Here is a 72089-nt window from a genome sequence, read left to right as displayed (position 1 = left end):
TGTAGGTAGGATGCACTGCGCGGTAATATAGCGGCCACACAGGTGCTGCAGCGGTACAGACATGGAGCAGCACAATACAGACAGGCAGCGGAGCGCTGGGACCGGCAGCGGTGTAGGTAGGATGTGCTGCGCAGTAATAGAACGGACACACAGGGGCTCCAGCGGTACAGACATGGAGCAGCACAATACAGAGAGGCAGCGGAGCGCTGGGACCGGTAGCGGTGTAGGTAGGATGTGCTGCGCAGTAATATAGCGGCCACACAGGGGCTCCAGCGGTACAGACATGGAGCAGCACAATACAGACAGGCAGCGGAGCGCTGGGACCGGTAGCGGTGTAGGTAGGATGTGCTGCGCAGTAATATAGCGGCCACACAGGGGCTCCAGCGGTACAGACATGGAGCAGCACAATACAGACAGGCAGCGGAGCGCTGGGACCGGCAGCGGTGTAGGTAGGATGTGCTGCGCAGTAATATAGTGGCCACACAGGTGCTGCAGCGGTACAGACGTGGAGCAGCACAATACAGACAGGCAGCGGAGCGCTGGGACCGGCAGCGGTGTAGGTAGGATGCGCTGCGCAGTAATATAGTGGCCACACAGGTGCTCCAGCGGTACAGACGTGGAGCAGCACAATACAGACAGGCAGCAGAGCGCTGGGACCGGCAGCGGTGTAGGTAGGACACGCTGCGCAGTAATATAGCGGCCACACAGGGGCTCCAGCGGTACAGACGTGGAGCAGCACAATACAGGCAGGCAGCGGAGCGCTGGGACCGGCAGCGGTGTAGGTAGGATGTGCTGCGCAGTAATATAGCGGCCACACAGGGGCTCCAGCGGTACAGACATGGAGCAGCACAATACAGGCAGGCAGCGGAGCGCTGGGACTGGTAGCGGTGTAGGTAGGACGTGCTGCGCAGTTATATAGCGGCCACACAGGTGCTGCAGCGGTACAGACGTGGAGCAGCACAATACAGACAGGCAGCAGAGCGCTGGGACTGGTAGCGGCATAGGTAGGATGTGCTGCGCAGTAATATAGCGGCCACACAGGTGCTGCAGCGGTACAGACGTGGAGCAGCACAATACAGACAGGCAGCGGAGCGCTGGGACCGGCAGCGGTGTAGGTAGGATGCGCTGCGCGGTACTATAGGAGCCACACAGGTGCTCCAGCGGTACAGACGTGGAGCAGCACAATACAGACAGGCAGCGGAGCGCTGGGACCGGCAGCGGTGTAGGTAGGATGCGCTGCGCAGTAATATAGCGGCCACACAGGTGCTGCAGCGGTACAGACGTGGAGCAGCACAATACAGACAGGCAGCGGAGCGCTGGGACCGGCAGCGGTGTAGGTAGGATGCGCTGCGCAGTAATATAGTGGCCACACAGGTGCTCCAGCGGTACAGACGTGGAGCAGCACAATACAGACAGGCAGCGGAGCGCTGGGACCGGCAGCGGTGTAGGTAGGATGCACTGCGCAGTAATATAGCGGCCACACAGGTGCTGTAGCGGTACAGATGTGGAGCAGCACAATACAGACAGGCAGCGGAGCGCTGGGACCGGCAGCGGTGTAGGTAGGATGCGCTGCGCAGTAATATAGCGGCCACACAGGGTCTCCAGCGGTACAGACGTGGAGCAGCACAATACAGACAGGCAGCGGAGCGCTGGGACCGGCAGCGGTGTAGGTAGGATGCGCTGCACGATAATAGAGCGGCCACACAGGTGCTCCAGCGGTACAGACATGGAGCAGCACAATACAGACAGGCAGCGGAGCGCTGGGACCGGCAGCGGTGTAGGTAGGATGTGCTGCGTGGTAATATAGCGGCCACACAGGGGCTCCAGCGGTACAGACATGGAGCAGCACAATACAGACAGGCAGCGGAGCGCTGGGACCGGTAGCGGTGTAGGTAGGATGCTCTGCGTGGTAATATAGCGGCCACACAGGTGCTCCAGCGGTACAGATGTGGAGCAGCACAATACAGACAGGCAGCGGAGCGCTGGGACCGGCAGCGGTGTAGGTAGGATGCACTGCGCGGTAATATAGCGGCCACACAGGTGCTGCAGCGGTACAGACGTGGAGCAGCACAATACAGACAGGCAGCGGAGCGCTGGGACTGGCAGTGGCATAGGTAGGACGTGCTGCGTGGTAATATAGCGGCCACACAGGTGCTGCAGCGGTACAGACATGGAGCAGCACAATACAGAGAGGCAGAGGAGCGCTGGGACCGGCAGCGGTGTAGGTAGGATGTGCTGCGCAGTAATAGAGCGGCCACACAGGTGCTCCAGCGGTACAGACATGGAGCAGCACAATACAGACAGGCAGCGGAGCGCTGGGACCGGCAGCGGTGTAGGTAGGATGCGCTGCGCAGTAATATAGCGGCCACACAGGTGCTCCAGCGGTACAGACATGGAGCAGCACAATACAGAGAGGCAGAGGAGCGCTGGGACCGGCAGCGGTGTAGGTAGGATGTGCTGCGCAGTAATATAGCGGCCACACAGGTGCTCCAGCGGTACAGACATGGAGCAGCACAATACAGACAGGCAGCGGAGCGCTGGGACCGGTAGCGGTGTAGGTAGGATGCTCTGCGTGGTAATAGAGCGGCCACACAGGTGCTCCAGCGGTACAGACATGGAGCAGCACAATACAGACAGGCAGCGGAGCGCTGGGACCGGCAGCGGTGTAGGTAGGATGCGCTGCGCAGTAATATAGCGGCCACACAGGTGCTCCAGCGGTACAGACGTGGAGCAGCACAATACAGACAGGCAGCGGAGCGCTGGGACCGGCAGCGGTGTAGGTAGGATGCGCTGCGCAGTAATATAGCGGCCGCACAGGTGCTGCAGCGGTACAGACGTGGAGCAGCACAATACAGACAGGCAGCGGAGCGCTTGGACCGTCAGCGGTGTAGGTAGGATGCGCTGCGCAGTAATATAGCGGCCACACAGGTGCTGTAGCGGTGCAGACATGGAGCAGCACAATACAGACAGGCAGCGGAGCGCTGGGACCGGCAGCGGTGTAGGTAGGATGCACTGCGCAGTAATATAGCGGCCACACAGGTGCTGCAGCGGTACAGACGTGGAGCAGCACAATACAGAGAGGCAGCGGAGCGCTGGGACCGGTAGCGGTGTAGGTAGGATGTGCTGCGCAGTAATATAGGAGCCACACAGGTGCTGCAGCGGTACAGACGTGGAGCAGCACAATACAGACAGGCAGCGGAGCGCTGGGACCGGCAGCGGTGTAGGTAGGATGCACTGCGCAGTAATATAGCGGCCACACAGGTGCTGCAGCGGTACAGACGTGGAGCAGCACAATACAGAGAGGCAGCGGAGCGCTGGGACCGGTAGCGGTGTAGGTAGGATGTGCTGCGCAGTAATATAGGAGCCACACAGGTGCTGCAGCGGTACAGACGTGGAGCAACACAATACAGACAGGCAGCGGAGCGCTTGGACCGTCAGCGGTGTAGGTAGGATGCGCTGCGCAGTAATATAGCGGCCACACAGGTGCTCCAGCAGTACAGACGTGGAGCAGCACAATACAGACAGGCAGCGGAGCGCTGGGACCGGCAGCGGTGTAGGTAGGATGCGCTGCGCAGTAATATAGCAGCCACACAGGTGCTGTAGCGGTACAGTCGTGGAGCAGCACAATACAGACAGGCAGCGGAGCGCTGGGACCGGCAGCAGTGTAGGTAGGATGCTCTGCACGGTAATATAGTGGCCACACAGGTGCTGCAGCGGTACAGACGTGGAGCAGCACAATACAGACAGGCAGCGGAGCGCTGGGACCGGCAGCAGTGTAGGTAGGATGCTCTGCACAGTAATATAGTGGCCACACAGGTGCTGCAGCGGTACAGACGTGGAGCAGCACAATACAGACAGGCAGCGGAGCGCTGGGACCGGCAGCGGTGTAGGTAGGATGCGCTGCGCAGTAATATAGCGGCCACACAGGTGCTGTAGCGGTACAGATGTGGAGCAGCACAATACAGACAGGCAGCGGAGCGCTGGGACCGGCAGCGGTGTAGGTAGGATGTGCTGCGCAGTAATATAGCGGCCACACAGGTGCTGTAGCGGTACAGATGTGGAGCAGCACAATACAGACAGGCAGCGGAGCGCTGGGACCGGCAGCGGTGTAGGTAGGACGTGCTGCGCAGTAATATAGCGGCCACACAGGTGCTGCAGTGGTACAGACACGGAGCAGCACAATACAGACAGGCAGCGGAGCGCTGGGACCGGCAGCGGTGTAGGTAGGATGCTCTGCACGGTAATATAGCGGCCGCACAGGTGCTGCAGCGGTACAGACGTGGAGCAGCACAATACAGACAGGCAGCGGAGCGCTGTGACCGGCAGCGGTGTAGGTAGGATGCGCTGCGCAGTAATATAGGAGCCACACAGGTGCTGCAGCGGTACAGACATGGAGCAGCACAATACAGACAGGCAGCGGAGCGCTGGGACCGGCAGCGGTGTAGGTATGATGCGCTGCGCAGTAATATAGGAGCCACACAGGTGCTGCAGCGGTACAGACGCGGAGCAGCACAATACAGACAGGCAGCGGAGCTCTGGGACCGGCAGCGGTGTAGGTAGGATGCGCTGCGCAGTAATATAGGAGCCACACAGGTGCTGCAGCGGTACAGATGTGGAGCAGCACAATACAGACAGGCAGCGGAGCGCTGGGACCGGCAGCGGCGTTGGTAGGATGCGCTGCGCAGTAATATAGGAGCCACACAGGTGCTGCAGCGGTACAGACATGGAGCAGCACAATACAGACAGGCAGCGGAGCGCTGGGACCGGCAGCGGTGTAGGTAGGACACGCTGCGCAGTAATATAGCGGCCACACAGGTGCTCCAGCGGTACAGACATGGAGCAGCACAATACAGACAGGCAGCGGAGCGCTGGGACCGGCAGCGGTGTAGGTAGGATGCGCTGCGCAGTAATATAGCGGCCACACAGGTGCTGTAGCGGTACAGACGTGGAGCAGCACAATACAGACAGGCAGCGGAGCGCTGGGACCGGCAGCAGTGTAGGTAGGATGCGCTGCGCAGTAATATAGCGGCCACACAGGTGCTGCAGCGGTACAGACGTGGAGCAGCACAATACAGACAGGCAGCGGAGCGCTGGGACCGGCAGCGGTGTAGGTAGGATGCGCTGCGCAGTAATATAGGAGCCACACAGGTGCTGCAGCGGTACAGACATGGAGCAGCACAATACAGACAGGCAGCGGAGCGCTGGGACCGGCAGCGGTGTAGGTAGGATGCGCTGCGCAGTAATATAGCGGCCACACAGGGGCTCCAGCAGTACAGACATGGAGCAGCACAATACAGACAGGCAGCGGAGCGCTGGGACCGGCAGCGGTGTAGGTAGGATGCACTGCGCAGTAATATAGCGGCCACACAGGTGCTGCAGCGGTACAGACGTGGAGCAGCACAATACAGACAGGCAGCGGAGCGCTGGGACCGGCAGCGGTGTAGGTAGGATGCACTGCGCAGTAATATAGCGGCCACACAGGTGCTGCAGCGGTACAGACATGGAGCAGCACAATACAGACAGGCAGCGGAGCGCTGGGACCGGCAGCGGTGTAGGTAGGATGCACTGCGCAGTAATATAGCGGCCACACAGGTGCTGCAGCGGTACAGACGTGGAGCAGCACAATACAGACAGGCAGCGGAGCGCTGGGACCGGCAGCGGTGTAGGTAGGATGCACTGCGCAGTAATATAGCGGCCACACAGGTGCTGCAGCGGTACAGACATGGACAGCACAATACAGAGAGGCAGCGGAGCGCTGGGACCGGCAGCGGTGTAGGTAGGATGCTCTGCACGGTAATATAGGAGCCACACAGGTGCTCCAGCGGTACAGACGTGGAGCAGCACAATACAGACAGGCAGCGGAGCGCTGGGACCGGTAGCGGTGTAGGTAGGATGCACTGCGCAGTAATATAGCGGCCACACAGGTGCTGCAGCGGTACAGACATGGACAGCACAATACAGAGAGGCAGCGGAGCGCTGGGACCGGCAGCGGTGTAGGTAGGATGCGCTGCGCAGTAATAGAGCGGCCACACAGGTGCTGCAGCGGTACAGACGTGGAGCAGCACAATACAGACAGGCAGCGGAGCGCTGGGACTGGCAGCGGTGTAGGTAGGATGCGCTGCGCAGTAATATAGGAGCCACACAGGTGCTGCAGCGGTACAGACGTGGAGCAGCACAATACAGACAGGCAGCGGAGCGCTGGGACCGGCAGCGGCGTAGGTAGGATGCGCTGCGCAGTAATATAGGAGCCACACAGGTGCTCCAGCGGTACAGACGTGGAGCAGCACAATACAGACAGGCAGCGGAGCGCTGGGACCGGTAGCGGTGTAGGTAGGATGCACTGCGCAGTAATATAGCGGCCACACAGGTGCTGCAGCGGTACAGACATGGACAGCACAATACAGAGAGGCAGCGGAGCGCTGGGACCGGCAGCGGTGTAGGTAGGATGCGCTGCGCAGTAATAGAGCGGCCACACAGGTGCTGCAGCGGTACAGACGTGGAGCAGCACAATACAGACAGGCAGCGGAGCGCTGGGACTGGCAGCGGTGTAGGTAGGATGCGCTGCGCAGTAATATAGGAGCCACACAGGTGCTGCAGCGGTACAGACGTGGAGCAGCACAATACAGACAGGCAGCGGAGCGCTGGGACCGGCAGCGGCGTAGGTAGGATGCGCTGCGCAGTAATATAGGAGCCACACAGGTGCTCCAGCGGTACAGACGTGGAGCAGCACAATACAGACAGGCAGCGGAGCGCTGGGACCGGTAGCGGTGTAGGTAGGATGCGCTGCGCAGTAATAGAGCGGACACACAGGTGCTGCAGCGGTACAGACATGGAGCAGCACAATACAGACAGGCAGCGGAGCGCTGGGACCGGCAGCGGTGTAGGTAGGATGTGCTGCGCAGTAATATAGCGGCCACACAGGTGCACCAGCGGTACAGACATGGAGCAGAACAATACAGACAGGCAGCGGGGCGCTGGGACCGGCAGCGGTGTAGGTAGGATGCGCTGCGCAGTAATATAGCGGCCACACAGGTGCTGTAGCGGTACAGATGTGGAGCAGCACAATACAGACAGGCAGCGGAGCGCTGGGACTGGCAGCGGTGTAGGTAGGATGCGCTGCACGGTAATATAGCGGCCACACAGGTGCTCCAGCGGTACAGACGTGGAGCAGCACAATACAGACAGGCAGCGGAGCGCTGGGACTGGCAGCGGTGTAGGTAGGATGCGCTGCGCAGTAATATAGGAGCCACACAGGTGCTGCAGCGGTACAGACGTGGAGCAGCACAATACAGACAGGCAGCGGAGCGCTGGGACCGGCAGCGGTGTAGGTAGGATGCGCTGCGCAGTAATAGAGCGGCCACACAGGTGCTGCAGCGGTACAGACGTGGAGCAGCACAATACAGACAGGCAGCGGAGCGCTGGGACTGGCAGCGGTGTAGGTAGGATGCGCTGCGCAGTAATATAGGAGCCACACAGGTGCTCCAGCGGTACAGACATGGAGCAGCACAATACAGACAGGCAGCGGAGCGCTGGGACCGGCAGCGGTGTAGGTAGGATGCGCTGCGCAGTAATATAGCGGCCACACAGGTGCTCCAGCGGTACAGACGTGGAGCAGCACAATACAGACAGGCAGCGGAGCGCTGGGACCGGCAGCGGTGTAGGTAGGATGCGCTGTGCAGTAATATAGCGGCCACACAGGGGCTCCAGCGGTACAGACGTGGAGCAGCACAATACAGACAGGCAGCGGAGCGCTGGGACCAGCAGCGGCGTAGGTAGGACGTGCTGCGCAGTAATATAGCGGCCACACAGGTGCTCCAGCGGTACAGACGTGGAGCAGCACAATACAGAGAGGCAGCGGAGCGCTGGGACCGGCAGCGGTGTAGGTAGGATGCGCTGCGCAGTAATATAGCGGCCACACAGGTGCTGTAGCGGTACAGATGTGGAGCAGCACAATACAGACAGGCAGCGGAGCGCTGGGACCGGCAGCGGTGTAGGTAGGATGTGCTGCGCAGTAATAGAGCGGCCACACAGGTGCTCCAGCGGTACAGACATGGAGCAGCACAATACAGACAGGCAGCGGAGCGCTGGGACCGGCAGCGGTGTAGGTAGGATGCGCTGCGCAGTAATATAGCGGCCACACAGGTGCTGCAGCGGTACAGACATGGAGCAGCACAATACAGACAGGCAGCGGAGCGCTGGGACCGGCAGCGGTGTAGGTAGGATGCTCTGCATGGTAATATAGCGGCCACACAGGTGCTGCAGCGGTACAGACGTGGAGCAGCACAATACAGACAGGCAGCGGAGCGCTGGGACCGGCAGCGGTGTAGGTAGGATGCGCTGCGCAGTAATAGAGCGGACACACAGGTGCTCCAGCGGTACAGACATGGAGCAGCACAATACAGACAGGCAGCGGAGCGCTGGGACCGGCAGCGGTGTAGGTAGGATGCGCTGCGCAGTAATATAGCGGCCACACAGGTGCTCCAGCGGTACAGATGTGGAGCAGCACAATACAGACAGGCAGCGGAGCGCTGGGACCGGCAGCGGTGTAGGTAGGATGCGCTGCGCAGTAATAGAGCGGCCACACAGGTGCTGCAGCGGTACAGACGTGGAGCAGCACAATACAGACAGGCAGCGGAGCGCTGGGACTGGCAGCGGTGTAGGTAGGATGCGCTGCACGGTAATATAGCGGCCACACAGGTGCTCCAGCGGTACAGACGTGGAGCAGCACAATACAGAGAGGCAGCGGAGCGCTGGGACCGGCAGCGGTGTAGGTAGGATGCTCTGCACGGTAATATAGCGGCCACACAGGTGCTCCAGCGGTACAGACGTGGAGCAGCACAATACAGAGAGGCAGCGGAGCGCTGGGACCGGCAGCGGTGTAGGTAGGATGCGCTGCGCAGTAATATAGCGGCCACACAGGTGCTGCAGCGGTACAGACGTGGAGCAGCACAATACAGACAGGCAGCGGAGCGCTGGGACCGGCAGCGGTGTAGGTAGGACGTGCTGCGCAGTAATATAGGAGCCACACAGGTGCTGCAGCGGTACAGACATGGAGCAGTACAATACAGACAGGCAGCGGAGCGCTGGGACCGGCAGCGGTGTAGGTAGGATGCGCTGCGCAGTAATATAGCGGCCACACAGGTGCTCCAGCAGTACAGACATGGAGCAGCACAATACAGACAGGCAGCGGAGCGCTGGGACTGGCAGCGGTGTAGGTAGGATGCTCTGCACGGTAATATAGCGGCCACACAGGTGCTGCAGCGGTACAGACGTGGAGCAGCACAATACAGACAGGCAGCAGAGCGCTGGGACCGGCAGCGGTGTAGGTAGGATGTGCTGCGCAGTAATATAGCGGCCACACAGGTGCTCCAGCGGTACAGACATGGAGCAGCACAATACAGACAGGCAGCGGAGCGCTGGGACCGGCAGCGGTGTAGGTAGGATGCGCTGCGCAGTAATATAGCGGCCACACAGGTGCTGCAGCGGTACAGACATGGAGCAGCACAATACAGACAGGCAGCGGAGCGCTGGGACCGGCAGCAGTGTAGGTAGGATGTGCTGCGCAGTAATATAGCGGCCACACAGGTGCTGCAGCGGTACAGATGTGGAGCAGCACAATACAGACAGGCAGCGGAGCGCTGGGACCGGCAGCGGTGTAGGTAGGATGCTCTGCACGGTAATATAGCGGCCACACAGGTGCTGTAGCGGTACAGACGTGGAGCAGCACAATACAGACAGGCAGCGGAGCGCTGGGACCGGCAGCGGTGTAGGTAGGATGCTCTGCACGGTAATATAGCGGCCACACAGGTGCTGCAGCGGTACAGACGTGGAGCAGCACAATACAGACAGGCAGCGGAGCACTGGGACATGATGCAACATGATGCTTATGAAGATCAGTGCGCTGGGGACAGTAACGTGATGCTTATGACATTTGCGGCACACTTTAATATGGATAAGCGGCGCCAATACTGAGGAAAGGTGAACGCCCATCTCAGTGGGGAGACAGAGAGCTGGCCTGGTAAAACAGAGGGAGGGATCTCTAGTAAAAAGAGATGAGCTGCTCCCCCTACTGGTAAAATATGAATAGTGGTCTCTGCTGCAAATGGATCTTCCTGTATTTTGTAATCTGCATCTTATGCTTTATATTTTCAATGGACTTCTACTAAAAGGACCCTGAGAAAATAAAGGGAAGCCACTGGATCTCAACCCCCGACATCAAAGCTGAATCACAGTTGGGTGTGCGAGAGTCACAACAGAGCTGGTGGAATTTTTGTTTGTTATATAGAGAGATCCAGCCAGGCGACTCCAGTTCACCTTTTCTTCCATCATCCGTTATGGTCTTTCTCTTCCTATTGTATAGGGGGACAGTACTACGGATGCTCTGCGGGGATGATGCGGTTCCACATGTCAAGAGCACCAACCAAGAACACTAAGACGTATTATGTTTGCAGGAAATGTAATAAGAGCACAAGGGTAGGCAGCTCTGGGGTGGGCCATTCATGTGTGGGAAGGGACACACAACCCGGGAGCAGTGCTCCATCTGGGTCAGGGGAACAGGCCCCGGCAGATATTTCTAAGGAGTCCTTTCCAGCCAGAGGAAGAGGTTTTGAAGCACAAACTTGTGGAAACAGAGGTAGAGGTAATTCCCAGACAACAACCAGAAAGCAGGACAAGCCTGCTGACAAGACCATGGCATGAAGGCCTCCCCAGCTCACCTGGGGTCTCCCTTGGTGAGCGTATGGTTGGAAGGGTTTTGGGACGCCTGGGCCTAAACCTCACCGGAGGTCTGGGTCAACAAAATGATATCCCAGGGTTACCAGATAGATTTTCAACAGCGCCCTCACAGTCAGTTCTTTACAAAAGGATTGCCTCTGTGTCCTCTGAAAGAAAGAGCACTACAAACGGATATTCAAAAACTACTGTACACAAGGGTAATTCTTCCAGTCCCGTATTCTCAGAGAGTAACGGGATTTTATATAGTGCCAAAACCGGACGGGTCGGTAAGACAGATACTCAATTTAAAAGTTTTTAACCAATTTCTAATGGTTTTCAGATTCAAGATGGAGTCAATCCAGTCAGTTATTGCAGGATTGGAACCAGAAGAGTTCATGGTGTCCATGGACATAAAGCATGCATACCTTCATGTACCAATTTGGACTCCTCACCAAGTTACTGACAATTTGCATCGGTGAAGAATCACTACCAGTTAAGAGCCTTGCCATTTGGCCTATCATCAGTCCCAAGCATTTTTACATAGATCATGGCAATAATGGTCACGAAATTGAGATTGTTAGGAGTCATGGTCATACCTTACCTGGATGATCTACTGATCAAGGCCCATTCTCAGGAACAGCTGATCAGGGATGCTCAGACGACTCATCAATTTTTCATTCAACCCGGCTGGATTGTGGACTTCAAGAAATCCAACCTGATACCAACACAGAGGATTCAATTCCTAGGTCTAATATTGGACACAATACAATTGAGGGTGTTTCTGCCAGTGAACATAAGGAAGCTGATGGATCAGGAATTAAAGAACCAGTTTCCTTACACCTATGTGTACAGCTTCTTGGGAAGATAATGGCATCTTTCAAAGCTATACAGTACGGCAGACTTCACTGCAGACCTTTCCAGATGAACCTGATTGCTCAGGGAGCAGGCTCACATTGGCTTCTACATCGAAGGATCCGGCTGTCAACACAGGTCAGAACAAGGTTAATTTGGGGGTCTCACAATAGGCAAGAGATTCAGAATTTGGAATTGGAGGATCCTAACAACGTATGCCAGTCTCAGAGATAGGGTTGCCATTCTGGAGGACCATCACTTTCAGGGCAGATAGATGCCACTAGACAGCACTCTACCCATAAATATTCTGGAACTGAGAGCAATTTACAATGCGCTTCTCCTAGCCGAGGATCTTGTGAAGAGTCAACACATAAGAATACAGTCGGAAAATGTCACAGCAACGGCCTACATAAATCGTCAGGGAGGAACAAGAAGCAAGATAGCCTTGAAAGAGGTCACAAAGATTCTGTTATGGACAGAAACATGCAACATCATCCTCTCAGCGGTGTTCATTCCAGGAGTGGAAAGTTGGGAGGCAGACTATCTCAGCCACCAAGACATGCATCCAGAAGTGTGGTATCTACACCCGCAAGTCTTCAAGATGGTAGTGAGGAGATGGGGCTTACCTCAGGTAGACCTAATGGCATCTCAAAACAATCATCAGTTATCCAGGTATGTGACCAGAACGAGAGACCCAGCAGCAGAAGTAGTGGATGCATTGACACTTCCATGGTATTACAGATGAGTGTACATTTTTCCACCATTCCCTATCATACCCTGAGTGCTGAAGAAGGCAAAATGGGAAGGAGTGTGGGAAAATCTAATTGCACCAGACTGGCCTCGCAGGAGTTGGTACTCGGACTTGAGGGGACTACTAGCGGAAGAGCCCTGCAGGTTACCTCAGAGAGAAGACTTACTGTCATAAGGGCCATTCCTACATCCAGACCTGAACCGTTTGTGTTTTACAGCATGGCTATTGAGACCCAGATCTTGAGAGACAAAGGAATACCGAAAGCAGCCATCCTTACGATGCTACCCGCTCGGAAACCAGTAACAGCAATGCACTACTACAGAATATGGAAAAGATACATGGAGTGGAATTCAAAAGAATTCTGCCTGTATAGACTTCTACATTTCCTACAAGCCGGCTTGGAAGGAGGCCTAAGACTAGGTACTTTGAAAGTTCAAATTTCGTCTCTCTCCATTCTGTTTCAGCAACTTCTGTCATCCCTACAGAAAGTTCAGACATTCTTGCAGGGGGTTCTGAGGATAGAACTTCCTTTCCGTCCTCCTACAGCACCGTGGGACTCGAACTTAGTACTAGAATATTTGAAATCAGCAATTTTTCAACCTTTGGAAAAAGCAGAATTGAAATATATCTCCTGGAAGGTCACTCTTTTACTAGCCTTAGCTTCAGCAAGAAGGGTCTCTGAGTTGGGAGCCCTATCGTGTAAGAGTCCTTTACTAATTTTCCATGAAGATAGGGGAGAACTCCGTACGAGGGTGGAGTACCTCCCTAAGTTAGTTTCGGGGGTTTCACGTAAATCAGCCCATTGTGGTCCCATCCTTTCAAGGATTTGCAGAAGTGAACGTGTCCTTGGACGTTGTAAGAGCTCTATGGATTTACGTACAGGTTACATCATCCATCAGAAGGTCAGACCATTTGTTTTTCCTTTATGATGGTCCAAAGATGGGTTGGCCAGGATCTAAACAGACTCTGGCCAGATGGATTCGGCTTACCATGAGACAAGCTTATATATCCTGTGATAAATGGGTTCTGTTTCAGATAGGTGCCCATACTACCAGATCGGTGGGTGCCTCATGGGCGGCAGCCAGAGGTGCCTCTACTACTCAGCTTTGGAGAATGGCAACGTGGTCATTAGCACACATGATTACGAGATTCTACAAGTTTTAAACATTTGTATCCATTGATTCAAGGTTTGGACAATTAGTTTTGCAGGCCATGGACAGCACTCCCGCCCTTGGCAGTAACTTTGGGACATCCCCAACTGTCTAAGCTGTTCCAGTGTCCCTTAGTGGATGAAAGAGAAAAGAGAATTTTGGTACTTACCGATAAATCCATTTCTCTGAATCTACTCGGGGACACTGGACGCCCGCCTCGGTGCTGTCAACCTGCTGTGTTCTTGTTAATAAAACAGTTTATGCAAACAGTGTTAGATTCTTTTACGAAAGTTCTTGGTTGCTGTTTGATTTGTTGTTACGGTAGGCTCCTCACCATAGTTTTGTAGTTTCTTGTCCTTTTCTCTACGTCAAATTTTACAAACTGGGGGACAAAGGGGGAGAAGCCGGCTGTGCATACATTTTTTAATTTTAGATTGTGCCACACCTCCGGTTGCTAACTTCACATCCCAACTGTCTAAGCTGTTCCAGTGACCCCGAGTGGATTCAAAGACATGGGGGTATATTCACTAAGGTCCCGATTTTGACCGAGATGCCGTTTTTTCTTCAAAGTGTCATCTCAGTCATTTACTAAACTCAAATCTCGGCAGTGATGAGGGCATTCGTATTTTTTTTGAAGTCCAACAAAAAAAATACGAATGAATACACCATCGGTCAAAACGCGGCTGTTTAAGTATGAATCTCGGTCATTTACTAAGAAGTGCAAAGCAAAAAAAAAAAAACACTGCCGTGAAAGATTACAACTCGTAAAAAAGTGCTAAAAAAAACCCAGACCTGCTTTTTTGAGCCGTGATTGGATAGGCATGCACGGATCCATGAGATCCGTACATGTATATCAGTGGGAAGGGGTGGGAAAGTGTTAATTTCTTGAAAAAAAATTGCGTGGTGTCCCCCCTCCTAAGCATAACCAGCCTCGGGCTCTTTGAGCCGACCCTGGTTGCAGAAATATGGGGAAAAAATGACAGGGGTTCCCCCATATTTAAGCAACCAGCATCGGGCTCTGCACCTGGTCCTGGTTCCAAAAATACGGGGGACAAAAAGAGTAGGGGTCCTCCGTATTTTTAAAACCAGCACCGGGCTCCACTAGCTGGACAGATAATGCCACAGCCGGGGGTCACTTTTATATAGTGCCCTGCGGCCGTGGCATCAAATATCCGACTAGTCACCCCTGGCCGTGGTACCCTGGGGGAGTGGGGACCCCTTCAATCAAGGGGTTCCCCCCCCCCAGCCACCCAAGGGCCAGGGGTGAAGCCTGAGGCTGTCCCTTCCATCCAATTGGCTGCGGAGGGGGGGCTGATAGCCTTTTTTGAAAATGTAAAGATATTGTTTTTAGTAGCAGTACTACAAGGCCCAGCAAGCCTCCCCGCATGCTGGTACTTGGAGAACCACAAGTACCAGCATGCGGCGGAAAAATGGGCCCGCTGGTACCTGTAGTACTACTACTAAAAAAATACCCCAAAAAACACAAGACACACACACCTTGAAAGTAAAGTTTTATTACATACATCCACACAAACATACATACATACTTACCTATGGCCCCACGCAGGTCGGTCCTCTTGTCCAGTAGAATCCTTGGGGTACCTGTTGAATAAATTATACTCACCAGATCCAGGGTACCAGGCTCCTCGTAGAATCCATTTGTAATCCAGGTACTTGATTAAAATAAAAAAAACGGAGACCCGAGCCACGCACTGAAAGGGGACCCATGTTTGCACATGGGTCCCCTTTCCCTGACTGCCAGAAACCCACTCTGACTTCTGTCTAAGTGGGTTCCATCAGCCAATCAGGGAGCGCCACGTTGTGGCACCCTCCTGATCGGCTGTGTGCTCCTGTACTGACTGACAGGCAGCACGCGGCAGTGTTACAATGTAGCGCCTATGCGCTCCATTGTAACCAATGGTGGAAACTTTCTGCTCAGCGGTGAGGTCACGTTCGGTCAATTGTTACATCCAACCGACAAAACACATACCCATTTGTCACTGGCACATGGAACGTTGTCTCATATTGACAGGTTCTTAATTGCTGATAACTTAATATCCCAGGTTGTTGTGGTGGATATACTTGACATATTGATCTCTGATCATGCCCCTGTCACGCTGGCATTAAACCCCCCTCCCCCATATGCACTCGACTGATCGTATTTCGAGATACCCACAATACTTGGCAGACTCGGAGGATTTTAAATTGTACCTCACCTACCATTGGACTAATTATGTAGATGAAAATATAGATTACTGGGTTAGACCTGATACCTTTTGGAACGCCTCTAAGGAAGTGATAAGGGGTCATATTATTAGTTATGTCTCCTGGAAAAAAAGGGAATCCAAATTGGAATACACTGCGTTAAAAGAGGCAATTTACCTCATGGTAAATCTCCAGGTCCAGATGGTCTGTCGGGAGATTACTACCGCATGTTACAGGCCCAGATTGTCCCTGCCCTATTGGAATTGTTTCAAGCTATACATGAAAGGACCTTTATTTAATGAGGCATTTATTACACTTATCCCCAAACCGGCTAGGGACACCAATTTTCTCTCCTCATACAGACAAATCAGTCTATTAAATGTTGATTACAAACTACTGGCCAAGATAATGGTGACGCGGCTCCAGTCCATTCTTCCTGATATACTCACCACAACACAAATGGGTTTTGTAACTGGTATATATGCGGTTAAAGCAATACGTATGGCGCTGACGGCGGTGGCGGCATCCCAGTTTCCATGTGCAGACTCGAACATGCTCCTTAGCCTTGATGCAAATAAGGCCTTTGACATGGTCTTGTGGCCCCATTTGTTTACTGTGTTGGAGAAAAGAGGCTTTGATACAGGCTTTATTAATTATGTACGATACATCTACGACAGACCATCTGCCTCTTTATTGATAAATGGAATCAGAGGCCAACGGTTCCTGTTGGAAAGGGGTACCCGTCAGGGATGCCCTCTGTTGCCGCTGCTATTTAATCTGGCCCTCGATCCGTTGCTTAGGACACTGCAAGATTGGTCAGATTTTCGGGGTATAAAGGTGGGTGGACAGGAAATTAAGCTGTCCACTTTTGCGGACGATATCCTTCTGTATATATCTGACCCTGAGCCTTCCCTTGACTTGATCCTTGACATGATCCAATCATTTGGCCGCATTTCAGGTTTTAGTATCAATATGGACAAATCTAAAGCGCTATTGTTATATGGTAGTGACATGTCCGAGTTGGTACTCACACTTTCCCTTGCATTGGGTGTCCACTCATATTAAATATTTGGGGGTTATGGTGCCACGCTATCTGTCTGAACTTTACAAACTCAATGTCAGTAAGGCCATACATACTCTAACTGACGATATCAAGGGATGGGAACGTCTTCCACTGTCATATCTAGGCAGGGCTAACCTGCTAAAAATGGCTATACCGCGCATATTATATCCACTGCAAACACTTCCCGTACTGCTGACCAAACTGGACGTCCAAACGATTAACAAGCTAATCAGAACCTTTATATGGAAGGGTGGCCAGGCACGTATTGCTTTGCATAAACTTGCTCAACCTAAATCCAATGGCGGTATTAACTTTCCAGATGTTGTTGTTTATAACCATGCTGCGCTTCTGAGACACTTGAGAGATTGGCTGCAAAATAGCTCGCTATATACAAACACATCCTTCGAACAGAATTTTTTGGCACATGTGGGTCTGACTTGTTTTCTTCATCAACACGATTGGGAGATCCCGGACTGTCTAACCCACTTCTGTGGTCTACTAGGAAAATGTGGCATATATTGCGCCACAACGCGAAATTGAATCAATACTACTCCCTACACTTGCCGTAATTAAAAACCCAGATTTTCTGGATGGCATGGCTGCCCAGCCCTTTATAACATGGGGGGAGGCTGGTATAATATCGATTCGGTCATTGGTATCGGTGGAGGACCACCGTCTGCTCACCTTCTCAGAGGTTTCAACGAAACATGATGTGGTGGTCTCGTCCCCCCTTCCATTTATGCAAACACAATTTTACGTTAGGCATATCCTTACACATTTTGCGGAGGGGGATTCGACTAACCCTCTAGACAGCCTCCTACAGCACCCAGTACTGAAACACAAGGCCATATCCATACATTACACTTTTTTTAGGACAATATTAGATCACGCTACTGTGACGGGTGGCATGTCCAAATTGTTGGCTCATTTTCCTGGATTGACCATACCAACAATGGAAAAAGCACTACTATACTCCCGAAAGGTCCTCCCAGCAAGCATGTACACTGAATTATTTCTTAATGTGTATCATAACACTTATCTATCCCTGCTACGTCGTTACCATATGGGAACGTCAGAAACACACTCTTGCCCAAGATGCCTTTAGAGTGAGGCTGACACATATCATTGTTTGTGGGCATGTCCGATTGTACAATATTTTTGGCATCTCATTAGGAGGTATGCGGAGGCTAATTTAATAACCTATGTGCCCTTTACTCCTGAATGGGCAGTTCTGGGTATCATTGATCCCATTCTTCGCATGCCACCGGAATGTAAAAAACTACTGATAGCCCTTAGTGCGGCCAGGAAAAAAACTATTTTACAAGGGTGGTGGGATAGCACGCCACCACAGATACCATTATTTTTGAGTAAACTTCACCATATATTCAGGATGGACTGGGTGGAGGCTATTGTTGACAGAGGTAACCAGGTAGCCAAGTTCTTCAATCTCTGGGAATCTTATATATCCACTCTGCCCCCCACTACACGGCTACACGTCCATGACAGCCTCGAGGACACTACGTGGTATTTAACTAGAATGGCTGCACAGGATCAGCCTCTATCTTTGGTTTAGGAATGGACAACTGTGGCGGCTCCCCCTATAGATACGGATCACTTGCTTTTAATGCAAAAGTCCCTGTGGTATGCTATATGTGAAATTGCTATATAACCTTTAACTGTAATCCTCTTATAATATTGTATTGTGCACACTTTGTACATCTACAATGTATAATGCGATTTCAATGATGTCTCAATAAAAAGTTTATAAAAAAAAAAAAGATATCAGGTTGGTAAATACTATTGGCCGGTGGAAGTATATGTAACTCTGTTTTGGAAATATTAAGTTTGAGGTGCGAGATTACATCCAAGATGAAACAGCAGAAAGGCACTCAGTGACACGGCCCAATACAGATGGTGACAAATCTGGGGAGGATAGGTAGATTTGAGTATCACCTGCATACAGATGATACTGAAATTCAAAAGAGCTGATTAGTTTCCCAAGAGATGAGGTATAGATTGAGATTCAGTTGGTACTCCAACTGAAAGAGGTAACAAAGAGATGGTGGATTCAGAGAAGCAAACACTGAAGAAGCGATTAAATAGGTAGGATAGGAACCAAGAGAGGAGAGTGTCTTGAAGACCTAGGGATTGTAGTGTTTGTATGAGAAAAAAATGGTCAACAGTGTCAAAAACAGCAGAGAGATCTAGAAGAATAAGAAGTGAGTAATGACCTTTGGACTTCGCAGTGACCAGATCATTCACTACTTTCCTCAGTGCCGTCTCTGTGGAGTGTTGGGAACGAAAGCCTGACTGAAGTGGGTCAAATAAATTGTGTGATTTCAGAAAGTGTGAGGCGAGTGTAGGCAAGTCTCTCAAGTAGAGAGAGGCATGGGAGCTGAGAGATGGGACGGTAGTTTGAGAGAGAGTTAGGGTCAGAATTTTGTTTTTTTAGAATGGGAGTAATCAGTGCATGCTTGAACAGTGAATGAAAGATACCAGTAGAGAGAGAGAGAGAGATTACAGATGTTAGTTAAGGTTGGGATGAGCACAGGAGACAGAGATTTACTTACTTGTTAGGGTATAGGCTCAAGAGGAGAGGTAGTAGAGAAGCAGGATGAGAAGAGTGTTAACACTTCACCTTCATTTGTGGGATCAAATAAGGAGAGTGCCAGATAGAGAATTGAGCAGGTCACTGGCTTAGGAAAAGCATACCATTTCATATTGGATCTTATCAATCTAGTCCTTGAAGTAGGAGCAAGATCTTGCACCTTGATAGTGTCTGGTGGGTTGAGTGAGGGAGGTTTCAGAAGTGATATAATTGTTTTTAAAAGTCATTTGGGGTTAGAGGCTTGAGCAGAGATGAAAGTTTGGAAATATGTTTGTTTGGCAGAGTCCAGGGCACTTACGATAAGAGTGGTAGACAGTCTTCTATGTGAGAAAGTCGCTAGGAATACGATATTTACACCACTGACGTTCAGCTTTCCGTGAGAGTTTTTGTAGGTGTCTTGTTAATTTAGAGTGCCACAATCGACATCTAGGCCTATGTGCAGTGTGATGGGTTGCAGGAGCCACTTGGCTAAGGGCTATTTCTAGAGTCTGGTTCAGGTGTGATACAGCAGTCTCAGGAGAAGTAAATACAGAAAAAAGTGAGAGCAGTTGTTGCAGAGAGGTGGACAGTTCTTGCCACGCATGCCAGATCTAGCTCCCCCCCCCCACCCCCCCGCAGACATGCGAAAGCATTGCATGGTGCCAGTGTTTTTGCGTGTTTCATGTCTGCAAAGGCAGATGGCTACCTGCCATGTTAAGGGTCACAGCTGCTGCGTGATGTCACGCTACCACCGCGACCCGCCCCAGCAATGGTCCAGAAATGCCTCCGTTATCTGGACTGCACACTCTTAAATGGGGTGTCAATGCCCTATTCTCACCCCCTCCAGGTATTAAACTGCATTCTGAAGAGAAAGCCGTTTAGGACGTTACAATTGCGTGTACTGGCGCATGCGCAGATGTACTAATATCACTTCATAGCGATTTTAGTACATCTGCATCAGGATCTGACTCAGGCCCAGGAATGTAATCTGAGAGAGGGAAAGGAGTGTTGGTGAATTCAGAAAGTGAGCAGTCTGGTGAATACTGGATCAAGACAATGCCCTTCTGATGAGTAGTGGAGTCAGTCCATTGGGAAGAGCCAAGAGAGGAGGTTAGAGAGTAGTTTGAAGGCATGAGAGGCAGATTTCATATTATCAATAGCAATATTGAAATCACCCATGATGATAGTGGAGATGTTAGAGGATAGGAAGTGAGGGGGCCAGGCAGAAAAATCTTCCAGAAATTGTTTGGGCTGCCCAGGTGGATGACAGATAGCTGCATCATACAGAGAAAAAGGAGTGTAAATTTTGAAGGAATGCACTTCAAATGATGTGAAAGTGAGTGATGGAACCTGTGATAGAACTGTGTATGTGAAAGATTGGGAAAGTAATAATCCATCCCCGCCTCCTTTACTGTTATCAGGCCTGGAGGTGTGTGAAGTAGAGACCACCATGTGACAGTGCTGCAGGGGATGCCATGTCTGATTGTATAAGCCACATTTCTGTTATAGCCATCAGGTTGAAATTGATAAATTATGAAATGGTCATGTATGGATGTTAATGTTACTTACAGAGCAGGCATTCCATAAGGCACATTTTAGTGATTTGGAGGGTACTGGGAGACGTGTTTATGAGGTTGGCTGGGTTTGCATATTGCTGTGAATCAGGTGAATGAGAGTGGGACAAGTGGTTGGGTCCCAGATTTGGTAAAATGTCACCAGCTAAAAGAAGTAGGAGAGATAAATACAGTTGTTGGAGATTTATGATTTTTTTTTATGGTGACCGGTTGTGGATGTTGTTGTCAAAGTAGAAAGATAAGTTAAAATCTCAGGAGTGTTAATATGAGGGGAGTGGATAATTGAGGTGGCAATGTGTTCAGAGGGCTAATTTTCAGGGAGAATGAAGGATGTTATTGTTTTAGTGAAATAACTATGGAGTGCAATGAAGAAAATCAATTTTTGGTACATGGTTATTTTGAGATAAAAGTAGTTCTTTAGGCTTAGAGTGTAAAGAAGTTGCAATATTTAAACACTGCAATATTTTTGAATCTCCCTTCCTGGAAAGGAAAACAAATCTAAACCCAAATTAGGAATTAGATATCCTGGGTTAGAATAGTAACATACAGATGGAGCCAGTGTTATCTTAGCTGGCCCAGGCGTGACTACGCGATCCATCCACCTAGTCACGCCAGGAGTACACAGAGACGCTCCCATTCAGACTGACTCTGCCCAGGAGCGCGGATGGAGGCACTCTCCATTCAAGTGAATGTGGCGCATCTCCGTCCAGGTGCATATCCCATCCAGACGGAGACGCTCACAGTGACTAGGTGCGCTTAGTCACACAAAGAGCCAAGATAATGGAGGCTCCATCTCTAGTACACATCAGCAGCAGCCATGTAAGCAGTAGGTCATGTGACATGTAAGCAGTAGGTCATGTGATATGCAAGTGGGTGTAATGATTATCCCAATAAGCCCCCGTGTACCGACCATATTATAGTGACTGTGGCTGATACACATACTAGATTATAGAACTGTCCTTTCTATATACTGGGATTTGGGGATTTAGACTTTGTAGCTTTATTTGGAAGTGAGAGTGAAGCCGGTCTCTGAGTTCTTTACACCTGAGAGGATTGTGCACCTCTTATATCCGATTGCTGCACCAACATGAACGTGACGCGGCCAGGACCCCATAGGGGACTGTGCTGACATGTATATCTGTGTGCGACTTCTGCTGTGCTACGTATATAGGGGGATCCAATTAGCCTGATTCACCCCCTTCACCCGGCATGCCGAATTCGCCTAAAAGTGCCCAATACCTGTCGGCCAGAGAGCACTTTTTTTCAGCAAGATCCCCGCCTCCATAAAGTGCAGCGGAGTCACAGAGCAAATCCATCCTGCAGCTAATCTGATTCCCCTAGAGACTCAGTCGCACACAGATATACAAGTGTCACATTACTCAGCAGAGTCTCCTGGTGCGGCTCTACTCTGCATAAGTCACCTGATACCAGCAGAGTTGTACGAGACCTGTCATCTCACTCACGCCAGGCTTCTCCCACTGTGTGGTATATTGAGGCTGGCTGTATGAGAACACATCTGTAATAGCCTCTAATGATTATTATCTTTCCATAATTACATATGGCGTATAGCTTGGGCGTCACACACAGTGCAGATACAGTATTCAGTCTTACACATAATTATATGTATCTATAACAGCTATAGGGGCTTATATAATAGCCTGCAAGATGCAGACGTGGGAGCAATTTGTATTTCGTACACAGATAAAGAACACAATAGTGTAATATTGTAGGGAGGATTCACACCCCACGTGTCCAAACAGTAATAGCAGGATAGTGTCCACGTCCCTCTCACAGTCCAGATAGTCCCACTTCCATTCTACCACCTGAATGTGACGGACAGTGACCGCCATACAAGCTCTTACACGTATGCTTATACAAAACAGAATGATGGAAACTCATAGATGTTACTTATAATCTTCTGGGGTCCACTCCGGGATTAGACATATAAGGGCGGAATTACTCAGACGGGAATATAAAACAGACAAAAAAAGCTATAATGCAATAATTAGCTGCAAACAAAAGCTTTTATTATGAAATCATACAGAGTATCCGCACCATATAGATGTAACATACAACAAACCACCGCAGATGGAACCCGGGTGACTCTAATGCACATGGTAATGTATATATATATACATATATATATATAGGATCTTGTATCCCACAACACTCCTGATTAAGATGATCAGATGAGATAAGAATGGGAAACTAGAAGTGGAAACACATTCCTATGGCCGCCATATTGTCGTGCAGCAATATAGATAGCACAAACTGGCATTACACAATCACACAAAGCACAAGTTACAAAATAAACAACAGAACAAAGAACTAAGCATGTGGGATATATGTAAGAACTACAGGAGCATTAATGAAATGAGTAACAGGTCAGTCATCAGCCTGCTTGTGAAGGGCTCTAGGGTGGAGGCCTCTTGGACTGTGCGAGGCAGCAAGTTCCATGGCCAGGGCTACAAAGATAAAATTTTGACCCCCAAATGCATTATGGGAGTTTCCTGGTACTGCTGGTAACAGTCCTTTCTCTGCAGAAATAAACAAGTGAGGCAGTAAGGAGCTTCTGGTACCTTGGACCATGTAATGTTGGGCTGGGAAGGTCAGTTAGCCGATTATTAAATAGATTTTCCATCTTACAGGCAGCCGGTGGAGGGAGTAGAGAATGGGTGTTAGGTAACAGACTGGCTGCTGCATTCTGTACAAGCTACAAGCGGTGTAATTCTTTTGCTGGGAGACCCAGGTAGAGGACATTGCAGTAGTCTGTGTGAGAGGATACAAATGCATGTATGGCTGTAGGCAGGTCTTCTGAGGGAATCAAGAGCTCGATTCTGGCTATGGTCCTCAGATGGAAGAACGAAGATTTGAATGTGGCGGATACCCGATGTCTGTGTCAGCCACAATCCAGGACCACACAAAGTTTCCGCAGTCAGCATTTTGTCACTCTGAACCCCAAAGCATAAGTCATGATGGTTGGTAAAGCTGTAGTCTTGTCCTTTGTTTGTGAACTTCTATTACGTATCACTAAGACTGAGTCACAGCCAACTGGCATCATCCACCCCTGGAGCTCAGCTAGACAACCATTTAGGATGGGATGTAGTTAATATCCCGACATTCAGAATTCCCGACAGCCGGGAATGCCAACAGCACTCACCACAGCTATTCTCACTCGTGGGTGTCTATGACACCCATAGAGTGGGAATAATACCTGTGGTGAACACAATGAGCCACTGCGCCTGCAGCATAGCGAGAACAGGGAGCCCGCAAGGGAACTCTTTGCACTCACCCCACTGCTGGTATTCCACTGTTGGTATATTGACAGCCAGCATTCTGTCCACCGGGATAGCATTACCATCCCATTTAGTATTGGTGTTGGGTTCTCAGTACATGGAGCAAAAGACAAGTCATCTGCATAGAAGTGGTAGGCCAGGTCATGACGTCTGATTATTTCTACAAGTGGTAGCATGTATATTGCAAAAAGTATAGGAGATAGGATTGATCCTTGAGGAACAATGCATGGCAATGATGATTATACTCAAGAAGATTAAAATGGTTCCTCACTTGGGTAATGTCTAATGTGTTTAACAAGATCTGATTTATTTCCCACACTCAGGGAATGGAAACGGCTTCTCACCTGTGAGTTCTCTGATGTTTAACAAGATGGGCTTTACTTAAAAAACATTTCCCACACTCAGAACATGGAAATGGCTTCTCACCTGTATGAGTTCTCTGATTTTTAATCATATTTGAGCTCTGTGTAAAACATTTCCCACACTCATGAGCATGCAAATGGCATTTAAACTGTGTGAGTTCTCTGATGTCTAACAAGATGTGATTTACTTGAAAAACATTTCCCACACTCTGAGCATGCAAAAGGCCTCTCACCTGTGTGAGTTCTCTGATGTGTAACAAGATTTAATTTATTTAAAAAACATTTCCCACACTAGGATAAGAACCTTGAAAAACAATGCATGGCAATGATAAGTATACTCCAGAAGATTAAAATGGCTTCTCACCTGTGTGTCTTCTCTGGTGTGTAACAAGTTGTGATTTCTGTGTAAAACATTTCCGACACTCCGAACATGGAAATGGCTTCTCACCTGTGTGACTTCTCTGATGTTTAACAAGATTTGATTTCAGTGTAAAACATTTCTCACACTCAGAACATGAAAATGGCTTCTCACCTGTGTGACTTCTCTGATGTGTAACTAGATGTGCTTTACGAAAAAAATATTTCCCACACTCAGAACAGAAAAATGGCTTCTCACCTGTGTGACTTCTCTGATGTGAAACTAGATGTGCTTTACTAAAAAAATATTTCCCACACTCAGAACAGGAAAATGGCTTCTCACCTGTGTGACTTCTCTGATGTGTAATAAGATTCGATTTATTTAAAAAACATTTCCCACATTCAGAGCATGAAAACAGCTTTTCACCTGTGTGACTTCTCTGATGTTTAACAAAACAGACTTTACGTAAAAAACATTTTCCACACTCAGAACAGGAAAATGGCTTCTCACCTGTATGAGTTCTCTGATGTTTAATCATATTTGAGCTCTGTGTAAAACATTTCCCACACTCTGAGCATGCAAATGGCATCTCAACTGTGTGAGTTCTCTGATGTCTAACAAGATGTGATTTACTTGAAAAACATTTCCCACACTCTGAGCATGCAAATGGCCTCTCACCTGTGTGAGTTCTCTGATGCGCAACAAGATTTGATTTATTTAAAAAACATTTCCCACACTCTGAGCATGCAAATGGTCTCTCACCTGTGTGACTTCTCTGATGTTTAACAAGATTTGATTTCAGTGTAAAACATTCCTCACACTCAGAACATGGAAATGGCTTCTCACCTGTGTGACTTCTCTGATGTGTAACAAGATTTGATTTCCGTGTAAAAAATTTGCCACACTCAGAACATGGAAATGGCTTCTCACCTGTGTGACTTCTCTGATGTGAAACAAGAGCTGATTTGCATGTAAAACATTCCTCACACTCAGAACATGGAAATGGCTTCTCACCTGTGTGACTTCTCTGATGTGTAACAAGATTTGATTTCCGTGTAAAAAATTTGCCACACTCAGAACATGGAAATGGCTTCTCACCTGTGTGACTTCTCTGATGTGAAACAAGAGCTGATTTGCATGTAAAACATTTCTCACACTCAGAACATGGAAATTGCCTCTCACCTGTCTTAGCAGGCTGATGGGTAATAAGCTTTGTGGGCTGCGTAAAACATTTGGAATCTATTGAACAGGTAAATACTGAATCTACTGTCAGAGCTGTAACAGATGCACCAACATCAGAGTGATCAGGAGAACATTTCCCAGGATCAGAGGGACCAGCTGATAGAGCTGGATGTATAATTGGGGTAAAGGGGTTATCTCCTGGAGAATCCTGTATTCTGTCATTATCTTTTATGTCACAATCCGGGGATAACATTAGATGTCCTTCTGAGATATTCCTGCTTGTGTGTCCATCTGCTGGAAATAAAATACATTATGGAAACTCAAATTGGCAAATAATTATAAAATGAGTAGACAAGACCCAGGATGTCATAGGGTACAATTGATAACACTGTAACTCGTACTATAGTGCTGGGTTTGCTTTAATGTTTAAAAAAAAAAAAAGACTAAAATGCTTGGACTGGAGCTTGATCAACGCTGAAAGCTCATGTGGGATTACTAGAGGTGACATGGACGCTCATGTGGGATTACTAGAGGTGACATGGACGCTGATGTGGGATTACTAGAGGTGAAATGGACGCTCATGTGGGATTACTAGAGGTGACATGGACGCTCATGTGGGATTACTAGAGGTGACACAGACGCTCATGTGGGATTACTAGAGGTGACACGGACTTTCATGTGGAATTACTAGAGGTGACATGGACGCTCGTGTGGGATTACTAGAGGTGACACGGATGCTCATGTGGGATTACTAGAGGTGACACGGATGCTCATGTGGGATTACTAGAGGTGACACGGATGCTCGTGTGGGATTACTAGAGGTGACACGGATGCTCATGTGGGATTACTAGAGGTGACATGGGCGCTCATGTGGGATTACTAGAGGTGACATGGATGCTCATGTGGGATTACTAGAGGTGACATGGGCGCTCATGTGGGATTACTAGAGGTGACATGAGCGCTCATGTGGGATTACTAGTGGTGACATGGACGCTCATGTGGAATTACTAGAGGTGACATGGACATTGCTATAATAAAACACCAAAGAGAAAGTGTTCTGCTGTTTGCGCACTAATAAATAATATATAACCTTTATTTAGTACAGTAAAGTATGTAAGATAAATCAGTGATACATTAAACAGAAAGATAAGTATATAAAGAGGTGAATAAAGTAATAAAAAAAAATCCAAGTGTGTTTGTTGTTAGAAATCAGCATGTATATTATATTGGGTGTTAATTGATTCAGTGTTGGTAATCCTGTTCAGTAATAAATTACACTCAATAAATCTTATTCATACCAGGGCTGGCTAAATTACACGTTATATTCTATTGTGGCAGAGTTTCCTCCAGCTGTAATCGCAATGTAACGTCATATGTATAAACACTTCATGGGGGGAATTCAGTTGATCATAAAAACTCCCTATCTGTTACGCACACCAGTGCTAACAGGAGTATACCGGTGTATGAACAGAGAGGGATGCGAAGCAAACGAACTCACAGACAGTATAACATAACATACACAGGAGGTGATGGAATAACTAATAAACACAAAGTGAATGGAGAAGCCCAAAGGCTCAGGAACTGGGTGTCTCCCTAGTGTCAGGAATGCTCAGATGGAATAGAGCGGACAATGAAGCGAGATGTAGTGATTTAACATGTGGAGCACCCGAAATGATGTTGCTAAGAGCAACAGAAAAAACCCCAAAGGGTTACCAACGGGTGTGGGAATAAACTCCTTGGTCAGAGATAGAAATATAGACACAATGAGAGTATCCACAATCCTAACCCCCACTTGCAGGGCACAGGTTCAGCTTACTGCCACTAAGCTGACACCTGGACGCCCTGCACAGTGAGGGAGGATTAAGCAAGCAGGTCTGAGAGTACAGCCGCAAACCTGCTAGGTTCACAGAATAGCAAGAGAACCCCAGCAGGTTAAACAACTGACTCCAGTCTTACTGTTAGGTCCGGATTGGCAGAATGAAGTACCGAATCCCAAGGCCTATTCGCAGTAAGCAACAAGTAAATACAAAGTCACACAGTACTAGCTAACTCTCTGGAACTGACTAACAAACAAAGATTCAGCAGCATTTGCCTAGCCTGAGAGGATGGTTTATATAGCAGGTGCTGTCCACGCCCCACTCAGACCTCACAGACTGTGAGCACAAAACCAGCGCCGGATTCCCTGCCGTGCACAGAGCCTGTAACCACTACACAGTAAAAACCCAGACCAGAGTATCAGGTGCGCTCAGGTTACTTCGCTAACACTTGCCTCCCGGTTGCCATGGCGACGTGGCAGCACAGAGCAGGAGATCCTAACAGTACCCCCCCTCTGACGAGGGGTCAAAGAACACCTACCACCAGGTTTATCGGGGAACTGCGAGAAGAAAGAGCGTATCAGTCTGGGGGCATGAAGATCACAACTGCGCACCCACGACCGCTCCTCCGGGCCATACCCCTTCCAGTGCACCAAAAATGACAGCCGACCCCGAACCATCTTGGAGTCAAGAACCCTTTCAACCACAAACTCCCTCTGACCCCGTATCAGAAGAGGAGAAGGTCTTCCACTGGAAGAAGGATTACTAACCGCCAGTTTTAAAAGGGAACAATGAAATGTTTTATTGATACCCAATGAACGGGGCAGATCTAACTGAAATGCCACCGGATTGATAACCCTGGTGATCTTATAAGGGCCGATGAACCGGGGGCCTAACTTACGAGATGGCTGTCTTAACTTCAAATTCTTGGTGGACAACCAGACGAAGTCTCCTAATTTGAAGCTCCAGGGTCTTCTCCGCTTATCAAAAAACCCTTTTGGTCACTAATGACACAGACACAAGGGCTTTCTTCACTTTCCTCCAAATAACCCTAAGGGCCGAAACCACAGAGGAACCACCAGGCGTGGAATCCAGGGGGTCAAAAGAATTGGCCTTAGGATGATGCCCACACACAAAGGAAGGGAGAGATCCCTGTAGCAGAGTGAGCCGCGTTGTTATAGGCAAACTCCGCCATGGACAGATGAGCAACCCAGTCAGTATGACACTTGGAGACATAACATCTGAGGAACTGATCCAAGGACTGGTTCACCCTCTCAGTCTGCCCATTAGACGGTGGATGGTAGCCTGACGACAAGCTCACAGAAATCTGGAGATCAGAACAAAATGTCCTCCAGAATTTGGCCACAAACTGGGATCCACGGTCAGAGACCACATCAAGTGGCAACCCGTGGAGGCGCACAACATGCTGCATAAATAACTCAGACAGGCGTCTGGCCGATGGCAACCCAACCAGTAGAACGAAATGCGCCATCTTCGAAAACCTGTCAGCGACAACCCAAATGGCTGTCATCCCCGAGGATTTGGGCAAGTCCACCACAAAATCCATGGAAATGTGGGTCCATGGCTTAGATGGAATAGAGAGTGGATGTAATGGGCCGACAGGAACCCCTCTAGGAGTTTTATTTCGGGCACAAACGTCACATGCCCGAACCCACTGATCCACATCCCTAGCCACCGAGGGCCACCACACCGCCCTAGACAGCAACTCCCGAGTTCTGGCAATACCCGGATGCCCTGCCGACCTCTTGGCATGGAATTCCAGGAACACTCGCTGTCTTAACCTAGGAGGCACAAACAAGAGACCTACCGGAAGGTCTGGAGGAGCCTGCTCCTGTGCTCTAAGGACTAATGACAAGAGGTCCTGGGTAATACCCACTTTAATACATGATGGAGACACAATGGGCAATGGCTCCTCGGTGGTCTCTTGGAATGGAGCAAAACTCTGCGAGAGCGCATCAGTCTTGATGTTTTTTGACCCAGGGCGATATGTTATAAAAAAATTAAAGCAAGCAAAAAACAAAGCCCATCGTGCCTGCCTGGCATTGAGCCGCTTCGCTGACTCTAAATATGCCAGATTCTTATGGTCGGTGAGAATTGAGACCATAAACTTAGCCCCCTCAAGTCAGTGTCTCCACTCCCCGAGTGCATCCTTTATAGCCAACAATTCCCGGTTACCCACATCATAATTCATCTCGGCAGACGAAAATTTACGGGAAAAGTAAGCACAGGGATGAAGGTGATTATCAGACACCCCCATCTGAGAGAGCACTGCCCCAATACCTATCTCAGAGGCATCCACTTCCACCACAAAAGGATGCTCTGGATCTGGGTGTCGCAGCACCTTGGCCGAGAGAAATGCCCTTTTGAGACGGGCAAAGGCCGCTTTGGCCTCACAAGACCAGTGAGCAACATACGCCCCTTTCTTAGTGAGTGCCACCAAGGGGGCCAGTATAGACGAAAATCCAGCGATAAACCGTCTATAAAAATTCGCAAAGCCCAGAAAACGCTGTAGCGCCTTCAAACTAGTGGGCTGACCCAATCCAGGACTGCCTATACCTTAGAACCCTCCATTTGGAAACCTTCTGAGGAGATAATATACCCTAGAAATGCGATTTGCTGGACTTCAAATTCGCACTTCTCCAGCTTCGCCCCAAGCTGGTGGTCTCTGAGTTTCTGGACGACTAAGCGTACATGCTTCCAATGTTCCTCCAGGGAATGGGAGAAGATTAGGATGTCATCTAGATAAGCAACTAAGAATCTATCCAAATATTCCCTGAGCACATCGTTCATGAATTCCTGGAAGACTGCCGGGGCATTAGAGAGCCCAAAAGGCATCACCAAATATTCATAATGCCCTGAGTGGGTATTAAAGGCAGTCTTCCATTCATCCCCCTCTCTTATTCGGATTAGATTGTAAGCACCGCATAGGTCAATCTTAGAAAAAATGGTGGCAGTACGAAGCTGGTCAAACAAAACCGAAATGAGAGGCAGTGGGTACGAGTTTTTAATCGTAATACGGTTCAATTCCCTGAAGTCGATGCAGGGTCGCAATGAACCGTCCTTTTTACCCACAAAGAAGAACCCCGACCCAACTGGGGACTGTGAGGGTCTGATAAATCCCTTAGCCAGGTTCTCCTGAAATTACTCTGCCATAGCCTGAGTCTCAGGACGTGACAGGGAGTACAACCTGCTCTTGGGAAGCTTAGCATCCGGCAATAAAGCAATGGCACAGTCATAGGGGCGATGGGGAGGTAGTACCTCCGCAACTTTTTTGGAGAACACATCCGCAAAATCTGCATAACATCCTGGCAATCTTAGCTGCGAGAGCCTGACTGGAAGGCTCGAGCAACTCCTGAAACAATCACTACCCCAACTAAGAATCTCCCCAGAGACCCAGTCAAATTGAGGGTTATGGGCCCTTAACCAGGGTAACCCCAAAACCAATGGGGCAAAAGAACAGACAGTCACATAGAAAGACAATTTTTCAGAGTGTGTGGCTCCAATAAACAAAGGAATTTGGCTGGTGCAGGAGGTAATTTTACCCTGGGATAATGGTTCCCCGTTTAACCCACAGATCTCAATCTCTGATGCCAAAGGTACTGAGGGAACAGAGTGTTCCAGGGCGAATTGACGGTCCATGAAAACCCCATCGGCCCCACTGTCAACAAAGGCCTCAGTCTTGACAGTTTGACCGAGGATCTCCAAAGTCACCGGAATGAGAAAAGTCTTTTTGGGAAATTCTGACTTCTGGCCTGACAGGATATTTCCCATCACCCTCAGGCCCTGAAGTTTTCCGGCTTTTCTGGGCATGATACTACAACATGACCTTTATTCCCACAGTACAAACACAAACCCTGCTGTCTCCTCCGCGTCTTCTCACGCCCCAATCTGCATAGGCTCCTCGGAATATTCCTCAGAGTCTGAGGTTCCCTTGGGAAAAAAGGAAACTGACGTCTCCCTTTCAAGCCTATGCTCTCTCAGCCGTCTATCCACCCGGATGGATAACTGCATGAGCTGATCCAAGCTATCAGGCGAGGGATATTGTACCAGTTGGTCCTTTATCTGGTCAGAAAGGCCCCTTCGGTACTGGTTTCTCAGGGCTGGGTCATTCCACTGGGTATCATGAGCCAACCTCCGAAACTCCGTACTATAAACCTCAGCTGGCCGTCGCCCTTGCTTAAGGACCGTAATCTGAGCCTCGGCTGAAGCCATCTTGTCAGGGTCATCATACAAAATGCCCAGTGCCGTAAAAAAAGCATCCACATTTTTAAGCGACGGACAGTCAGGCTGCAACCCATATGCCCAGACCTGTGGGTCTCCTTGTAGCAAGGAAATCACCATGCCCACCCGCTGAATCTCCGACCCAGAAGACTGCGGCCTAAGCCTGAAATATAGCTTACAGCTCTCCTTGCAACAGAAGAACTGCGTGCGATCTCCAGAAAAACAATCCAGGAAATTTACTTTCGGCTCCTTAACCCCTGAACTTGCCGCTGTTGCTGTGGGAGCTCCGCCTGCGGGGTGTTCATTTTTTTTTTTTTTAAATATATTTCTTTATTAGACAGCCACAAAGTCACAACATACATTGTCAGATTTTAAAGTACAAGGTTATTCAGCAGTGACATACAGTCAAATTCCAGTATGAATAAAATACAGAGGATTGAAGGCTGTACAGTTTTTTGTTTTTCTTTGTAAGAGAAGAAAAATAGATGCAATTCACATCAAATAATGCAAACTCAGCTGTCTAGTAATAATGGTAGTAGTAGTACCAGGAGGGGGGGGGTGGGAGGGCGTTTAACACGCGTGCACCCCCTCCTCCAATAATAAGAAACATACCAAACAAATGAGTTAAATATCACATCAGTTGAGGGAAAGTAGGGATAGGAAAGAGAAAGGAAGAAAGAAAAAAGAAAGGAAATAAAGGAGAAAAGGATATGTTAGAGAGCAAAGAGAAAGCATTAGTACCGAGGTACCATAAATGGTTAGCGTTCGTTGCCGGGTGGGGGGGGGGGGGTTCAAATCCTTATTCTGGGCAAGGAGAGTAGCTCATGGGTTTGGAGTGAATATTATACCATGTTAATCCCTAATGAGGAGTGTCTACGCTGTAAACTAGGCATCTCATTTAAATTCATCTTTCATCCCACCTGTGGTCAAGTAATGGTTCCCACTATCCGACTAGTCCAATACCATGTAGTGTCGCGGAATACCTTCCAGATACATTCACGCCTGTCTAGGGGCAAAGTCTCTATATAGGTTCCCCATTTTTTGTGGAAAAGCTTCACTCCATTTTCAATTTGAAAAGTGGCCATTCGCCTCTCACAAAACAGTATATCTAGTAAGGCAGATTCCCGTTCTCCCATTAATGGAGCAGTTTTATATATCCAGTGTCTCAGTATCACCTGTCTCGCCACCGTGACCATCACAGTCAGTAGCGGGATCATAGAGGCAAGGTCAAACTGCGACAACCAGGATGAGGAGTCCGCGAACAGCAACGGGCCCACCTCTTCTGGAAGGGGTAATTTAAGTAAACGGGATAGATATTGGAGAAACTTACGCCAGAACCGTTTGATTTTCCTACATAACCAAAAATTGTGCGTGAGGGATGCTCCACTCTCTCCACATTTAGGGCAACTACCCGTCTCACCAGGGCGGAAGTGTTGTCTTTGAGAGGGGGCTATATACATCCTGTTTAAAGTTCTTAAATGTATTTCCTGTAGTGTGGCGGATTTTAGAGCTTTGAGGACCAGTTCAGTGTTCTTAGACATCTCGTCCATCGCGGGTGCCTCCGGGAGTTCCCGCCGCCATGAAGCAGAGAGAGGGGACCAAGAGGGGGCTGACACCTCAATCAGGTCACTATATAGATAGCGAATTTTGAATGGGTTATGTCTACAAAACGTGAGAGTATCGAGTATTGTTTGAGGAGAGGCCTTTTTACCCAGGGGGTCACCTAGGGAGGTAATGTAGTGGCGCGCTTGGAGATACATAAAGAAATTAGTGTGGGGCAAAGAAAATCTGTCACGTAGTTGCTGAAAGGAGAGCATCTGGCCACCAGGATCAAAGACATCCCTGATAGAACAAATTCCTTTACCTTTCCACGTGTAAAAGTGTCGATTGTCTAAGGAAGAGGGGAAATTAGGGTTGCCCCATAAGGGAATATACGGTGACTCAAAGGGGTTAGTATGGAACAATTTATGAATGGAGATCCAGGCCCTATAAGTGTCCCAAAACAGAATATTAGTCTTTAGTTTTTGGGGTATTTTGGAGAGTGGTGTGTGAAGCAACGCTGCTGGGGAGTAAGGGAAAAACAATGCTTCTTCCAATTCCAGGTTCGTAGATAGAGCTGATCGGAGCAGCCAGTCTGAGGCAAATTTAAATAGTGCTGCTCTAGCAAACATCGTCACATTGGGCATACTCAGACCACCTTTACGTTTGTTAATATAAGTTCGGGCTTTGGGCATGCGAGGCTTAGCGTTTTTCCATATAAATTTTGAAAATATTTGCGAGCAGAGTAGGGAGTCTTGTTTAGTAATCGTGACAGGGAGCATTTGGAGCAAATATGCCAGTTTAGGGAATATAACGGATTTTATCACGACTATTCTGCCTAGTAGAGAAAGTTTAAGATCTTTCCAGGTTTCTAGTCGTGTTTTGATTTGTTGGATAATGGGAGTGTAATTGAATGTATACAGCCGGGAGAGTTCTGAAGGGATATAAATACCCAAGTATTTTAGTTTAGTAGGGGTCAGCGTAAATTGAGAAGCGAAATCAGTATAGATGTGGGGGTCTTTTATGTTAGTCAGTGGGAGTAATTCAGATTTATGTGTGTTTATACGGTAGCCAGCAAAGGTACTAAAACAGTGTATGGTGTCGAAAATAGCTGGTATCGAAGTACGGGGGTTGGAAACAAATAAAATCATATCATCTGCAAATAATCCAAGTTTAACTTCTCTTACTCCTACCGAGATCCCCGAAAAGGTTGGTAATTGTCTCAGTGCTATGGCCAGTGGTTCCAATGCAGCCACAAAAAGCAGAGGGGATAAGGGGCATCCCTGTCTAGTCCCCCTATGGATCATTAGGGGCCGTGATAGATATCTGTTTGTGAAAATTTGTGTAGATGCATTATGATAGATAGTGCGTATAACGGCTATAAATCTGTCAGGAAATCCAAAGCGTTGGAGTGTCTCAAACAGATGGTCCCACGCCAGATCAAACGCCTTTTCGGCGTCTAAAGACAATAGGAAGTTGGGATCACCCGTCTCCACCTCGCTCAGGGACTGTATAACTGTCAGAACCTTACGGATATTGGTTACAGAATGTCTGCCTGAGATAAAACCGGTTTGGTCTTCATGAATCATTTCAGGCAGGATAAATTTTAGGCGATCTGCCAACAGTTTAGTAAACAGTTTGTAGTCTACATTAAGCAAGGAGATAGGGCGATAAGAGGACGGGAGTAACGGGTCTCTACCAGGTTTGGGTATAACTCGAAGCAAGGCCGAGTTGAAATACTGTGGGATAGTAAGGTTGGAAAAAATAGAATTAAAAAAGGCCGTTAGAGAGTCCACTATTTTAGGAGAGAGCAATTTAAAGAATTCTCCGGATAAACCATCTGGGCCCGGGGTTTTCAGTGGTTTAAGGTTTTTAATAGCCTCTGTCACTTCAGTGACAGTGACAGGGGCCATGAGAGAGTCTGACTGATCTGGGGAGATCTGAGGCAGTTGTATTTTTTCCCAAAAGGAGTTTTTAGTAGGTTGTTCGATGTCACTGTGTGAGTAGAGATTGGTATAAAAGGAGTGAAAAATATCTGTGATCGCCTTTCCGTCAGATTGTATACCAGAGGATGGGTCTTTCAGAGCAGTTACATGTTTGGGCCCCTTATCAGATTTAAGCAGATTGGAAAGCATTCGGCTAGGCTTATCTCCATATTGAAAAAATGTATATTTCCCTGCAATAAGGAATTTATTATCCATTTGTGTCAGAGTGTGATCAAATTGAGTCTTAGCGTCTCTATATTTCTGTTTGTTAGATAGCGTGGGTGAGGATTTAAACTTTTGAAATGAGGAAGTGAGTTCGGACTGTGCCGTCCTGTATGCGGCGTCTTGTTCTCGTCTATATTTCGCCATGTGTGCTATTATGTCTCCTCGTAAGACAGCTTTGGCTGTCTGCCAAAACAATGCAGGATCAGACGCGTGGGTTGAGTTATTAAGTGCGTAAGATTCCCAGGATGTCGTCAGCATAGTTTTAAAGTCTGGAGAAGCCGCCATCTTAGCAGGGAATCTCCAATGGGAATTAGTACCTAAAGTGAGTCTACCCTGTAGTACTATCGATATAGGGGCATGGTCTGAAATGGATATGGGCTTGATAGTTGCCTCAATGATCCTGGTGGACAGATCAGTGGAAATGAAAAAATAATCAATACGTGAAAAGGAATTATGGGTTGAAGAGTAGTAAGTATATTCCAATTCTACGGGATTATGAAGACGCCATATATCAATCAGTCCCAGTTGTGCAGACATGTAACTTAGGTTGATCTTGGGAAGTCGGGTCCTCTGAGACGAGGCACTCTTCTTGTCCAAGACCAGAGAGGACACCATATTCATATCTCCTCCAATAATAAGGGAGGTATGCGAATATGGGCGTAGAATATTTGTTATATCTAGATAGAATGATTTATCATAGACAGCTGGGGCATAAACGTTGCACAAGGTCAGTCTGGTGCCCTCCAAAGTTATATCTAGGACAATGTATCTACCCAGAGAGTCAATAATCTGATGGTGTACGTCAAAGGCCACCCCCTTACGAATGAGGATCGCAACCCCTCTCGCCTTAGAGGTGAATGAAGAAAAAGCTACGACTTCTTGTCTAAGCATGGTGAGTTTAGCGTGTTCAGCGGGGGTCAGATGTGTCTCCTGAAGCATAGAGACATCCGCTTTTATTTTATTTAAGTAGGTAAGGATACGTCTCCGTTTAATAGGAGAATTAATACCCCTGACATTCCACGATATTATGTTAAGTTGTGACATTTATACCACCAGTAGGAGAACACATAAGGGCCTTATCAGGTCCTGAGACAATAAGCCTCCTTATATAAGTAATCCAGAATATCATGGACACAGACTGTTCCCACCCCCACCAGCTAAGCATCTTCAGGGAAGGAGGAGCAGAGAAGAAAAAAGAAATAGTCAGAAAGTAGAGAAGAAAGTAAACATAGAGGTTAAGACAAGAACAACATATGGGAGCGTTCCCACCAGTATACATCAGTATATACTGTCTGCATGGGCTCGCTGCAATGTAGAACATCAATAAAAAAAAAAGAGAATAACAGCATAACCAACAGGCAATACCTAGAATGAACTTTAGAAACATCTTTATGACCCTTATATAAAGAGAATGGAGTGATAACTAAATTAACCCGGTAGCAGTTAAATCAAATCAAATCCACCCCGCAATAGAAGAGAAACATCAACTATATCGATCTACCGAATAATTTGAACTAAGACCTGAAATCAAGTTCAACTGTTATCGTCGTCTCTGCTTGGAGGAGACGAGTGTGAGGCTGAGGGTGACCGCATGGATCCTTCCAGCTCCGTCATAAATTCCTTAGCTGAGTCCACTGAAGTGAAATCTTTCGGACCTTGCGGGGTGAAAATGCGCAGCCGCGCAGGATAAAGTAGGGCAAATCGTATACCGCTTTTCACTAGGTGAGAGCATAATGGAGACATTTCTCTTCTGGCTCTAGAGACTTCTGCGGAATAATCCTGGAAGAGAAACAGCCGTTGTCCATCCCAGTGAAGTGGGCCCCGGCTTCGCGCCGCAGACCACATCAGTTCTTTATGTTTAAAGTTTAAGCATTTAAAGATAACCGGGCGGGGTCTGGTTTGGTTAGAGTCGCGTGGCGGACCCAGTCTATGAGCTCGCTCAATCTCCATCGAAGACAGGTCTTCCGGGATGCCTAGGAGGTCGGAGAGTAAAAACTTTAGGAGATCAGGGCCTTTCAGTGACTCTTTAAGGCCCACAATTCTCAGATTGTTACGACTCGAGCGCTTTTCCAGGTCGTCTATCTTCATCATCATATGTTGGTGTGAAGATGTTAAAGATACGACCTGTTCCTTGAGATCTTCGATTTCTTTGAAATTGGCTCCAATCCTATTCTCATTCACGGAGATTCTGCGAGTCATAGACCCAAGCTCTGATTTAAGGTCTGATACCGCAGTCATAAATTTGTCCGCCTGTGCTTGTAGTAACGGTTCCACGGTTTCCTTGATTGCTTTCACTATTTCCAAATATGAAGGAGGGGCGGGGGGGAGCTTTTGGGGCCATGGTAGATGATGATTCAACTTCGTGGTTGAAACCGACAGGGTTGAAAGACAGCGGCGGAGAGACGGGGCTCGGCTCCCTGCGTTTATTTCCACTTCTATTTCTTTGTGGTTTTGGTGCAGAAGAACTTAAAAATTTGTCCATAGTAGTAATTATGAGCTCCTGAGGGTCGGATAGGTGGGATGGTATGCCTTTGGTCATGCAAGAGTGCAGAATTCTACATCACAACTGCTGGTGGTGCAAGTTCACATAACGCTGCGAAATGTGTCGACTACAGGCAAACTGAGGATGGGCGCAGTTCGCCAAGTTGTCAACGGGATGTAATTGTGTCAACCGGGTATAAATTTGATGTCGCCAATCTATGCAGGAGGGCGAGCAGGTTGATTTAGAGAGCGTGGCAAATATACTCAGTGGTGTAATATATCAATTATAATGGCAATCCGGCCAGCGGCATCGCCGTATGAGCACGCCCACGAAAGAGTAATCAGTAAGTAATGGATTAGTCGTTCTCACCTCTCACATACGTGGCGACAAGAGGGGGGTAGTGGATGTAATTCACTTTGTGGCAGCAGACTGGAGAAACAGCACCGCTTCTGAGAATCAATAGTGATGTTATATTCCCTTTTCTCCGCAGTGTAATCTGGAAGTTGGCCAGCTCGGTGGAAGGATTTGACCAGCTGGGGATGGAGGGAAGTGAGGCTTAGTAGGTCTGTAATGTTAGTGTGCCAGTTGATCTCCTCCAGCCCTCCCCTTTAACTGTGGGGTGTATAGGGCTCCCCAATTGCACAGATCCCTGCAATCCCCACTAACTGCAGCAGCTTATATTGTCAGGGGGAGAAGGGTATAGAGAGGAGACTGCAGAGAGGAGACTGGAGGGGAGACTGCCACCTCACCAAGAGTCCGCGTCTGGCAGGGAGAGAGAGCCGCGCTGCTGCAGGACCGGAAGTCCGGGGTGTTCATTTTAATGGACATCTCATTAAATTGTCGAGTCAGGACCTGCACCTGATCGACCACCTGTTGCAAAGTATTTTGAGGGGTATGCTCACAAAATTTCAACAGGAGTAGGGCTGCTGAATATGTTACGCACACCAGTGCTAACAGGAGTATACCGGTGTATGAACAGAGAGGGATGCGAAGCAAACTAACTCACAGACAGTATAACATAACATACACATGAGGTGATGGAATAACTAATAAACACAAAGTGAATGGAGAAGCCCAAAGGCTCAGGAACTGGGTGTCTCCCTAGTGTCAGGAATGCTCAGATGGAATAGAGCGGACAATGAAGCGAGATGTAGTGATTTAACATGTGGACCACCCGAAATGATGTTGCTAAGAGCAACAGAAAAAACCCCAAAGGGTTACCAACGGGTGTGGGAATAAACTCCTTGGTCAGAGATAGAAATATAGACACAAGGAGAGTATCCACAATCCTAACCCCCACTTGCAGGGCACAGGTTCAGCTTACTGCCACTAAACTGACACCTGGACGCCCTGCACAGTGAGGGAGGATTAAGCAGGCAGGTCTGAGAGTACAGCCGCAAACCTGCTGGGTTCACAGAATAGCAAAAGAACCCCAGCAGGTAAAACAACTGACTCCAGTCTTACTGCTAGGTCCGGATTGGCAGAATGAAGTACCGAATCCCAAGGCCTATTCGCAGTAAGCAACAAGTAAATACAAAGTCACACAGTACTAGCTAACTCTCTGGAACTGACTAACAAACAAAGATTCAGCAGCATTTGCCTAGCCTGAGAGGATGGTTTATATAGCAGATGCTGTCCACACCCCACTCAGACCTCACAGTCAGCACAAAACCAGCGCCGGATTCCCTGCCGTGCACGGAGCCTGTAACCACTACACAGTAAAAACCCGGACCGGAGTATCAGCTGCGCTCAGGTTACTTCGCTAACACTTGCCTCCCGGTTGCCATGGCGACGTGGCAGCACAGAGCAGGAGATCCTAACACTATCCAATTATCCGCAAAAAGTGATAATTCGCCAAAGGTTTTAGTGCAAATGTTTAATTTTCTCATGCAATTGTCGCAGTACTGTGCAGTTGTGCAGTGTTAGAACTCATGTGAAAGGGTTTATTAGATTATAAAAAACAATAATAAACAATAACACTTGTTTATCAGGCGCAAGTTTCCCTTAAGTCTAATTGAACACTTGTAAATAAATAATTGTAGTTGCTGCTCCCAACAGGTGATTTGGATTATCACCTAATTAAAGACAATATTTGGAAATAAATGAGAGCGCAATTGCAATTAAAAATATAGTAAATACTTTAATACATGCACAACATATATTAGACAAAATTAAAAACAAAGTTATTCTAAAAGGTTATTCTAAAAAGTCAAATTGATTATTGGTGCTTGACACCCCCCCAGAGGGTTCCACAACCTGTAACTGATCCGGTAATTGCCTGTAAAGAGTGGCTGTCACAGTGTCCCTGTCAGCCCGTGCTCCGTACTCCACAATTATCTACAACAATCTGTGAGCGGCGCTGCTGACAGCCACTCTTTCCTCTCTTCATACGGCATTTGGATCCAGAGAGGTGTATGCTCCTTCTCCCTCCGCTGCACCAGATATTGGGAAGTTTATTGCTATTGAACTCCAGCAGCGGTGAGCATCAGATTTACTTCTAAAAAACCATCATTCTGTGGAACTCTATTCAAACATAGTAGAAAAAGCTACCAACATTTGAGACAGTGATTGATTTACAGGCAATTACCGGATCAGTTACAGGTTGTGGAACCCTCTGGGGGGGGGGGGGGTGTCAAGCACCAATAATCAATTTGACTTTTTAGAATAACTTTGTTTTTAATTTTGTCTAATATATGTTGCGCTCTCATTTATTTCCAAATATTGGGTTTATTAGATTGTTTCCTACTGTATTGTCTTACTGACCTATAGTTTCCTACTGTATTGTCTTACTGACCTATAGTTGCTTACTGTATCGTCTTACTGACCTATAGTTTCCTACTGTAGTATTACTGACCTATAGTTGCATACTGTATTGTCTTACTGACATATAGTTGCTTACTGTATTGTCTTACTGACCTATAGTTTCCTTCTGTATTGTCTTACGGACCTATAGCTTTCTTCTGTATTGTCTTACTGACCTATAGTTTCCTTCTGTATTGTCTTACTGACCTATAGTTTCCTACTGTATTGTCTTACTGACCTATAGTTCGTACTATATTGTCTTACTGACCTATAGTTTCTTAAGTCTTTAGAATGCTGACGTGATGGAGAATAAGAATAATTACACCGTCACTTTTGCCAGAGAAGTTTAGTATCACCTAATTTGTCTCCAGAAGACAGGGCCCCTATAAATGGTTGACCAAGCATCTGCTGCCCAGGTGCCTATATCCAGGTTGTTTCCCTAGCCCAAAGGGCCTATAGCCAGGCCCTTTCCCTAGCCCAGGGGCTTATAGCCAGGCCCTTCCCCTAGCCCAGGGGCCTATATCCAGTTAATTTCCCTAGCCCAGTGGCCTATAGCCAGGCCCTTCCCCTAGCCCAGACGCCTATAGCCAGTCCCTTCCCCTAACCCAGAGGCCTATAGCCAGGCCCTTCCCCTAGCCCAGAGGCCTATAGCCAGGCCATTCCCCTAGCCCAGTGGCCTATAGCCAGTCCCTTCCCCTAGCCCAGACGCCTATAGCCAGGCCCTTCCCCTAGCCCAGAGGCCTATAGCCAGGCCCTTCCCCTAGCCCAGACGCCTATAGCCAGGCCCTTCCCCTAGCCCAGACGCCTATAGCCAGTCCCTTCCCCTAGCCCAGAGGCCTATAGCCAGGTCCTTCCCCTAGCACAAGGCCCTATAGCCAGGCCCTTCCAGTAGCCACTCTAGCTGATGCTGTAGACCTGAAAATACAAGGTGCTCAAATAAACCGCCAACAGGAATTCTCTCCCTCTTTACATGATCCGCACTCTGTACACAGGGATGGTCTGGATACCTTCTCCAGGACATCCGTACAGAATGCCCATAATCATTGGTTTCCTCATGAATTATGAAGCAAATCTCTACCTATGAGGTCTCTATACTAGCAATGCCAGTACCTTACGGACCAATTTTGTATTTCTTCATCCTTTAATGTATACAGATGTTACATACAGGTCCCATTACTCTGCTTTAGAAATTGGGAACTATGAAGCGGTTCTGGGTCCTATCTACGGTATGGTCCCCTGAAGCCAGCGACCTCCCATGGTGCATTGTGCATGCATGCGCAGAATACCATTGGCGACATCCAGGACTGATACAAAGATCGGACCGGTGATCTCCGGTAGTGAGCTCAGTTCTCGGTTTGCCTTCATGTGGCAGAGAACCAACAAGTAAGCTACAGAAAAAGGAGAGTTATGGTAAAACTTACCTTTGTTTACTCTCTTTGAGGTCCATAGGGTCCACAGGGATTACCATGGGGGATGCAGGTGGTGAAGGACCTGGGCAACAAGCAGTTACGTTTCTGGTATCTCAAGAAGCATTGGTCCTTCCCCCCTATACCACACCTCCATACTCAGGCATGCTCAGTTTTGCCAACAAGCCCAAGGCAGGAGCAGGACAGGAGAGAAGGGAGATTGTGGCACACACAAGAACACACACTTTCTGATAAGAGTAGGGAACCGGTGACTACGAAGAGTCACCCACAGAAGCCAGGTGTGTCAGGGTGGGCAACCTGTGGACCCTATCGACCTCGAAGAAAGAATTAACAAAAGGTAAGTGTGGCCGGAGACCCTGGGGGCCACATGGTTAATGGCGGCCACGGCACATAAGGGGTTAAACCTTAAGTGCCCAGCGCCATTTTAAGGACAACTGGTGCTAGGCACCATATTTGAAATGTACTTAGAGCGGCGGGCGCGGACTGCTTAAAAATATGTTTAATGATGTGTTTTACCATGTTATATGTAGTGCTCTGTGCACAGCTGTAGGATTGCATGTTTACATGTATTTATATGTAAGATGTGGTCACATGTATTTTAAAGGGAAAAATGCACTTACTATGTAGGACTGAATAATGATCCCCTACCTTCTGTGACCAGGAAATGGGCTGATAATTGCCCTCTCCTAGCAGATCTTGTGAATGAAAAACGAGTTTTATGGTAAGAACTTACCTTTGTTAAAACTCTTTCTGAGAGGTACACTGGGCTCCACAAGGATAGACATTGGGGTGTAGAGTAGGATCTTGATCTGAAGCACCAACAGGCTCAAAAGCTTTGACCTTCTTCCCAAAATGCATAGCGCCGCCTCCTATATCACCCCGCCCCCGTGCACAGGAGCTCAGTTTTGTTACCAGCCCAATGTAGTAGCAAGTAAAAGAGACGACAACTGCCAATTGCAACAAACACACTCTCCCAACAGGAGAAGTGTCAGCGGCTAATGCCATACCAACCCAAAGAAGCTCAGTGCGTCAGGGTGGGCGCCTTGTGGAGCCCAGTGTACCTCGCAGAAAGAGTTTTAACAAAGGTGAGTTCTTACCATAAAACTCGTTTTCTGATGCGTGGTACACTGGGCTCCACAAGGATAGACATTGGGGATGTCCTAAATGGGAGGGGACTCACAGTAGCGGGCACAAGAACCCGGCGTCCAAAGGAAGCATCCTAGAAAGCGGTGGTATCGAAGGCATAGAACCTAATGAACATGTTCACTAAGGACCACGTAGCCGCCATGCACAATTGTACAAGGGTCGCACCACGGCGGGCCGCCCAAGAAGGTCCAACAGACCGAGTAGAATGGGCAGTAATGTGAGCAGGAGCTGACAGACCAGCCCTCACATAAGCATGTGCAATCACCATTCTAATCCATCTGGCCAAAGTCTGCTTGTGAGCAGGCCAGCCCCATTTGTGAAATACAAACAGAATAAAGAGAGAATCAGATTTCCTAACAGAAGCAGTTCTCTTTACATAGATACGGAGAGCCCGTACCACATCCAAAGACCACTCTTTGGGAGACAAATCAGGAGACACAAAGGCCGGAACTTCAATCTCCTGATTAAGGTGGAACGAAGAAACCACCTTAGGTAAATATCCGGGACGAATCCTAAGAACCGTCCTGTCACGGTGAAAAATCAGATATGGGGAACTACAAGACAAGGCAACCAAATCCGACACTCTTCTAGCAGAGGCAATATCCAGCAAGAACACCACCTTAAGGGAAAGTCACTTAAGGTCAGCTGAACCAAGAGGTTCAAATGGAGGCTCCTGCAACGCCTCCAAAACCACTGACAAGTCCCAAGGAGCCACAGGCGGGACATAGGAAGGTTGGATACACAACACACCCTGAGTGAAAGTATGAACATCAGGCAAAGTCACAATTTTTCTCTGAAACCACACCGACAAGGCAGAAATATGAACCTTTAGGGAGGCCAGACGCAGGCCAAAACTCTAGGCCTTGCTGCAAAAAAAGCCAAAAGCTTGGCTGTACTAAACTTGGAAGCGTCATAATTGTTAGATGCGAACCAAAGTAGGAATGCCAGACCCTATGGTAAATCCGAGCAGAAGCTGGTTTCCGGGCCCGCAACATAGTTTTAATGACCTCTTCAGAAAAACCCTTAGCCCTCAAGACGGAAGCTTCAAGAGCCACGCCGTCAAAGACAGCCGGGCTAGGTCCTGGTAGACACAGGGGCCCTGAACAAGGAGGTCTGGGCGTTGTGGAAGTAGAATAGGACGCTCTGACGATAGACCCTGAAGGTCTGAGAACCAGTGCTGTCTGGGCCACGCCTGAGCTATGAGAAGCAGATTTCCTTTTTCTTGCTTGAACTTCCGAATTACCCTGGGCAGGAGTGACACCGGAGGGAACACATATGGCAGCCGAAACCTCCACGGCACCGCAGGCGCATCCAGGAATGCTGCTTGAGGATCCCATGTCCTTGCTCCGAAGACCGGAACCTTGTGATAGTGTTGAGACGCCATCAGATCCATGTCTGGAAGACCCCACTTTTCCACGAGGAGTTGAAACACTTCTGGATGGAGGCCCCACTCGCCGGCATGCACGTCCTGACGACTGAGAAAGTCCACTTCCCAATTCAGGACTCCCGGAATGAAGATTGCCGATATGGCCGGTAAATGGGGTTCCGCCCAACGTAGAATCCGTGAGACTTCCTTCATTGCCAAACGGCTTTGAGTGCCGCCTTGATGATTTATGTAAGCCACCGTGGTGGCATTGTCCGACTGTACTTGAACAGGATGGTTCTGAATTAAATGCTGGGCCAGGTTCAACGCATTGAAGACCACCTGCAATTCCAGAATGTTGATCGAGAGGAGAGATTCCTCCTTGGTCCACCGACCCTGAAGGGAGTGTTGCTCCAGCACCATGCTCCAACCTCTTAGACTGGCATCTGTCGTCAACAGGACCCAGTTGGATATCCAGAAGGGACGACCCCTGCACAATTGTAGGTCCCGGAGCCACCAGTGTAGCGACAGACGGACCTCCAGAGTCAATAAGATCATTTGAGATCTGATCTGGTGAGGCAGGCCGTCCCACTTGGCTAGAATCAGCCTCTGGTTGGGGCGAGAATGGAATCGAGCATACTCCACCATGTCAAATGCGGATACCATTAGGTTCAGCACCCGCCTTGCCGAATGTATCGACACTTTCGGACGAGAAAGGAAGCAACAAATCCTGTCCTGAAGCTTCAGGACTTTCTCCTGAGACAAGAAAAACCTCTGGTTGTGACTGTCCAATAACGCTCCCAGGTGCATCATGCTCTGAGCAGGGACCAGGGAGGATTTCTTCCAGTTGATGAGCCACCCGTGGGCTTGTAGAAACCGGACCGGCATATCCAGATGACGTAGGAGAAGATCTGGGGAATTTGCCAGGATTAACAAGTCGTCCAGATACGGCAGTATCCTGACCCCTTGACGGCGGAGTACCACCGTCATCACCGCCATGACTTTGGTGAAGACTCGCGGAGCCGTTGTTAAACCAAAAGGTAACGCCCGAAACTGGTATGGAGGTTGCCAATAGCGAACCTCAGGTATTGTTGATGTGACACTGCTATAGGAATATGCAGGTAAGCATCCTGTATGTCCAGGGAGACCATGTAGTCCCCAGGTTCCAAGGCCAGAACTATAGAGTGAAGGGTTTCCATACGGAAATTGGAAACCTTCACAAACCTGTTCAATGCCTTGAGGTTGAGAATGGGCCGGGAGGACCCATTCTGTTTCGGGACTAGAAACAGCAGAGAATAGTACCCCCGGCCCCTCTGAGCAAGAGGCACCTATACTACGACTCCTGTATCCAGGAGGGTCTGTACCACCAAGTGTAGAGTTTTTGCCTTTGTCTGGTCCAAACGGACGTCTGTCTGGAAAAATCGATGAGGGGGTCGGTATTTGAAGGCTATGGTGTAACCCCGAGTGACGACTTCCCGTACCCAGGCATCTGAAGTGGTCTTCAACCATTCCTGGGTATACCCTAGAAGCCGGCCCCCCACCCTGGGATCCCCAGGGGGAGGCCCGCCCCGTCATGCGGCAGGCTTATCGGTCTTGGTGACTGGCTGACGGGCAGCCCAGGCTCTTTTGGGCTTCGGCTTACCAGGTTTGGAAGTGCGGGCCTGCTTATGGTACGCCTGACCTTTTGCTTTACCTGAAGGACGAAAGGGGCGAAAGGACGTACCTTTAGCCTTCGACACAGAAGGAGCGGTATTAGGCAGACAGACAGTTTTGGTAGTAGCCAAGTCAGCCACTATCTTATTTAAGTCCTCCCCAAACAGAATATCTCCCTTGAAAGGGAGTACCTCCAGGGTTTTTCTAGAATCCAGATCCACAGACCAGGATCTCAGCCACAATAGTCGGCGAGCCAGGACTGACGTAGTAGAAGCCATGGCTGCCAGAACACCGGCATCAGAAGCCGCCTCTTTAATATATCAAGAAGCTGTGACAATATATAACATTGTCTAGCATGGTCAGAAGAGATTTCAGCTTCTAACTCCAAGGCCCATGCTTCAATAGCCTCTGCAGCCCATGTAACTGCAATAGTGGGCCTTTGTGCAGCATCCGTGAGGGTGTAAATTGCTTTCAGACAACCCTCCACACGTTTATCCGTAGGCTCTTTTAGAGACGTGACGGTAGTGACAGGTAGAGCTAAGGAAACCCCCATCCTAGCCACATGTGAGTCCACTGGAGGTGTTTCCCAATTTTTAGACAGCTCTGGCGCGAGGGGATAGCCATATCTGAGTCAGAACCTGAGGGGTCAGTATATGTGCCGTCTTCATCAGACGAGGTGTCAGTGACAGCAGTGGATTGTGAGGAGATAAGCGCTCGCTTAGAGGACCTCTTGGACTTAGGCGAGCGTTGGTCAGACTTTTTAGTAGTCAAGGACTGGTTCAACTTCTTTAAATGAGCAGATAAATCGTCCGCCCACGGCGGGTTAGCTGCAGGGACCACATACGGTTGTACCAGCATTGGGGGTCCCCTAGGGGGAGTTAGTTTATGAACTAGCATATGCAGAAGCGTGGAAAAAGCGGCCCACGGTGGGTCAGTATGTGCCTCCGTTGCCACAGTCCCACTGGGGGGCAAGGAGCCCCCAGAACCAGAGCCCACAGCTGCTATATTCTCCTCATATGGCCCTGTGGCTTCAGCAACACCAGCAGTGTGTTCAGCCCCAGAACCGTTACCCTCAGAAGCAGACATGATATAACTTGCAGTATCAGGTAACACAGTACAATTATCAGCAGCACTATACCTCTAAACCCAAACCCCTGCGCAGTGTAGTCAGCACCAGCAGAGATAAAGGAGAGATATGGTGACTAAATCACAGAGAAAATATGTAATACAGTATATCTTTGTGAAAATCCTATATTAGATAACACCTGACGCACCAAGCCCCCTCAGGTTATAGAATATAGGGATAGCAGGTTGAGTGAAAGACACAAAATGGACACCACTCAGCTATCAAATGCACACACAGATAGTCACAGTCTGTACAATGCAGAGGTTATTACTGACAATAATACTGCACTGGACTAGCTTACACAGCTATATAACAATAGATATAACAGTACACAGTAAGAACTGGATGTATATCACAGGGTAATTGTACTATAAAACCCTGACTAAATGCACACTTTCTTACTAACACTGACTAAAAAGGCAGGTAGAATACTTAAGTGTCGTGTAAAGGTCACAGCGCTGACAACCAGGCGGCTTCACATAGGAGGATTTGCCCAAGCAGTACCAGGAACAGTGAGCTGAGGGATAATGGCGCCACAGACACTGCCAGGGAGTGAGGGAGAGACAGATATGCAGCTCCAGGGCGGGAACACTTGCTGGAAATGGCGCCCTGGGGCTGGGGGAGGGGCTTCAGGTCTAAGCTCTATCCCCCTGCTGGCAAAACCACTGGGTACTATGGGCGATATAAGAATTGGTTTAGAGAGAAAACCTGACCTGCGCCCATGCCCTGGTGATCTAGTGGGATCGCCTGTACTGCCACAGTGTCCACCGCCAGCGTGCGCGCGCGGCCCGCCTCCCACTGACCGCGCCAGATCGCGATAAAGACCGGGTCCCGCAAGTGGGACCCACTTACCACCTCCCGAAGCGCGGCCACGCGATCCCGGAGAGCCCCAGCCGTGTGTGTCTAACGTGAAGAAAACCGGAGCCTCCGCTGTAGGTACCCGGCCACCAGGGCTCGGGAGTGTACAGCGCCGCTGGGGGAGAGATGGAGCTGCAGCAGGCAATGTCTACTGACATCCAGCACAATCTGTGCCTCTGCTGCAGCCCTTGTAGTCTTCTTTTTTCCTCAGAAAAAGCTTTTTCTAGAGCTGCTGAGCAGCCCCTCCTGTTACATGCTTGCACTGCAAGCACCAACTACAAACTGAGCTCCTGTGCATGGAGGCGGGGTGATATAGGAGGCGGCGCTATGCATCATGGGAAGAAGGTCAAAGCTTTTGAGCCTGTTGGTGCTTCGGATCAAGATCCTACTCTACACCCCAATGTCTATCCTTGTGGAGCCCAGTGTACCCCGCAGCAGAAAAACCTTTTTGATGTTGGACAGTGCCCGGCAGGTAAATGCTGAGACTGTGTGAATATGTAAAGTGGTATGGATTGGTATGGGTTTGGAACCTGTATTTATTTATGTAGCTGGTTTGATTGATATATGAATCCTGAATGGTATATGCAGGAAGGATGAGGAACATTTGTTTGGGAAATCAAATACAAACCGTATCTTGAAGCTATGTGATAAATGTATCATAGGCGAATTGTAAACTCCCTGGTGGTAAGGACTGGACTTTAAAGGACACCAAACTGTGTGTGTGACAGAAAGGAGGAAATTGCTTCATGTACATACATCCTTTTAAAATGTAATTTATAAATATTTTGTAAGATATCCTGATTGGATGGAAAGGACTCAGGGGGGGGGGGGGGGGGGCTACCCCCGAGATGCAGTGTGGTTTCACTGTATAAAACGAGGAGGCCTGTGAGCTCTATTATAACAACTACTTTCTGCTGTAACATCTTGCTGTATTGCTGTTGCCCCTAGCAATAGGGAAGTCTTTTTGAAGGCTATTTGAGTAAATAAACATCTGGCTCAAGATGACTGCTTCATCTTGTGACCTGCAGAGCTAGGCCAAACCTAGCTCCATTTTGCGTCTGTCCTGGGAGCACCCAGTGTCTTCATCTCTGCTTCCAGCCAGCTACCGGTTAGAGGCCTAGTCAAGTGACTAGTGAGGATTCGTCAACACCACACAGGTGTGGTAAGACAGTGTGTTGACGCATACAGAGCAGAACCGTGGTTCCAGACACCATGGCTATGATGAGTCTGGTGGTGGCAGCATAGTATCGGCCCACTGCGCAGTGGGTGGAGTCAGTAACAGGCGGCTACTGACGATAAGTGGGAATCCCCTATGTGGCCAGGTCCCGTGTGACCTAAAACTCCATTCTGTGACTGGGGACGGGACACAAAGCGGAGAGGGCTGTCATACGGGACCTTCCGGTCATAGAAAGTTTTACCATAACTCTCATTTTCTTCTTTGGGTTCCATATGGCTCCACAGGGATTATCATGGGGATATCCCAAAGCAGTTATTTAAGGGAAGGGATGCTCTTGAGTGGATAAAAGAATCCAGCATCCAAATGAAGCATCTTGGGAAGTGAATGTATCAAAGGCATACAACCTAAGAAATGATAGAAGACCATGTACCCACCTTGCACAATTGTCCTGCAGACACGCCACGGTGTGCTGCCCACAAGGGACCCACAGAGTGAATAGAATAAGCTGAAACTGTATCGGGTACAGGAAGGTCAGCCTGACTCTACACTTCTGATATAGTCATACAAATCCATCTGGTCAGAGTCTGTTTGTCTGCTGGTCACCCCCTCTTGTTGAGGCCACAAAGGACAAAGAGGGAGTCTGATTTCCAAAGGGAACTGGAACGATCCACATAACTCCTTAGAGCAATGACCACATCAAGGGAGGGCTCCCCAGTCAAAAGTTTGGAGAGAGGAAGGCCACTACCACAATTACCTCATTAATATGTGACTGGGACATTACCTTAGGAAGGAAATTGGGCCTGGTACGTAGAACCCTGTCCCTATGAAAAATAAGAAAGGGGGAGCGAGAGGACAGCACTCCCAAATCTGATACCCTGCGGAAGCAAAAGCTAGCAGGAATACGGCTTTTGTTTTCGTTAACCACTGTAGATCCACTGATTCCAGAGGTTCAAACGGAGGCTTCTGAAAAGCTTTGAGGACCACTGATAAATCCCATGGCACTACCTGAGTTACATATGGAGGTTGAACATGGAGTACACCTTGGAGAAAGGTACGAACATCCGGTAGTGAAGTAATTTACTGTTGGAACCAGATGGAAAGCGCCGAGATGTGCACTTTCAACGTTGTTAAGCGAAGTCCAGCTTGGAGGAAGGTGAGAATCCTAGATACTCTATAAAACTGTTGGTTATAGCACATTGTAGCGCACCACTGAAGGTATATATGCCACACCCGATAATAGATACGGGCAAATTCCAGCTTTCTCGCTTTAAGCATGGTTTGGACAACCGACTGAGAATCCTTTTGCTCTTAGGATGGATGACTCAAGAGCCACGCCATCAAATTTAGATGAGCTAGGTCTGGAGGTAGACAGGGACCCTCAGACTACAAGTCTGGTAGCTGGGGAAGTGGAAAGGGAGCGTCTATGGATAGGTTCTGTAGATCGAAGAACCAATGACATATGGACCATGTCGGGACTACCACTTTGATGGTACCTCCTTCTTGTTTGAACTTCCAAAGACCCCTCGGAAAAAGTGGTCAGGAAGAGCCTCTGGACTCGAGATTACAAAAGTTCTCTCTGATGTATCATACACTGTGAAGGCGTGAGGGATAACTTCTTCCAGTTGATGAGCCATATTTGTTGTAGGAAGGAAATAGTCAGCTGGAGACAGTTGTTTAGTACCTCCAGGTCATCCAGATAAAGAAGAATTCTGACTCCCTGACAACGTATATGTACTGCCATAATTTTCTTGAAGACCCTGGGCGCAGTGGAGAGTCCAAAAAGGCAATGCCTGAAATTGGTAATTTTGGTGAATAATAGCAAACCGTAGGAATTATTGGTGGGAAGGTACTATAGAAACATGCAAGTAAACATCCTATATGTCTAGTCACCATGAAATCCCCCGATCCATTGCTAGAACAATGGAGCATAGCGTTTCCATATGGAACTTGGGTACTCTGACAAATTTGAGAGACTAAGGTTTACCATAGGTCGATGAGATCCATTCGGTTTCTGCATCAGGAATAGTGTTGAATAAAACCCGGTCCCGTGGAGCAAGGGACTGGTATCTTCACTCCTGATTGCAGGAGGGATTGAATAACCTTTTGTAGGGCCAAAACCTTGCTGGGGTCTGAAGGGAGGCCTGTACAAAAGAACTGTTGAGGGGGTCGTCTCTTGAAGTAGCCAGCGTACCCATGAGAGACCACTTCTTGCACTCAGGCGTCTGTTGTAGTTAGGCACCAGGCGTGCACAAACAAAAGAAATTGGCCTACCACCCTGGGGTCCCTCAGGAGGAAGCCCACCCTGTCATGCTACAAGCCTGTCATCACATTTGGCTGGTGGCCTGCTTGGACCTAGGTTTGTAGTCTCAGTAGACTTTTTTGTCCAAGGAAGGTCTGGCTTTCCCTTGTGGGCAAAAGGCACGAAAAGTGGATGTCCGAGCCCTTGGCGAATGAGCCAAGGGCAGGAAAGCCGTCTTGGCAGCCGCTAGTGTAGCCATTATTTTATCCAATTCCGCTCCATATAAGATATCCCCCATGAAGGGTAAGAATCCCAATGCCTTCTTAGAATCCATATCCTCTTTCCTTAAGCAGAGTGAGGAGATGCGTCTAGCAAGGACAGAGGTAGCCGACGCTTTGGAGGCCATTCTGCTATCCACAGTTTTCTTTAAGGAAGACGTTGAAGGAATAGGCAAGGTGGGTGATTTCACCAAACGTGCACAATGAGAATCCACCAGTGGGAGAATCTCTCACTTTGTACAGTCAGTAGCTGGAACAGTGTAGAAAGAAGTTAATTGCTTAGGCAGTTCCATAAGGTGTTCAGGCTGAGGAAACTCCTCCTTGGAGCATAAAACGGTGCAAGTTTTTCGGTTCAGGAGCAGGCTCATCATCCTCCACTTTCAGGATGGATTTGACCAGTACTCAGTGCAGCCACATCCAGGGCAAGTGAACCTCCTACCCTTCTGAGGGGGACCATTTGAGAGAGAAATCTGCCTCTTCTTCTTCACCAGATGATGCCTCTGAATATGTAATTTGTGCAGATGAGAGGATGAGACAGTACGCCTAGTGGCCCTAGAGGGTAAAGGCCTGTCATTCAGTAACATCTGCTGGAAGGCCACATAGGTTTGTGTCAGGCTCTGTACTGAGGTAGAGAGCACGTCCACCGAAGGGGATTAATGGCTGTGACTGGCATAGCCAGAGACATTGGGGACTGATATAGCAGTATATACCTGCTGAGGAACTCCCACAGGGGGAATAACTGTAGCAGTAGCCAGGTGGTCAGTTATATGACCCAGTAACTGAGAAAAAGGAAGCCCATGGGGGTTCCTGCCCAGAGACTGAAGGAGCTGGCTGGTACCCAGAAACTGAGGTAGGTGGAATGTAACAAGCTGCACAAAACAAACTGATTCATGCAGTTATCTCCTTTTACAATGTCATTTATTTATTATCCAGACGGGATAGAAAAGACATGGAGGGCTTACCCCCGGAGATAGTGTTATTACTGTATAGAGTGCTGTGAGCCCTGTGTAGGTTTTATACCATCTTCTTTCTGTGTAAACATCTGGCTGTATGATATCCCCTGGGAAAAGGGAGGGGCCTTTTCAGGACTTGATTTCAGCGAATAAACATCTTTTTCCTCAAGACAACCACTTCATCTTGTGACCAGCAGGGGTATGCCAAACGTAGCCCCGTTCTGCTGTCCAGGGTAACCCTGGCATCTCTAAGCTCCGCCTTCAGCCAGCTACCATGAAGAGCCCTGGTCAGGTGACCAGTGGGGATCAGTCATCACCACACAGGTGTGGTAAGACAGCGTTTCAACGTATACGGAGCAGAACCGAGCCACGGGAACCAGGAGTCTGGTGGTGGCAGCATTGTTCCCGCCCACTGTCCAGTGTGTGGAGTCAGTAACAGGCGATTGTAACCATGAATCCTCTAATTGGCCAGGTCCCATGTGACCGAAACCCATTCCGTGACCGTGGGACGCGCGGCCTTAGGAAGCGTCTGGTCACAGCGCTCTGTTCCTCTCCACTACCTATATTGTTTCATGTGATCACTGACTAAGAAGCTGCGATTCACATACGAAATGAGTATCATATATCCATTATTACAAGAGATTGTCTTCTCATATATATTTCTCTACACGTGTGTTACACAGTTACCTATGCACCTCTGCATCCACTGCTATATATAATCCTTAATAATAATAATAAACTTCAGCTTGTTATTTTTAATAACATTATAGTGTTGTTTGTAATAACTCTCCATGTGATATTTGTCATGGATAAACTTCTGTTATAAACACCCAACTGAGAACAGGGCTGATGGCGGAGGAGGGTGTAGGATAAGAGATTGCTGTAGTGACTGAGCAATGAGAATATGTGACTTCTGTAATAAGTGTTTATTACTCACCTGTGCTGATATCTGTAGGGATCTCCTCCTCCTTACACTGCTGATCACCCCTCACATCCGTCTCTTCTTCTCCCTCTGTATCTTCTGCCTTTATATCAGTCACATACGTCTCTTCTTCTCCCTCTGTATCTTCTGCCTTTATATCAGTCACATACGTCTCTTCTTCTCCATCTATATCTTCTGCCTTTATATCAGTCACATACGTCTCTTCTCCCTCTATATCTTCTGCCTTTATATCAGTCACATACGTCTCTACTTCTCCCTCTATAACTTCTGCCTTTATATCAGTCACATACGTCTCTTCTTCTCCCTCTGTATCTTCTGCCTTTATATCAGTCACATACGTCTCTTCTTCTCCATCTATATCTTCTGCCTTTATATCAGTCACATACGTCTCTTCTTCTCCCTCTATATCTTCTGCCTTTATATCAGTCACATACGTCTCTTCTTCTCCCTTTATATCTTCTGCCTTTATATCAGTCACATACGTCTCTACTTCTCCCTCTATATCTTCTGCCTTTATATCAGTCACATACGTCTCTTCTTCTTCCTCTATATCTTCTGCCTTTATATCAGTCACATAAGTCTCTTCTTCTCCCTCTATATCTTCTGCCTTTATATCAGTCACATACGTCTCTTCTCCCTCTGTATCTTCTGCCTTTATATCAGTCACATACGTCTCTTCTTCTTCCTCTATATCTTCTGCCTTTATATCAGTCACATACGTCTCTTCTTCTCCCTCTAGATCTTCTGCTTTTATATCAGTCACATACGTCTCTTCTTCTCCCTTTATATCTTCTGCCTTTATATCACCCACATACGTCTCTTCTTCTCCCTCTGTATCTTCTGTCTTTATATCAGTCACATACGTCTCTTCTTCTCCCTCTGTATCTTCTGCCGTTATATCAGTCACATACGTCTCTTCTTCTCTCTCTGTATCTTCTGCCGTTATATCAGTCACATATGTCTCTTCTTCTCCCTCTATATATTCTGCCTTCATATCAGTTACATACGTCTCTTCTTCTCCCTCTCTATCTTCTGCATTTAGATCAGTCACGTACGTCTCTTCTTTTCCCTCTATATCAGTCACATACGTCTCTTCTTCTCCCCCTATATCTTCTGCCTTTATATCAGTCACATACGTCTCTTCTTCTTTCTCTATATCTTCTGCCTTCATATCAGTCACATACGTCTCTTCTTCTCCCTCTAGATCTTCTGCCTTTATATCAGTCACATACGTCTCTTCTTCTCCCTCTATATCTTCTGCCTTCATATCAGTCACATACGTCTCTTCTTCTCCCTCTGTATCTTCTGCCTTTATATCAGTCACACACGTCTCTTCTTCTTTCTCTATATCTTCTGCCTTCATATCAGTCACATACGTCTCTTCTTCTCCTTCTGTATCTGCTGCCTTCATATCAGTCACATACGTCTCTCCTTCTCCCTCTATATCTTCTGTTTTAATATCAGACAGACGTTCTACCTAAAAAAAAACAACAACACTATAAAAAGGATTTTAATACCTACCGGTAAATCTTTTTCTCTTAGTCTGTAGAGGATGCTGGGGTCACATCAAGAACCATGGGGAATAGACGGGATCCACAGGAGACATGGGCACTTTAAGACTTTCAAAGGGGTGTGAACTGGCTCCTCCCTCTATGCCCCTCCTCCAGACTTCAGTTATAGGAACTGTGCCCAGGGAGACGGACATTTCGAGGAAAAGGATTTATAGTTAAACTAAGGTGAGATACATACCAGCTCAAACCTCAAGCACGCCGTACAACATGGCTTTTAATACAACGCAAGTCAACGGCATGAACAACATCACCAACAGACTGACTATAAACGTAACACAGTATGTATGTAACCATAACTAATAACTGCAGATACAGTATGCACTGGGACGGGCGCCCAGCATCCTCTATGGACTAAGAGAAAAGGATTTACCGATAGATATTAAAATCCTATTTTCTCATACGTCCTAGAGGATGCTGGGGTCACATCAAGAACCAAAGTTCTAGAATGGGCGGGAGAGTGTGGATGACTCTGCAGCACTGTTTGACCAAATATGAGGTCCTCATTAGCCAGGGTATCTAACTTGTAGAACTTCGCAAAGGTGTTTGAACCCGACCAAGTAGCTGCTTGGCAGAGTTGTAATGCCGAGACCCCCCGGGCAGCCGCCCAGGACGAACCCACCTTTCTGGTAGACTGGGCCTTCACCGATTTCGGTAACGGCAATCCAGCCGTAGCATGAGCCTGCTGAATCGTATGACAGATCCAGAGCACAATAGTCTGCTTGGAAGCAGGAGCCCCAATTTTATTGTGAGCATACAGGACAAACAGAGCCTCTGTTTCCTAAACTGAACCGCTCTGGCGACATAAATTTTCAAAGCTCTTACTACATCGAGAAACTTCGATTCCAGCAAGGCGTCAGTAGCCACTGGCACCACAATAGGTTGGTTCAAGTGTAACGACGAAACCACTTTTGGCAGAAACTGCTGACGAGTCCTCAACTCTGCTCTATCTTCATGGAAGATCAAATAAGGGCTCTTGTGAGGCAAGGCCGCTAATTCAGACACCCGCCTGGCGGATGCCAAGGCCATCAGCATGACCACTTTCCAAGTAAGGAATTTCAACTCTACCTTCTGTAAAGGTTCAAACAAATGAGATTGAAGGAATTGCAACACCACGTTAAGATCCCATGGTGCTACAGGGGGCACAAATGGAGGTTGGATGTGCAACGCGCCTTTCACGAAGGTCTGAACTTCTGGAAGGGAGGCCAATTGTTTTTGGCAGAAAACTGAAAAAGCTGAAATTTGAACTTTAATTGAGCCCAACTTTAGGCCCGAAACCACATCGGCTTGTAGAAAATGGAGAAAACGTCCTAACTGAAAATCTTCCATAGGAGCCTTCTTGGATTCACACCAAGACACGTATTTTCTCCAAATACGGTGGTAATGTTTAGACATTACTCCCTTCCTGGCCTGAATAAGAGTGAGGATCACTTCCTCGGGAATACCCTTTCGGGCTAGGATCCGGCGTTCAACCTCTAGGCCGTCAAACGAAGTTGCGGTAAGTCTTGGAACACGCACGGCCCCTGCTGTAACAGATCCTCCCTCAGAGAAAGAGGCCAGGGATCTCCTATGAGTAATTCCTGAAGATCTGGATACAAAGCCCTTCTTGGCCTGTCTGAAACAATGAGGATCGCTTGAACCTTTTATGAGGATACAGATTCTCTGATCACTCAGGTAAACAGTTTAGTAAAGTGGCAAATGCCCTTTATTGTAAATATAAACACACAGTACCCAATAACATTAACAATTGTAAGCCAGGATGGTATCTTACTTACTAAGTCCCCACAGTAGTTTAGAATTACAGATCCCTGCGATCTCCTGCTGTTACACACTGGCCGTGGTTCTGTGTCCCCTGGTCTAGGATACCAGCTCACACAGCGTCCTGCGTCACGGATTCTCACCACCTACGGCACCGCAATGCCTCGTCAGCGCCTGTACTTCAGAGGTACATTCACTCTCTGACCTTCTGTCCAGATCTCTCTCCCTCACCAGAAGAGCTCACTCTTGTTATACCCTCCCCTGTCTATTCATCACACAAGCTGGTCAGTCAGGAGGTCAGAGGAGACGAGGTATCTGGGCTCCTGTACACAATGGGGTGTATAGGATCAGATTACCTGCAGCTCCATACATAACCTGTTTACTACTTACCTGCTCCTCCTAATCACATCTGACTGTACAGCTAGGGGACTTACATTACACAATGGGGTGTATAGGATCATATTACCTGCAGCTCCATACATAAATTGTTTACTACTGAACCTACTCCTCCTAATCACATCTGATTGTACAGCTAGGGGACTTACATTACACAATGGGGTATATAGGATCATATTACCTGCAGCCCCATACATAACCTGGTTACTACTTACCTGCTCCTCCTAATCACATCTGACTGTACAGCTAGGGGACTTACATTACACAATGGGGTGTATAGGATCATATTACCTGCAGCCCCATACATAACCTGGTTACTACTTACCTGCTCCTCCTAATCACATCTGAGTGTACAGCTAGGGGACTTACATTACACAATGGGGTGTATAGGATCATATTACCTGCAGCTCCATACATAACCTGGTTACTACTTACCTGCTCCTCCTAATCACATCTGATTGTACAGCTAGGGGAGTTACATTACACAATGGGGTGTATAGGATCATATTACCTGCAGCTCCATACATAACCTGGTTACTACTTACCTGCTCCTCCTAATCACATCTGATTGTACAGCTAGGGGACTTACATTACACAATGGGGTGTATAGGATCATATTACCTGCAGCCCCATACATAACCTGGTTACTACTGAACCTACTCCTCCTAATCACATCTGATTGTACAGCTAGGGGACTTACATTACAATGAAGTGTTTACCATGTTAAATAACACTCTGGCATAGACTTATTCCTGTTAATAATTACGCACATTGCACACAGTATAACCAAATAAAATACATGTTCCTATTATAACAGATAAATATAACTGTACAATATAATAACTACAATACAATATTGCCTAGCATATAACTAATAACATATCGGCAATTAGTGGAGTCCATGGGGAGGACCAGGGCTAGGAAAGTAACCGCGGGTATTTTACAACTGTGCGACACGACGCGCCGGCTGTGTCGTTACACCTTTGTTCTTCTTATGATCTTTATCACTTTTGGAATGAGTGGAAGCGGAGGAAACACGTACACCGACTGAAACACCCACAGTGTCACTAGGGCGTCCACTGCTATTGCTTGAGGGTCATCCGACCTGGAACAATATCCTGAAGTTTCTTGTTGAGGCGAGACGCCATCATGTCTATTTGAGGAATTCCCCAAAGACTTGTCACTTCTGCAAAGACCTCCTGATGAAGACCCCACTCTCCTGGATGGATGAGGAAGTCTGCTTCCCAGTTGTCCACTCCTGGAATGAAGATCGCTGACAGAGCGCTTGTATAACTTTCCGGCCAACGGAGCACCTTTGTGGCCTCTGTCATTGCCGCTCTGCTCTTTATTCCGCCCTGGCGGTTTAAATACGCTACTGCTGTTATGTTGTCCGACTGAATCAAGACGGGCCGATTGCAAAATGTTCCGCTTGCAGAAGGCCGCTGTGAATGGCCCTTAACTCCAGAACGTTTATGTGTAGACACATTTCCAGTTTGACCATCTTCCCTGGAAGCTTTTCCCCTGCGTGACTTCTCCCCAGCCTCGGAGACTCACATCCGTGGTCACTAAGATCCAGTCCTGGATCCCGAATATGCGTCCCTCTAGGAGGTGAGAGCTGTGCAGCCACCACAGGAGTTAGATTCTGGTCTTGGAAGACAGGTTTATCCATCGGTGCATGTGCAGATGGGACCCGGACCACTTGTCCAACAGGTCACAATGAAACACTCTGGCATGGAATCTGCCAAACTGAATGGCCTCGTAGGCAGCCACCATCTTTCCCAGCAACCGAGTTCAGGATTGGTCTGACTGAGTCGTCTGGCTTCGGGACCATGAACAGGCTCGAATAAAAACCTTCTCCCTGTTGTGACGGGGGAACCCTGACAATGACTTGAGTGTGACACAATTTTTGTATTGCGGCGCATACCACCTCCCTGTCTGGAACAGAAGCAGGTAAGGCTGATTTGAAAAATCAGTGAGGGGGTACGTCTTCATACTCCAGTTTGCACCCTTGGGACACTATTTCTAAAACCCATGGGTCCAGGGCCGAACGAGCCCAGAACTGACTGAAGAGCTTGAGACGTGCCCCCACCGGTGCAGAATCTCGCAGAGGAGCCCCAGCGTCATGCGGGGACTTGGCAAAAGCCGGGGAGGACTTCTGCTCCTGGGAACCGGTCACGGCCGGTGATCGTTTACCTTTTCCCTTTCCTCTAGTAGCAAGGAAGGAAGGCCCTAGGCCCTTTCTGTATTTATTGGGCTGAAAGGACTGCATCTGATAGTGGTGTGCTTTCTTTTGTGGTGCAGGCACATAAGTTTAAAATGATGACTTACCCGCGGTAGCCGTAGATACCAACTCAGCCATCATCAAACAATACACCACCTTTATACGGTAGAGACTCCATAGCTTTCTTAGAGTCAGCATCAGCATTCCATTGATGAATCCACAATGCTCTTGACAGAGCTCTGTCCACAATGGGGGGTGACTCCCATTTTTCCCTATCCCCAGAGGGAAACGGATACGCCACTACAATCCTTTTGGGAATCTGAAACTTGTTGTCAGGACTTTCCCAAACCTTTTCACAAAGCGTGTGACCCTAGTATCAGGAACTGTAGGGTCCTCAGTGATATGTAATAAGTCTTTTATAGCCACAACCATGTACTGAATGCTCTTTACCAGTTTTGGATCTAATCTGGCATCACTATAGTCGACACTTGAGTCAGTGTCCGTGTCGGTATCCCTGTCTGCCAGCTGGGCAAATGAACGTTTTTGTGACCCCGAGGGGGTCTGGACTTGAAACAACACATCCTCTACGGATTTCTTCCAAGACTGGTTCTGGGACTCAGATTTATCCAATCTTTTATTTATCATTTAAAGCACTCAAAACATTCACCCAATCAGGTGTCGGCGGCGCCGATAGGGTCACTCCCACAGCCGTTTGTGTCCCTAACATAGTCTCCTCCTGGGAAGAGCACTCCGCCTCAGACATACCGACACACGTGCACCCGCCACCCACAGACACACCGGGCATATAGGGGACAGACCCACAGTAAAGCCTGTCAGAGAGACACAGAGGGAGATATTGCCAACTCACACACCAGCGCCCAAACCCGGTCTGAAAATACTACAGAAAATGTCACAGGCCTGCAGCGCTTTTATAAATTACATACAATGCATCAAAATCACTGTGCCCCCCCCCCCCCCCCTCCCCGTTTTGCACCCTGTTACTTGTACAGCAGTGTGAGGAAGGACCAACGTCTCTGCAGCCTGTGTAGAGAAAATGGCGCTGGGCTGTGTGCTGTGAGGGCTAAGCCCCGCCCCCATAATGGCGCGCTTCAGACCCGCTCTTTTTTAAACTTTTTATACTGGCGGGGGTCCGGACAGTGCCCTGGCACTATGTCCGCTCCTGCCAGTCAGTTATTTTGTGGTTAAATTGCTGCCCCCCCCTTCCCCGCACCCTGCAGCTTGCAGTGCCCCTGAGTGTGGGAGCATGGCGCGCAGCGCGGCCGCTGTGCGCTACCTCAAAGCCGTCACTGAAGTCTTCTGATCTTCTTCTACTCGCCTGTCTTCTGACTCTGCAAGGGGGGTGACGGCGGGCTCTGGGAACGAGCATCTAGGCGTACCTAGCGATCAGACTCTCAGGAGCTAATGATGTCCTGTAGCCAAAGAAGCAGAGCCTTTAAACTCACAGAAGTAGATCTGACTTCTCTCTCCTCAGTCCCACGAAGCAGGGAGACTGCTGCCAGCAGTGCTCCCTGAAAATAAAAAACCTAACATAAAGTATTTTCAGAGAAACTCAGTAGAGCTCCTCAGTGTGCATCCAGTCTGCCTGGGCACAGATTCTAAACTGGAGTCTGGAGGAGGGGCATAGAGGGAGGAGCCAGTTCACACACCTTTGAAAGTCTTAAAGTGCCCATGTTTCCTGTGGATCCCATCTATACCCCAAGGTTCTTGATGTGACCCCAGCATCCTCTAGGACGTATGAGAAAATAATACAATGGCATTTGCATAGTGTTAGCTTAAACTAAGGGTGAAACAGTATAATATCAGTGTATAATACACACAGCTTCTCTACAGATCATATAGTGACAGTCACTTTGGTATATTGGGGAGACCCTAAATCCCACCTACCTGATCCTCCTGTGGGATTCTGTGATTCTCCTCTGTACAATCCTGGGAATACAGAGGACGGGGACATCTCTCTGTGGTATCTCTGTTACTGGGCCCATCTGTAGGAGACACATAGTGATGTGATTATCAGGTGTGTGTTTATAGGGGGCCCCATACCTGCTCTCCCCTGTACAATACATGACAGTCTCCTCTTACCCAGTGATGTGAGGGGCCGGTGATTCTCCATCATCACGTCCTTGTACAGACCCCTGTGTTCCTCTATATACTCCCCCTCCTGCATGGAGACATAGACAGTGACATCCTGACACCTTATAGGAACCTGACACACACAGTGATACAGTCATCACCCAGACACATCCCCTGGTGTTACTGTATAATGCCCCATTCCCAGCAGTCACCTCTCCAGTCATCACCCAGACACATCCCCTGGTGTTACTGTATAATGTCCCATTCCCAGCAGTCTCCTCTCCAGTCATCACCCAGACACGTCCCCTGGTGTTACTGTATAATGCCCCATTCCCAGCAGTCACCTTTCCAGTCATTACCCAGACACATCCCCCGATGTTACTGTATAATGTCCCATTCCCAGCAGTCACCTCTCCAGTCATCGCCCAGACACGTCCCCTGGTGTTACTGTATAATGTCCCATTCCCAGCAGTCACCTCTCCAGTTATCACCCACCCAGACACATTCCCTGGTGTTACTGTATAATGTCCCATTCCCAGCAGTTACCTCTCCAGTCATCGCCCAGACACATCCCCCGGTGTTACTGTATAATGTCCCATTCCCAGCAGTCACCTCTCCAGTCATCACCCAGACACATCCCCTGGTGTTACTGTATAATGCCCCATTCCCAGCAGTCACCTTTCCAGTCATTACCCAGACACATCCCCCGGTGTTACTGTATAATGTCCCATTCCCAGCAGTCACCTCTCCAGTCATCACCCAGACACGTCCCCTGGTGTTACTGTATAATGCCCCATTCCCGGCAGTCACATCTCCAGTCATCACCCAGACACGTTCCCTGGTGTTTCTGTATAATGTCCCATTCCCAGCAGTCACCTCTCCAGTCATCACCCAGACACATCCCCTGGTGTTACTGTATAATGTCCCATTCCCAGAAGTCACCTCTCCAGTCCTCACCCAGACACGTCCCTGGTGTTATTGTATAATGCTCCATTCCCGGCAGTCACCTCTCCAGTCATCACCCAGACACATCCCCTGGTGTTACTGTATAATGCCCCATTCCCAGCAGTCACCTCTCCAGTCTTCACCCAGACACATCCCCTGGTGTTACTGTATAATGTCCCATTCCCAGCAGTCATCTCTCCAGTCATCACCCAGACACATCCCCTGGTGTTACTGTATAATACCCCATTCCCAGCAGTCACCTCTCCAGTCATCACCCAGACACGTCCCCTGGTGTTACTGTGTAATGTCCCATTCCCAGCAGTCACCTCTCCAGTCATCACCCAGACACGTCCCCTGGTGTTACTGTATAATGTCCCATTCCCAGCAGTCACCTCTCCAGTCATCACCCAGACACATCCACTGGTGTTACTGTATAATGTCCCATTCCCAGCAGTCACATCTCCAGTCATCACCCAGACACATCCCCTAGTGTTACTGTATAATGCCCCATTCCCAGCAGTCACCTCTCCAGTCATTACCTAGACACATCCCCTGGTGTTACTGTATAATGCCCCATTCCCAGCAGTCACATCTCCAGTCATCACCCAGACACATCCCCTGGTGTTACTGTATAATGTCCCATTCCCAGCTGTCACCTCTATAGTCATCACCCAGACACATCCTTTGGTGTTACTGTATAATGTCCCATTCCCAGCAGTCACCTCTCCAGTCATCACCCAGACACGTCCCCTGGTGTTACTGTATAATGTCCCATTCCCAGCAGCCACCTCTCCAGTCATCACACAGACACGTCCCCCGGTGTTACTGTATAATGTCCCATTCCCAGCAATCACCTCTCCAGTCATCACCCAGACACGTCCCCTGGTGTTACTGTATAATGTCCCATTCCCAGCAATCACCTCTCCAGTCATCACCCAGACACATCCCCTGGTGTTACTGTATAATGCCCCATTCCCAGCAGTCACCTCTCCTGTCATCACCCAGACATGTTCCCTGGTGTTACTGTATAATGCCCCATTCCCAGCAGTCACCTCTCCAATCATCACCCAGACACATCCCCTGATGTTACTGTCTAATGCTCCATTCCCAGCAGTCACCTCTCCAGTCATCACCCAGACACGTACCCTGGTGTTTCTGTATAATGCCCCATTTCCGGCAGTCACATCTCCAGTCATCACCCAGAACATCCCCTGGTGTTACTGTATAATGCCCCATTCCCAGCAGTCACCTCTCCTGTCATCACCCAGACATGTTCCCTGGTGTTACTGTATAATGCCCCATTCCCAGCAGTCACCTCTCCAGTCCTCACCCAGACACATCCCCTGGTGTTACTGTATAATGTCCCATTCCCAGCAGTCACCTCTCAAGTCATCACCCAGACACATCCCCTGGTGTTACTGTATAATACCCCATTCCCAGCAGTCACCTCTCCAGTCATCACCCAGACACGTCCCCTGGTGTTACTGTGTAATGTCCCATTCCCAGCAGTCACCTCTCCAGTCATCACCCAGACACGTCCCCTGGTGTTACTGTATAATGTCCCATTCCCAGCAGTCACCTCTCCAGTCATCACCCAGACACATCCCCTGGTGTTACTGTATAATGTCCCATTCCCAGCAGTCACATCTCCAGTCATCACCCAGACACATCCCCTGGTGTTACTGTATAATGTCCCATTCCCAGCAGTCACATCTCCAGTCATCACCCAGACACATTCCCTGGTGTTACTGTATAATGCCCCATTCCCAGCAGTCACCTCTCCAGTCATTACCTAGACACATCCCCTGGTGTTACTGTATAATGCCCCATTCCCAGCAGTCACATCTCCAGTCATCACCCAGACACATCCCCTGGTGTTACTGTATAATGTCCCATTCCCAGCAGTCACCTCTCCAGTCATCACCCAGACACATCCTTTGGTGTTACTGTATAATGTCCCATTCCCAGCAGTCACCTCTCCAGTCATCACCCAGACACGTCCCCTGGTGTTACTGTATAATGTCCCATTCCCAGCAGCCACCTCTCCAGTCATCACACAGACACGTCCCCCGGTGTTACTGTATAATGTCCCATTCCCAGCAATCACCTCTCCAGTCATCACCCAGACACGTCCCCTGGTGTTACTGTATAATGTCCCATTCCCAGCAATCACCTCTCCAGTCATCACCCAGACACATCCCCTGGTGTTACTGTATAATGCCCCATTCCCAGCAGTCACCTCTCCTGTCATCACCCAGACATGTTCCCTGGTGTTACTGTATAATGCCCCATTCCCAGCAGTCACCTCTCCAATCATCACCCAGACACATCCCCTGATGTTACTGTCTAATGCTCCATTCCCAGCAGTCACCTCTCCAGTCATCACCCAGACACGTACCCTGGTGTTACTGTATAATGCCCCATTTCCGGCAGTCACATCTCCAGTCATCACCCAGAACATCCCCTGGTGTTACTGTATAATGCCCCATTCCCAGCAGTCACCTCTCCTGTCATCACCCAGACATGTTCCCTGGTGTTACTGTATAATGCCCCATTCCCAGCAGTCACCTCTCCAGTCCTCACCCAGACACGTCCCTGGTGTTACTGTATAATGCCCCATTCCCAGCAGTCATCTCTCCAGTCATCACCCAGACACATCCCCTGGTGTCACTGTGTAATGTCAAGGGGTCAGCTTTCTGGGGGTAGCTTGCGTGGAATTTAATAAGTGTGGAATTAAGAAGTGTGTTATCCGAACAGTTAAATAAACAGTTGAACAAACATTGAGCACCATCAAGGAAAGGTAATTTACTTAAAGAACTTTTATCTCACAAACGACCACAGCATGTTCATCAAACTACTGTTTCTTATTTCAATTCATGGAATTCTCACCAAATGTAACACATTCTACACTCACCCTAAAACTCACCCCTCTGTGCACATTACAGCTTCTATTCTCCACTCCCCTCTTATAACCATTCATGAGCTTTATACTTACTTCTCTGCAAGTACTTTGACAACCACAATTGGCCACCAGAATAAACACTCGCAAACATCCACCAATATTTATCTCACTCTTCTGCTTTTATTAGCTGGTGCCATATCACCAAATCCAGGCCCCAACCACCTGTCCCTCTCAAACTCAGCTATCTCAAAACAACATAGAAATCCATCTAACCTCATAAATATCACGTGTCTTCCATCCCCCTCCAAGTCACTAAAATGTGGCTTATGGAACGCACGCTCTATTTGTAACAAATTGCCATCCATCCATGACCTCTTTATCTCTCACAACTTTAATCTGCTGACTATAACAGAAAACTGGCTCACACAATCAGACACAGCCTCCCCTGCAGCACTGTCACACGGTGGTTTCCACTTCACACACACACCCCCTGGCCTGGTAATAGTAAAGGTGGTGGGGTTTGAATCTTACTGTTCCAATTTTTCACATACACTGTTCTACCTCTGGTTCCATCACTCGCATTCACATCATTTGAAGTTCACTCTATCAGGATTTTCACCTCTTTTCTCTGCATTTTGCAACTATCTATCGCCCTCCAGGGCAACTCGAACAACAATTTCTAGAAGATTTTTCTGCCTGGCTTCTACGCATCTTATCCTCTGACATCTCCACCATCATTATGGGCGATTTCAATATAGCTCTTGACAGTCCACAATCTGTTCATGCCTCCAAACTCTTCTCTCTAACCTCCTCTCTTGGCCTCACCCAATGGTCTGACATCGCTACACACCAGAAGGGCCACTGCTTTGATCTTGTATTCACCAGGCTCTGCTCAGTTTCTGAATTCATTAACACTCCTTTCCCTCTCTCTGATCACAACCTGATCACCTTCACAATCTCTTCTATTACTCTAACTTCTATGACACTAAAACCTAGCAAGCCTCCTCTAACCCGCAGAAATACTAACAATATACATTTTCAACAACTTTCCACTTCTCTGCAACAACTGCTCTCACCAATCTCTACATTTACCACACCTGACACTGTTGTATCCCACCTGCACAAGACCCTAGAGAGGCTCCAGCTACCCATCACACTCTTGATGAAGTGGCTCCAGCTACCCATCACACTCTACATAGGCTTAGATGCCAACCATGGCACTCTAAATCAACAAGACACCTACAAAAACTGTCACGTAAAGTAGAACGTCAGTGGCGTAAATCTCAGAATCCTCAGATATAAGACCACCTACCACTCCTATCATCAGGCTCTGGACACTGCCAAACATATTTCCAGTCTCTCATCTCTTCTCATGCCACCAACCCCAAGCAACTTTTTAATACATTTAAATCACTTTTTTACCCTCCCTCACCTCCCCCACTAGCTACTTTCAGTGCCTACAACAGCACAAACCAGTCCAGGTGGTTACTCCATATACCGGCCCTGTTTGAATATTACCGATCAATCCATCTCAAGCCCTGCACGGGAGTCAGGAAGCTAATCCCCCTCCAGCTTATATCATCCACCACGGGACTCTCACCATACGGCCTTATACAGCGGCCTTATCGATCTCGCCGCAACAGCGGTTCACATGCCGACAATACCAACAGCGCCCATATCCCAGGGACAATCAGCCCAATGATAAAGCTGTAGCGGCAGCACAAACAAGGTACGAGTCACTTCAAGTCCCGTATAAGAGACGGGAATCCAAACTGCCCCCAGTCTGAAAAATTGACTGTGGTTTATATATCCACCACGGGATCTTCACTATTTAGAGGCAATACCATCCCCGCTGTGAACAGGGTCCACACGCCGCTTCTATCAACAGTGTTACCATCTTGGGACCGTTACCCATACAATTCAGCTATAGTGGAAGAGGTGACGTAATCCTGGAGGAGAATATACATCAAGCGCATAACGGATTTTCCACCAATGGACTTTAACGGTTCTCTTCTCATCAGTTTCGCGCCGGCACCCACCTGGGCTTGGCATATAAACATTTTTTTTTATCTTCCAGCAGTTGTTTTTAAGCCACAACTAATATTTTCTTTCCGGGGACGCCCGGTTGGATATATTGGTCATATTACCACTGAACAATTACATTAATATATGTATTTGGTTTCTAGCTGCTTTTTATATGAATCTGTAAGTACTGTTAATTAATTATACAAGTGTTATGAAATTGCTACTCAATTGTACAAGAATAGTTAATATTAATAGCAATATATACAGATACAAAAGTATTTGTTATTTATAATAAAGTCATTTTAATAACTATTGGGACTCCATGGCTGTTATCTTGTTGGGTACAGTGTTTTGATATATGAGCGCCCCTATTATATTTCTTTCATCTAGTTATTCCTAATAGGAGCAATACACAACTCCTATATATTGGTGAACGTATACCAAGCATTGTCCCCACCAATTAATTTTTTTTTAAAGATTTTTTCTGATTTTATTTAATTGATGCAGGCGCTGCAAATAATAGTGTTTTGTGTATCAGTGCACAAGAACTTGCCTCCTACTTCAAGGATAAGAGTGATACAATCTGAGATGAAATGGTATGCTCTTCCTCAGCCAGTGACCTGCTCAATTCCCTACCTGAACCCTCTGGCACTTTCTCTTCATTTGATCCCACAAGTGAAGATGAAGTATCATCAGTCTTTCCATCCTCCTACTCCACTACCTCTCCTCTTGATCCTATACCCTCACAGGTCAGTAAAACTTTGTCTCCTGTGCTTATCCCAACCTTAACTAAAATCTGTAATCTCTCTCTCTACTGGTATCTTTCCTTCTCTGTTTAAGCATGCAGTGATTACTCCCATTACTAAACAAACACACCTCTGACCCAAACACACTCTCTAACTACCGTCCCATTTCTCAGCTACCCAGTCCCTCCAAGCTACTTGAGAGACTTGCCTACACTCGCCTTACACACATTCTTAACTCCCACTACTTATTGGACCCACTTCAGTCAGGCTTTCATGCCCAACACTCCACAGACACTGCACTGACCAAAGTAGTGAATGATCTAGTCACTGCTAGATCTAAAGCCCACTACACACTACTCATTCTTCTAGATCTCTCTGCTGCTTATGACATCATTGACCACTCTCTTCTCAAACACTATAATCTCTAGGTCTTCAGGACAAAGCCCTCTCCTGGTTCTCATCCTACCTATCTAATCGCTCTTTCAGTGGTCACTTCTCTGATTCTACCTCTTCTTCTCTACCTCTATCAGTTGGAGTACCGCAAGGCTCAGTCTTGGGTCCCCTGCTGTTCTCAGTCTGTACCTCATCTCATCGCTGGGTGATCATATCATACAACCCATTAATAAACTAGCAATCTGGTGGACCATTATGCAACAGGTAGCATCTATCCTTGTGTATCAATGCCTATTCCCCCATATATTGTAAGCTTGCGAGCAGGGCCTTCCTACCTCTATGTCTGTCTGTTTTTACCCTGTTTTGTTCTATTACTGCTGTTCTAATTGTAAAGCTCAACAGAATATGCTGCGCTATATAAGAAACTGTTAATAAATAATAAATACAACACAGGCCGCTCCCCCTGTATACTATGACAGCACAGAAAGCTACCCCTGTACATTATGACAACACATGTCGCTCCCCCTGTATACTATGATAGCAGAGGAAGTTACCCCTGTATATTATGACAACACAGGCCGCTGCCCCTGTATATTATGACAACACAGGCCACGCCTTCTGTATAGAAAGAAGATACATTCCGCTCACCCTATATAATAATAGTAACAAGACACCACAGGTCCCTCCACTTGTATATTATGTCAACACAGGCCACTCCCCCTGTATACTACGACAGTACAGGATGCTACCCCTGTATATTATGACAACACAGGCCGCTGCCCCTGTATATTATGACAACACAGGCCACGCCTTCTGTATAGAAAGAAAATACATTCCGCTCACCCTATATAATAATAGTAACAAGACACCACAGGTCCCTCCACTTGTATATTATGTCAACACAGGCCACTCCCCCTGTATACTATGACAGTACAGGATGCTACCCCTGTAATATGACAACACAGGCCACTCATTCTGTATAGAAAGACAATACATGTCGCTCGCCCTATATAATAATAGTAACAAGACACCACAGGCCACATCCCCTGTATAAAAGTGCAACACAGGCTGCTCCCCCTGTATAGTAGGATGTCATAATCCACTACCCCTGTATAGGAGGATGCCCCAGGTCGCTCCCCCTGTACAGTAGGACAACACATGCCACTCCCCTGTATTTTAATACAGCTCCCCTGAATATTAATACAACATATGCCGCTCCACCTGTATAGTACAATGCCAGAGGACACAACACCTGTAATGTCCCGTTTATAGAATAACAGTAACGGCGGGGTCTGCGCCACCTGTATCACGGTAACAGTGGGGACTGCGCCACCTGTATTACGGTAATGGCGGGGACTGCGCCACCTGTATTACGGTTACGGCGGGGTCTGCTCCACCTGTATTACGGTAACGGCTGGGTCTTGCGCCACCTGTATTACGGTAACGGCTGGGTCTTGCGCCACCTGTATTACGGTAACGGCTGGGTCTTGCGCCACCTGTATAACGGTAACAGCGGGGTCTTGCGCCACCTCTATTACGGTAACGGCGGGGTCTGCGCCACCTATGTTACGGTAACGACGGGGTCTGCTCCACCTGTATTACGGTAACGGCGGGGTCTGCGTCACCTGTATTACGGTAACGGCGGAGTCTGTGCCATCTGTATTACAGTAACGGCGGGATCTGCGCCACCTGTATAACGGTAATAGCGGGGTCTGTGCCACCTGTATTACGGTAACAGCGGGGTCTGCGCCACCTGTATTACGTTACGGCTGTGTCTGCGCTACATGTATTACGGTAACAGCGGGGTCTTGCGCCACCTCTATTACGGTGACGGCGGAGTCTGTGCCACCTCTATTACGGTAACGGCGGGGTCTGCGCCACCTATGTAACGGTAACGACGGGGTCTGCTCCACCTGTATTACGGTAACGGCGGGGTCTGCGCCACTTGTATTACGGTAACGGCGGGGACTGCGCCATCTGTATTGCAGTAACGGCGGGGTCTGCGCCACCTGTATTACGGTAACGGCGGGGTCTGCGCCATCTGTATTACAGTAACGGCGGGGTCTGCGCCACCTGTATTACGGTTACGGCTGGGTCTGCGCCACCTATGTTACGGTAACGACGGGTCTGCTCCACCTGTATTACGGTAACGACGGGGTCTGCTCCACCTGTATTATGGTAACGGCGGGGTCTGCGCCACCTATGTTACGGTAACGACGGGGTCTGCTCCGCCTGTATTACGGTAATGGCAGGGTCTGCGCCACCTGTATTACGGTAACGGCGGGGTCTGCGCCACCTGTATTACGGTAACGACGGGTCTGCTCCACCTGTATTACGGTAACGGCGGGGTCTGCGCCACCTGTATCACGGTAACGGCGGGGTCTGCTCCACCTGTATTACGGTAACGGCGGGGTCTGCGCCACCTGTATTACGGTAACGGCGGGGTCTGCGCCACCTGTATTACGGTAACGGCGGGGTCTGCACCACCTCTGTATTACGGTAATAGGACACTAGAGTGTCAGCCACCTGTACAGGGATAATGCAGCACCAGAGGCTGCTCCAGCTGCACTATAACAAGGCACCAGAGGCTGCTCCCCCTGTAGTACAGAACCTGACACCAGAGCTGCTCAGCCTATAGAATAATAATAATAATATCATTACCTGCTGCCAGACACAGCAATGGCTGCTCTCTGCTCCT

At 48.3% G+C, this 72089-nt stretch overlaps 1 protein-coding gene across 1 annotated transcript; it reads right to left on the bottom strand.

The window, feature by feature from the left end:
- Positions 1-22925: 22925 nt before the first annotated feature.
- LOC134984453 (zinc finger protein 23-like) lies at positions 22926-62449 on the bottom strand. Its single transcript, XM_063950030.1, has 4 exons — positions 62390-62449; positions 62195-62292; positions 54341-55823; positions 22926-26385 (listed from the first exon to the last, which is right to left on the bottom strand). Exons 1-4 carry the CDS (start codon positions 62421-62423, stop codon positions 24902-24904), a joined length of 3099 nt encoding a protein of 1032 aa, XP_063806100.1. The 5' UTR covers positions 62424-62449; the 3' UTR covers positions 22926-24901.
- Positions 62450-72089: the final 9640 nt, after the last annotated feature.

The sequence above is a fragment of the Pseudophryne corroboree genome (assembly GCF_028390025.1).
Source record: "Pseudophryne corroboree isolate aPseCor3 chromosome 3 unlocalized genomic scaffold, aPseCor3.hap2 SUPER_3_unloc_56, whole genome shotgun sequence".
Taxonomy (NCBI): domain Eukaryota; kingdom Metazoa; phylum Chordata; class Amphibia; order Anura; family Myobatrachidae; genus Pseudophryne; species Pseudophryne corroboree.
This window is presented reverse-complemented; position numbering and strand designations above follow the sequence as displayed.

Excerpts from the sequence above, each read along its gene's own strand:
- LOC134984453 (XM_063950030.1), bottom strand. The coding sequence starts at position 62,423 with ATGATGGAGAATCACCGGCCCCTCACATCACTGG. Across the intron at positions 62,293-62,389 it reads CCGGCCCCTCACATCACTGG|ATGGGCCCAGTAACAGAGAT; the intron begins GTAAGAGGAGAC and ends TGTCTCCTACAG. Across the intron at positions 55,824-62,194 it reads GAATCCCACAGGAGGATCAG|GTAGAACGTCTGTCTGATAT; the intron begins GTAGGTGGGATT and ends GTTTTTTTTTAG.